This window comes from Schistocerca americana, chromosome 8 (genome assembly GCF_021461395.2).
Source record: "Schistocerca americana isolate TAMUIC-IGC-003095 chromosome 8, iqSchAmer2.1, whole genome shotgun sequence".
Taxonomy (NCBI): domain Eukaryota; kingdom Metazoa; phylum Arthropoda; class Insecta; order Orthoptera; family Acrididae; genus Schistocerca; species Schistocerca americana.
The window spans coordinates 409713722-409785810 of NC_060126.1; the positions used below are offsets into that span (position 1 = coordinate 409713722).

The following is a 72089-nucleotide window of genomic DNA, read 5'->3' on the forward strand; positions in this document are numbered from 1 at the left end:
AGATCATTGAGCTCCCAAGGCTTTATCTTGTAAAATGAGGATTATGTGCTTGGAAGGAAGTATGCATCTCATAAATCTGATGACAGTTACTCTTCAAATTCGGTTAGGGAAGCTCTGCTGTCTTCATAACACTTCACAAAAGCATTTTCTGGGGGTTCAGGAAGAGGATGTTTGTTGTCGTGAGGTACAGGTCGCATTGCAAACGTTGTTGTAAGGTATAAAACTATTGATTTATCCTTCATAGCGATTCCTTTGTTTATAGTGGAACCGTTCAGAAATAACAGTCAGTAGTGCGATTGTTGGGAACTCTTCAGTCGACCGTGACGACAAATACCATACGACGCCCTTTTCTATTCAGTCCTGCATTCAGATCTTACGAACAATTAGTGCAGCACACATGCGGCCCAAGTTTTTATCCTACTCCCCAATCTTACATCCAAAACACAAGAAATATACCTTTCATAAAGAACTCATCACTAAAGACCTTGTAGAAGTAAGTTAATTCGCCGCGAAAATAGCAGAAGTCATTGGCATTATTTATGAGGTTCTTTGCTTACCTGTGAATAGTAAATTGTCATTTGGAAGTATATCGGAACACAACTGTCACGGAAGCACTTCGAGGCACGTCAAAACAAGACCACTATCTTATTTGTAATACCTGTCATAATGCCCTGTTCTAGTCACACAGCTGCTGACAATGTGATGGAGATCTGCACAGATTTAGCTGATCACGTGACGATACCGTTCTGTGAGAACGATGACACGCAACCAGTTGCTTACATATTTTATGACAAAAAGCGTTAATGTAGGTAATGTTTGCAATTCGAAAGGTAGAGCAAATATGCGAATTTTAACGTCTGTTTCGAATTCAATGGCACCGAATCAACAAAGCTCAGCTCATTTAATTTTCGTAAGACTTTGTGTACAGAACAGTATAATTTACTGTTGAAAAGAATCGCGAGAACGCATGTGTCAACGTCCGGTACGTTGCATTTATTTTCATGCAGGCAGTCGCTGAGGTCTGCCAATGGCCTTTTCTCAGTTGTAACACCGTTTCCCGTCAGATCACCGGAATTAAGCGCTGTCGGACTTGGATACAACTTGGATGGTTCACCGACCGGGTCTACCAAGCCGATAGAGATTGTCATTTCTGGACTTTGTACTGCACCAACCAAATGCAATGCTACATTTTAATGCAGTGCAGGTTGCAAGGGTGGTCCGTTTCATCCAAAAAGGGTGGTAAGCAGGGTCCACTCATTCCTTGTAGGCCAATTGCGGAGGTATTTGATTGAGAAGTTGCGGCACCTGTCACGAAAACTGACAACGGCCAGAAGAGCGTTGTGCTGGCCACATGCTGCACCGTATCCGCATAAGGTGAAACCGAAGGGCTGAAGATGACATGGCCACCGGTCGTGTCCGTTGGGCTTTCAAGGGCTGTTTGGATGGTATCTTTTTTAATTCCCTAAGGTCTTATTCGTATTGCGTGGCTTCAAATCGTCGCTTTCAAAATATATAGCAATTCATATCATTCGCCATCTATTGGTTGTGTTATGTATTACGGTGTCAGTTGACCCCTCAGAAGAAAGTGAGCACCGGTGTCCCAGTGTTTTCTATTGAGTTACGCCAATAGAGATTGTCATTTCTGGACTTTGTACTGGACCAACCAAATGCAATGCTACATTTTAATGCAGTGCAGGTTGCAAGGGGGGTGGTCCGTTTCATCCAAAAAGGGTGGACTTTCGATCGTGTTGCGGCAGATACCAAAGCCTCTCTATGTGTCACTCATAAACTGTGGACGAGCTACAGGGAGACATGTCAATGCACAAGACGAGCAGGACAGGGTAGCCAACGCATTATGACCCCAAGCGATATCTGGGCCATCTCTGCTTTGCGGCTTCGCAGCCGGACCACTGCAAGACGACCTGAGAAAGTCCACTGGAGCCACCATGGCAGATTGCACTGTATTTAACTGGTTGCAAGGAAGGACCTTATGACTCAGACGTCCTGTTCGAATGCTGCGCTTGGCGTGACATCGTCTTACATCTCGCCTGCACATCTGCCGTGCCCATGTCAACCGGTAACCTCGTCACTGCCAAACGCATTATTCACATACGAGCACAGATATTCTTTGACGCAAGGTGATGGCCGTGTTCGTGGGCGAAGACTCATAGTGAACGGTACCTGATAATGTTGTCAAGGGAACCGACATATTTAGGAGGTTCTGAAATGTTGCAGGGAGGCTTCAGGGTTGAGAGCCATTAGGGTCTTGTCGTTGTCGATCGTCGCCTTATCACTAGGTAGTACCACAAACAGGTTCTGTTGGACCGGCTGGTAGCAGCTGCATACGGTGCTGGCCCTAAATTTCTTGTAACGCCGGGGCCCGTGTGGCGGGCGTCAGATGGGATGTCTTGCGAAGCGTGCACATTGATGCAATGGAGTGGCCGGCAGTCAGTCTCAACTTACGCCGCATTGGGCATATGTGGGACATCCTTGACAGTCGTGTTCATCATCGTCCTGCTCCACCGCAGATTCTGCAGGAACTTTCTCGGGCTCTTGCTGTAGGCTGGGAACGGATGCCACAGGATGACCTTCCTGGAGTTTTACGGAGCATGCCACGTAGGTGTCAGGCACTGATAAACGTTCACGGGCGGCATACACGTTACTGAAGCTCTCAAAGCCCAATGAAAGGCACCGAGAATGGCGAGATGAACGATTGTCTCCACTCTGCTTTCGCCACTTCCTGGACATTTCACTTCATTTTACGTAAAGGATCTGGGGTAAAATAATGTTTTATCGTATTTATCTTATAAAAACTTCTGGAAAACTCATCAGCCAAGGTAAAAACGTGCAGCGCTACAGTCTGGAACCGCGCGACCGCTACTGTCGCAGGTTCGAATCCTGCCTCGGGCATGGATGTGTGAGATGTCCTTAGGTTAGTTAGGTTTAAGTAGTTCTAAGTTCTAGGGGACTCATGACCTCAGAAGTTAAGTCCCATATTGCTCAGAGCCATTTGAACCATTTGTTTTCGCATTAAAAGTCGAAGTCTGAGTGCTGCTAAATTATACGCTCAGTTGAGTGCAGCCTACTTGTATTTTACAAAAGTACTCAAGGAGAGATTTTCTCTTGTAACTATTAATTTTGCAGTCATCCAATCCCTGCCTTTAAATACCCCAAATATGATAATCGTTTAATTAAAAACAAATTTTTAATGTAGAACGTTTTTAAATGAAACTAAAAGTAACAAAAAAATATTTGCCCTACGCTCATGTAGATACCAATTCCCATACAGGCAGTTTTGGAAATTCGTGACTGCGAATTTTTAATAGCCATAAAATTACTTGTAATATTTAAAATGGAAAACAAAGTGCTCATGCAGTAGATAGCAGTTATGGGGTCAACTGTTAATTAATCAAGTAAGCACATGCTCAAAAGTTTCCCTTATATATATTTTTTCATTTTAAAAACTTAGTATGTTAACGAACATTTAAGTAATTATTGTCTTCTTCATAGTCTTGTGTGTGGTTCTTACGCCCCTTGGCACCTTGATGAGCCAGAAAGACTTATGTCAAATTTCGAATTTATTACAGAGATTTTTCTACCAGAGCACTTCCGAAGCCGAATGACGTCCTATCTGCCTATTAATAATGTATTAACCTGTTTGGTTGATATTTCGCTAAAAAATATAAATCAGAAAGCCAAATTAATCTTTTGTAATTTTAACAAAAAAAATTGTTTAATTTTGGCAGATTATTGCGATCAGAATCTGGGAGAGACTAGGAGCCACTCAAAGAACGAAGAGAAACTATCCAACGGGCCAGAGGCCTTCAACAACGGTTAGCTGCTTAGCTAATGGTGAACAGGAGGAAAATAATAAGAGGAAAACGGTCAATTGAGACGGCATGGCAGAATAACAAAGAGCAAAACTCTAAGACTTAGTGAAATCCGAGACCAGACCACTTTGAACCAAATTTTTAAAGATGAGCTGTGAGAAACCGGCACTAATCGATACATACGCCAAAACGAAATTCGGAAGTGAAACAGGAATCTGGAAGGAAGTGAAAGGTCTCTGTTGGATTCCTTTCATGTTTGATTTCGTAAATATGTTGTCATTTATGGAGTAAATTCCTCTCCTAAATTTACTGTGGCGTTTCTGACTATCTGGGAGGAGACTGAGTAGTGGAACGTGTTACTTTTACACATAAACAAGAACGATCTGTCACACTAGTACACTTTAAAACACAGTTTATATGTAATTCATGTCACACAGTCTCATACGGAACCTACATCCGCTTTCTGTTATATACTGTGTATGATAAGATACTGTCATCCCCCTTCCCTTCTGTGTGAGAGGATGAATGAGCAAATGTATTTGTAGTTGCATGCTTGAGGGTAGCAGACAAGCCTGTCTGCTAGAGAACAGTAGGACCAACGTCGGAACAGGTAGCTACGCTTCCTAAAAGCAAAGAGGTTTCTATCCTTAGTATGGTTCTGTCCGTCCGTTGTCATGTTGGTATAGGAAGCTGCCCCTCTGGCCACTTCCGTTGGTCTTTGTGAGCCACCCTCAGGAAGCACACTCGGCAGTAGGGCAGTTGCAGGGTGGCCGTGGCGAGCGTCTGAAGTGGTAAGATCTCCGGCTAAGCGCGTGTCTGCTAAGTCCATAGGACAATGGATTTGTTAAGTTCAGCCTACCTGAAAATTTAATCATCTTTATTTCGGTTTTAACTCTAAAATATCTAAGGTCATCTTAAATTGCAGCGTAGTGTAATTCTCGTGTGAAGTTCATATTATTTTCCGGTTGTTGCTTTGTTACTACTTTGTGAGTAAAGTGGAACCACGTGTTGATCAGTAACTCTAACTAAGTTCATCAATCTTAAATGCGAATGCTTGTGTGATTATAACGTCTCGTCTTGACTATATTTTCAATATAGCAACTTTTCTTTATGTTCAGCCCACGTGGGGTGTACTTTGCGAGACCACTACCACGTGCTTATATAACTGTTTGACCCATCAGGTTAATAGTAAGACGTTAGTAACCAGTTCAAGGTTTTGCTTTTGTCAATTGCTTTTCGATCTAATGTATTTTAATTATCAAAATTATTGTGGAGTTGTACGCTTTGTGTAAACCAAGTTGACCACGTGGAGCATGTGGTGTAATCATCAAAGTAGCCCTCAGCTATTCTTTTTGCGAAGACTTCACAAAGAGTTAATATGAATTTAGTATACCAGTGTGTGGTAATTACATGACGGACAGGATTGTGGTATGAACGTAATTTCTTTGGGTAAAAACTGAATCTGTTGGTTGTGGTTAATTTCTTCTTGCTTATGTTTCAATGTTCTTCGTGAGTTATTTTATGAATGCAGTGTCGTATGCAGTCTCCCAATCTTGGCTCCATATTTTATGTGTTCCGTAAGATTACAATCTCACATTTTTCAATCGTAAATAAGGCACCAGCTGAGTTATAACTCACGTATAATATGCTGAGATTTCAATGAACAATCTTAAAATAAATTTCCAAATATAAACTGATTTCTTTCTTTTTATTTAAATTCTCTTTTTATATATATATATATTACCGGTTTTGTATGACTATTAAAAGATTATCATGAATGTTAGTCTGCTTGGTAAACCTAGACTAAATATCTGATGAAACAGTTGCCCAGTAATCCACGGTTAACGTCCCCAGACAGATCACGGCTTTTAACCCACTTTCATTGTCAATTAGCACCGATATCAGCATACCAAATTAAAGTTACAACATTACACAGCAGCTAGCAAAATTCTTGTTACAACATTACAGAAGGTTTCATATCAATGGAAATGTTGGCTCTGAGCACTATGGGACTCAACATCTGAGGTCATCAGTCCCCTACAACTTGGAACTACTTAAACCTATCTGACCTAAAGACATCACACACATCCATGCCCGAGGCAGGATTGGCAGGATTCGAACCCGCGACCGTAGCGGCCGCGCGGTTCCAGACTGAAGCGCCTAGAACCGCTCGGCCACACAGGCCGGCAACGAAAATGATCTCACCCGTCCTAGTAGAAGTATTCGTATTCTTACATTGGAAAACGAAGAATAAACACATATAAACGTATCTAACTTCAAGTTACTTCGTTTTGATGATATTTTACCGTTTCCCTCTACTGCAGATAAATATCAACAACCAGTGGAAGAACAGAACATAGGGCGTTATAAAAACCCTAAGCAGAACTCATATAAAGGCAAAAATTTCGCATAAGGAGTACATCCATAAGAAAGGTGACCAAATTTAAATAGGAACTATTGATTCGTAGTTATTTCGCCAATTCTCTGTGGAGACAAGTGCCTGTAGTACGCGCTATTGAGACAACTTCGTCTCATTATTTGAAAGTTAAGTTACGTAAATGGTGTCGAGCGGTATTATGCTGCCGTAAGTCAGCTGTGGATGATGACTGCTGGGAGCTCATGTGACGGCAGTAATTTAGCCGTGAGCTTATTGATCATCACTCTGGCTTCATGTCTCTGCTGACCTTGAAATAAGGACCATCTAAGTATCTGCTTGCGTACTTGCTAATCACGCCACAGACGGGTTCTCGGCAGCGTGGTGGCCTCGCGGTTACTACGTTCTGCGTCAAGAGCCGGGCCCTCCATGACGTCACGCGGCCTTGATACGACGCTAGTGCCCGTGAGATGGGCACGCGCAGCCAGCAGTCAGTTGTGGACACGTGGGCCGCATGGCTGATTCTCCGGCAGACGACGCAAGCACAGGTAAGCAGCACACACGGCCGCTACCTGTAAACAATGCCTACTCCATTGCTGCGCCTTCGTAGTGCATACCTAGGCCACTGAAACCCCTACTGCCGCGTTCGAGTATATCTCCGACGGTTAATGTACGTGGCCCGACTGATTAACAGATAGTTCAGAGCCTATAATATGAATTATACATTTCATTACTCACTATGTGTACGGTCTGCAAAAAGGTCTGTGTACTGCGTGGTAGGGAACACTATCTGAAGCCTGACATTATGAAATTCAGTACGGACGTCCTGTAAACTCTACATCTGTAATTCGTACGCCACCGTGTGGATTGTGGTCGGAGCTACTTGCTATATTTGGACCAAACTATTCGCAGATGATGTGCGGATAGAACATCTGTCAGGAAGTCTGGGTATAGGTCCACATCTATGTAACTTATAGCCAGTCGTTGCGGCCGAACGGTTGTAGGCGCTTTAGCCCGGGACCGCGCTGCTACTACGGTGGCAGGTTCGAATTCTGCCTCGAGCATGGCTGTGTGTGATGTCCTTAGGTTAGTTAGGTTTCAGTAGTTCTAAGTCTACGGGACTGATGACCTCAGATGTTGAAGTCCCATAGTGCTTAGAGCCATTTGAATCTTTTTTATTTTTTTAAATTCATAAACAGAGCAGTTGAACGGAATGGACAGTGTCTTGAAAGGAGGGTATAAGATGAACATCAACAAAAGCAAAACAAGGATAATGGAATGCAGTCGAATTAAGTCGGGTGATGCTGAGGGAATTAGATTAGGAAATGAGACACTTAAAGTAGTAAAGGGGTTTTGCTATTTGGGGAGCAAAATAACTGATGATGGTCGAAGTAGAGAGGATATAAAATGTAGACTGGCAATGGAAAGGAAAGCGTTTCTGAGGAAGAGAAATTTGTTAACATCGAGTATAGATTTAAGTGTCAGGAAGTCGCTTCTGAAAGCATTTGTGTGGACTGTAGCCATGTATGGAAGTGAACCATGGACGATAAATAGTTTAGACAGCAAGAAAATAGAAGCTTTCGAAATGTGGTGCTACAGAATAATGCTGAAGATTAGATGGTTCAAATGGCTCTGAGCACTATGGAACTTAACATCTGTGGTCATCAGTCCCCTAGAACTTAGAACTACTTAAACCTAACTAACCTAAGGACAACACACACATCCATGCCCCAGGCAGGATTCGAACCTGCGACCGTAGCGGTCCCGTGGTTCCGGACTGAGCGCCTGAACCGCTAGACCACCGCGGCCGGCTGAAGATTAGATGGGTAGATCACATAACTAATGAGGAGGTATTGAACAGAGTTGGGAAGAAGAGGAGTTTGTGGCACAACTTGACCAGAAGAAGGGATCGGTTGGTAGAACATGTTCTGAGGCATCAAAGGATCACCAATTTAGTACTGGAGGGCAGCGTGGAGGGTAAAAATCGTAGAGGGAGACCAAGAGATGAATACACTAAGCAGATTCAGAAGGATGTAGGCTGCAGTAGGTATTAGGAGATGAAGAAGCTTGCACAGGATATAGCATGGAGAGCTGCATCAAACCAGTCTCAGGACTGAAGACCATAACCACAACAACAGCAACAACAAACCGATTTTGGAGAGTATGTATCTGTACACCTTCATTACATTGAAAGAAAGGAAGGTTGTATTTTTCTGTGGTAACGGAATAATATTTACTCTTTACATAGGTATAAGAATGTTTCCAGATATTTTGTGGTTGGTAATACTTCTAAATTTTTATTTAAATTTTTGTTCTATTATTAATTTTTATACCCCAACTCAAATGATATTTCCTCAAAATCATGTAATAGTAAAATTGGCACTTTATCTTTCTTAATCCACAATTTTTCTCTTTTCATTTCACGTTTTTTGACAGTTTCGTCCTGATGATTTTACAGTTGCCGCTTACATTTTCATGTAAACCTTCCCGCAACGCATAATATTTTTCCAGAAATATTCTGTACAGGTTCTTGTTTATTATTAATGCAACGTTCTCGCGATGCTAAAATAACCTATTAAATAATTTTCGGCTTTTTCCTCAGAATTTCTTCCCTCTTACGCTGATCTAACATGAGAAATGCACCACACTCAAGAAATATCACTAAAGCATCGATATAATGAAAATAAGGTAAGCGATTTGCTATACAAGCGAATTAAATTCCCCTAGAATTTATGAGATGAAACGGTCTCGCAGTCTGTCTTATGAACAAGCAGATTTACTTGGTATTCCATGGCAAGTCAAAAAATGGTTCAAATGGCTCTGAGCAATATGGTACTTAACTTCTGAGGTCATCAGTCCCCTAGAACTTAGAACTACTGAAACCTAACTAACCTATGGACATCACACACACCCATGCCCGAGGCAGGATTCGAACCTGCGACCGTAGCGGTCGCGCGGTACCAGACTGTAGCGCCTAGAACCTCTCGGCCACTCCGACCGACCATGGCAAGTCACACAGGATGGATATCCCTAGACTTTGGGCAATTGTGATAAAAAGTAGTATTAGATTCCAGATGTTCGAATCAAACACTTTTCGACATTTATAGTTACTTACCTTTCTCATTGTGGATTGTGACATTACAAAGACGATGCCACCTTGGGATACGCACTTCACTGAATGCCGACTCATGCGGAACATTAATCACAAGCGGCGTTGGATGGGTAATGGAACACGTTTTTTTCTGAAAGCAGGTCGGTTTAATCAGAATTCCAGTACAGTATGGTATTTCCCTATTTTTCTTTCTATAGAACCGTGCTTTTCAACATCATCTCCGTTCAATGTGATGGCCCTACACCACCTTACTGGGAGGGCCTGAGTGGCCACATGGTGCCTCTCTATTGGCAGACGTCTTGCTGCGTCAATAACCTCTGCGTCATCGACATAATGCTTCCCACGGAGTGGATTCTTCATGGGGCCAAACTGATGGAAGTCGAAAGAGACGATATCCTGGTTGTGGGGTGGCGTCAAGGAGTGTCCCCTATGTTCACCATCGCATGAGTCACAGTTGCGTGCCGCCGTTTGGCATGCGGGAAATACTACAGGTTTGCACGGCATTGTTACGGTGGTGATACGCGTCTCGCCCAACGACTCACGGTGCTTTTGCTCATTGGCATATCTACGTAGACACTCCGCAATCACCTATGAATATCTGCGAAGCTCTGATTTTCCACCAAGAGCAACTCGAAGACAGCTCTCTGCTTGGAACGCACCTGCGCTAGAGACGAAATTTAATTGAAGGTTACGCATAGCGCCGCCAGCAGTCGGAGCTTCATGGAACTATAAGGACTGAAGCTGAAATATTTTACGATGTTCCAAAATAAAATCCGCATTTTTCGACCGAAGTTGGCAGAGAGCAAAAAAAAAAAAAAAAAGTGTTGCGTTACTTATTGAACGTCCTCATAGTTGCTAACAGGTGGTTGCTCTATGCAGTGGGACTTGGTCAAAATTTTTGCGTCCATTAATCACTCTGAGACCTGATGCTGAAGGAAACAACAGAAATTTGTCTGGCGAAGCATTTCATTAATACAGACGGTGGCTTCTGCCTGGAAAAAGAAGGGCTTCGGCGCTTTCTTTGTTCAAGTAGTAAGTATGTCGCTAAGGGACAGCTCGTCTTCATGAACTCGTATCCCAGCATGGATCGAGCTTCTAACAAAAGATTCAATAAGTGCACAGCTCTTTCCCGTCGAACAACATCTCTGGCCCTTGTGAGTGTGTGGGTGCATGCGCAGTGGCATGACCTTGAGGTTTAACAACACGGACGCAAGTGCTGTAGATTTAGTCTACCAGTTCATTCGGAAGGTAACCGATAAGTATACGGTCGAAATATCGGTTTAAGAAATGGAGCTCCTGCAACTACAATACCGAAATACAAAAGATATGTCATTGTATTGCAAAAAGAAAACTCATAGATCGAACAACCAATTCCTCGTCCAAGGTCGAGCTCGGAGGACCACTCATTGAAGTTGTTAAGAATAAAAACTGGATGTCTAGAGGAGCATGGATTTTTATCGTATTCTTTTATTTTAGGCAGAAGGAAGGAAGATAAGTTTTAATGTATCGTTGAAAAAAATGGTTCAATTGGCTCTGAGCACTATGGGACTTAACTTCTGAGGTCATCAGTCCCCGAGAACTTAGAACTACTTCAACCTAACTAACCTAAGGACAGCACACACATCCATGCTCGAGGCAGGATTCGGACCTGCGGCCGTAGCGGTCGCGCGGTTCCAGACTGTAGCGCCTAGAACCGCTCGGCCACTCCGGCCAGCTAATGTATCGTTGACATGGAGGTCGTTATACATGGAGCACAACCTCAGATTATACGGGAATAGGGAAGGAAATCGGCTGTGCCATCTCAAAAAAAATATCCCGGCACTTGCTCGGAGCGATTTATTGATATAACGGAAAATCTAAATCAGGATGGCGGGACGCGAATTTGAACCAGCGTCGTAACGAATACGAGTCCATTGTGTTAGTTACTGCACTAACTCGCTCGGTTATTTTGATATGGCGTGATATGGCGATCAAAGAATAGTGACGACAAATGAAAGGCGGGGAGCGAAAGGAATGCAGAAGAAAAGGAATACTGAAACAGTGTTTCTGTTAGTAGACGACACTGCGACTTGTCCCAATCGTTATAGGATCAGAGCAATGAAATCACCCAGCTTCACAGGAAGGCAGCTAAAGCAAGGATAAGGGACTCCCCCGAGAAGCGTTTATTTATTTGCAAGTTCCGTGGATAAACACTGCGTCCTCTCGCTGCCATGTGGAATGACGCAGTGTGAGGACACTGCAGTATACTTTCTCGTTTGGGAATCAGGTATGACATTAGTTTTTCTTTGAAGTTAATTTTATGATAACAGAATGAGATTTTGACTTTGCAGCGGAGTGTTCGCTGGTATGAAACTTCGTGGCAGATTAAAACTGTGTGCCGGACCGAGACTCGAACTTTGGACCTTTGCCAATTTTATGTTATGTTAAACTCTTTACAACACTGCATAGATTGTTAAAGATATCTATCTTTGATACATGATTTGATAGATGATATCAAAGATAACGTATCTTAGAATATCTCAGTTCTTTCTATGCCACACATACCGTGATCAGAGGATCTCCTTGTAGTATTAAATTTATGAATTTGTGGTTTTGAGATTGTGTTTGATTAATGGCAACAAACCTCAAGGCGGAGCGAACGCGCTGTGAACCTTTTGCACTATAACCAAAAGGCTGTTATGAAGAGGTTGTAGAGAGGACTTCTCGTATTATCTTTATTAGACACTTCTGTGCTACAAACACATACTCCTAAATGGCGAAGTACCCTATAACCTCATGTCTTAAGACATTCATGAACGAAAATGGGAAAAGTAAATAACTTTTTTTTCATTTTCATCCAAAGAACCTGATATTTTTGTAATGAAGAAGTTGCCAAGCATAGATGTTTAAGAAGATCTGCGGCATATGACTTGCTCTTTGTATTTTTTATAAATATAAACACCTGACAGTATAGAATATCTTGTTTAATTTATTATCTTGATTTATCAACGTTCAATGGCAGCACAGGTGCAGAGTAATCCTGTTTTATATACGTTTTCAACTATTGAATTAACTACTGAAGTCACAGTACAAGAATAACATCAAAACTAATGAAATCCTCTCGGGCTTCCATCCGGGTAGCTGCGTCGAAAATCCGCGTCGTTTCGACAAGTGTCATTGTCATCATCTTCGCCAGAAGATGATGAGAATGACACTCATCGAAACGTTGCGGATTTTCGACACATCTACCCGGTTGAAATCCCGAGAAGATTTCGTCAACAGTATACACCGGGAAAGTCTACACTCACATAATATCAAAACAGTGTCTGGATGTAAAACACTATAAGCGAAATATGCAGATGGAGGATACAGCTAAGTACATCGCAGTGCCAAAGCTAAGGCCGAGATAAGTAAATAGACGAAACATATTAACTGCACGATTGAAATGAATCGAAGAGGAGGAGCAAGTTGCCAGAGGTTTCTAGTTCGTGTACGGCAAGTTGGACGTCACGTGGGGTGAGATAAGCGTGACTACTGGTCTCATAGAACGAAGCAGCCGAAGGATCCAGAAAAGACAGTGTGCGTCAGTCAGTGAGCAGTTACGGTACACTGTAGGGGTGGTCTTCGTTACAGCATGGTACAGTGACGACATTTGGATGACTTCACGCGGAGAGGAATCATCGGGAAACGGGAAGGACTAAGTGTGACGAGTGTAGCCCAGGAGTTTGGCATTGTTCACACTTTTGCTTCATGTCCATGAGGTGCGTTCCGTATCTGCTGCCTGAAGGAGAGAAAGTACTCAGCCGCGATTTTCTACAACAACTGATGACTACTTCATTGTGCAAACAGTGCAAGCTAGAGAGGATGGAGTATTTGTGTCACTGAGGAGTGGCTCTACTCTACGATGTCATTCAGAATCACCGAATTGATTCTGCTCTTCCCGAGTTGTCTGCAATATTCAGCTCCGTAGCATTTGCTTAACAACTTCGCCTTTGCAGCTTATTCAAACTTCCGTTAGTCGATGCGCCCTACCTGGTACCCATTGCGTGGCATTATGGAATTAACAAAGTCTGCGCCGTTCGAACCACTTTCCGCGGAGCTGTTCACAGTCTCTTCTGGGAGTGGCGAAATAGACGTTCTCCCTGACCGAGAATCAGCGGTGAAATATTTATGCTTTTTGGCTGGTGGGTGGCGACGCTTCCGTGGGGTTAAGTAATGCCAGCTGTTTTGCGCTAAGAAACGCGCTACTCTCGCATTCCCTTATTAGTTCTCATACGTACAATTCACCCGCATTTTAATAAAAATTCGTTCTGAATTTCACCCTTTTTCTGTCTGTTTGATGAATTATCTTACATATTTACATTTACTTTGATCTTTTTGTTGCAGTGATCACAAGAAAATTTATCCTTGTTTAACATTGTTTTCCTAGATCGTTTCTTTACCATTTTATTCTATAATCTCTTACTTACTAGAACGAATCCATTCCGAAGGAATTTCATGATTGGTTGTTCCCTTTGCACGATTTCTTGCCTTCTGAGGAAAATTAGGCTGCACACATAAAAGCTGGTACCACCATACCGCTAGTGGTTGATACACTGATTGCTACGATGTTTTTTTTTTACGCTTCTCTAGATCTCTCCGATCATGCTGTAACATTTGATCTAGCGAAATTTATCCCTCTTCTGCAATGAATAACTCATCTATTGTTCATACTAAATTGAGATCTAAAGCATTATTCAGAAAGGTTAGTTTTTCCATGGGTAACACGCTGAACGATTTCTCCGGCCAGTACAACATCGGCCGAGATCGGGACCCTGCTATGGTGCCTGTAATCGTAACAGGAAGCTATAACTTTGCTCCGGCTATATCACACTTCATTTTAACTCTAACTTTGCCGTACTCGTTAATTTCGTACTATTAATGGATTAATGTTTCTGGAGAAAACATAGCGTAAAACAAGCGGCTGCCATTCCTTCGAAATTGTGGCTGCGGCATTAATACTACTTCTTTACACAGTGGTGCATCCACATTGCCTACAAACAGCTGAATTATACTCGATAGTTTGTCAGTACGAATTACCTGAGCTGCAAATGGTCGACTAACTCCTTGATAGAGTTGCTGAGGTCTCTTACTGAGAAGACAAGATGTGTACGTCTTTGTCCTGCCAAAAGTATTACTTCATTCATTCGCACTTATACCCTCTTGTCGATAACTTTGCATTGACCGGATATGGATGGATCATCAAACATTGCAAACGGGAATTCAAAATTGCAGCTGGAAATAGCATGTTAAATTCACAGGGAGTCACAAAAAGGTACGGCCAAACTTTCAGGAAACATTCCTCACACACCAATAAAGAAAAGATGTTATGTGCACATGTGTCCGGAAACGCTTAATTTCCATGTTAGAGCTCATTTTAGTTTCGTCAGTATGTACTGTACTTCCTCGATTCACCGCCAGTTGGCCCAATTGAAGGAAGGTAATGTTGACTTCGGTGCTTGTGTTGACATGCGACTCATTGCTCTATAGTACTAGCATCAAGCACATCAGTACGTAGCATCAACAGGTTAGTGTTCATCACGAACGTGGTTTTCAGTCAGTGCAATGTTTACAAATGCGGGGTTGGCAGATGGTGGTGGTGGTGGTTAGTGTTTAACGTCCCGTCGACAACGAGGTCATTAGAGACGGAGCGCAAGCTCGGGTTAGGGAAGGATTGGGAAGGAAATCGGCCGTGCCCTTTCAAAGGAACCATCTCGGCATTCGCCTGAAACGATTTAGGGAAATCACGGAAAACCTAAATCAGGATGGCCGGAGACGGGATTGAACCGTCGTGCTCCCGAATGCGAGTCCAGTGTGCTAACCACTGCGCCACCTCGCTCGGTAGTTGGCAGATGCCCATTTGATGTATGGATTAGCACGGGGCAATAGCCATGGCGCGGTACGTTTGTATCGAGACAGATTTCCAGAACGAAGGTGTCCCGGCAGGAAGACGTTCTAAGCAATTGATCGTCGTCTTAGGGAGCACCGACCATTCCAGCCTATGACTCGCGAATGGGGAAGACCTAGAACGACGTGGACACCGGCAATGGACGAGGCAATTCTTCGTGCAGTTGACGATAACCCTAATGTCAGCGTCCGAGAAGTTGCTGCTGTACAAGGTAACGTTGACCACGTCACTGTATGGAGAGCGCTAGGGGAGAACCAGTTTTTTCCGTACCATGTACAGCGTGTGCAGGCACTATCAGCAGCTGATTGGCCTCCACGGGTACACTTCTGCGAATGGGTCATCCTACAATGTGTCAATCCTCATTTCAGTGCAAATGTTCTCTTTACGGATGAGGCTTCATTCCAACGTGATCAAACTGTAAATTTTCACAATCAACATATGTGGGCTGACGAGAATCCGCACGCAATTGTGCAACCACGTCATCAACATAGATTTTCTGTGACCGTTTGGGCAGGCATTGTTGGTGATGTCTTGATTGGGCCCCATGTTCTTCTACCTACGCTCAATGAGCACGTTATCATGATTTCATACGGGATACTCTACCTGTGCTGCTAGAACATGTGCCTTTACAAGTACGACACAACATGTGGTTCATGCACGATGGAGCTCCTGCACATTTCAGTCGAAGTATTCGTACGCTTCTCAACAACAGATTCGGTGACCGATGGATTGGTAGAGGCGGACCAATTCCATGGCCTCCACGCTCTCCTGACCTCAACCCTCTTGACTTTCATTTATGGGGGCATTTGAAAGCTCTTGTCTAGACAACCCCGGTACCAAATGTAGAGACTCTTCGTGCTCGTGTTGTGGACGGCTGTGATACAATACGACATTCTCCAGGGCTGCATCAGTGCATCAGGGATTCCGTGCGACGGAGGGTGGATGCATGTATCCTCGCTAACGGAGGACATTTTGAACATTTCCTGTAACAAAGTGTTTGAAGTCACGCTGGTACATTCTGTTGCTCTGTGTTTCCATTCGATGATTAATGTGATTTGAAGAGAAGTAATAAAATGAGCTCTAAAATGGAAAGTAAGCGTTTCCGGACAATTGTCCACATAACGTATTTTCTTTCTTTGTGTGTGAGGAATGTTTCCTGAGAGTTTTACCGTACCTTTTTGTAACACCCTGTATACCTTAGCTTGATCTGAATAATCCTTAGCTGTAGAAGCATGAGCAAAGAATGTTATTTACTTTTCACTAGATGTAGAATGTGTTGTGTCCCTGTGCGGAATTCTTTTTCCACTTGCAATAATCCCAATCACTTCAGCTTCACACAGGTGCAAGGAAAATATACCTTTGATAATATATTGCGACGTCGTCTTCTACGCCACCTAGGAGAAAGGAATTACCACGTATCTCCTCGCTCCTTAGACAGAAGAAGACTGCTAAAGCAAACTAAAAGAAAAATAATATTAATCTATGTACCCCACCACAAAATTAAACGCAATAGTCTGCGTTCTTGACACTTATCACTAGACCTAAGCTCATAAGGTACACTCTGTATTTTTCTCTTTCCGTGTGGTAATTTCTTTTTCGATGGTAACGATGTGGGTATTTGTGTTAACGAATCAGCTGTGCCTTAAAAGGTTTAACTCGACTAACTTGCAGAACCGATGTTTTCGTAGGTAATAGTGACTTAACACTGACCGGTGAAGTCATTCCCGCAGGCTGGTACGGTCCTTGACATTTTGTCAAGAATTTCTTGGTTGGACACTTCGAGGTATACGGATTTTCTAGTAGAACCCACTGTCCTATTCTGTACTGATTAATATACTCGTTCCCTGCCTATTCGCTCTTGATGCTCCAGTGCCTTAATGTTTGCACGTTCTACTCGTTTACGAACTTCTGTTTGTGAATTGCTACACGTGTTCACCCAGCATTCCTAATTTTCATGGCACTAAATCAAAAGTCGACGGCAGTTTTCATCCATACACCATTTCGTACAGTGAGTTGTACACATTCATCACACAGCCAAACAGACATCCCCTTCTAAACGTTGACTTTTCACATAGTGTCATAACTTATTCCGTATGGCATATTGTACACGTTCCGTAAGATCATTACATTGTGGATGGAAAAGAATAGTCCGTAATTTCTTTACACGCAGTAGACGACATTACCTGTTTCTCCAGAGCAGGCATAAAATTTAGTTTCTTGATATGACATGTGGTATAACTAACTTAAGAAATCAATGGTTCGCCATAGCTTGAGCTACTGTGCTTGATTTCTGATCTGGTACTGCTATCAGCACGAGGCACCTTGAGAAATAGACGATCATCGCCAGTAAATACTTTTTACCCGCTAAACTTCTATTAACGGTCCTAATGCGTCATTTTCAATCATTTGAAATATTTTCCGATTATGGTAACCTATGACGTTGTATCTTTTTAATACTCTAATCTGTTAGTTGAACATAAGAAATTCAACTATTATTTTCATATTGCTCCACATCACCCAGCCGTATACTACACCAAAATCTCTTTGCGACTCAGCTGCCAGTAGCTTTAAATCTGTCAAATACTTTGCCTATACGTTCAGCATGTTCAGCTAGATCTTTAGAAAAATCTATGATTTCATCCAAGCTGACCATGGAGTTTTTCGCTTTTAAAACTTTTGGGACTCTAATAAACAATGAAATGTTGCAGGTGGGTTTTTGAACCCAAAAGGAATTCTACAATACTGCTAGCACCTGGATGATGTTGTAAAAGCTGTTTATGGACTATCTTCTGGACATACTTCGATCTAGTGCTAACTACTCCTTGAATCAAGTATGGAAAAGAATTTACACCGTCCCATGTTATGTCTTCTTCGAGCTGTTGATCTATGAACTGTTCTATTATTGGCTTCAGATGTTTTGGTTACCTGCTACAGTTCACTGTTGCATGACTGCCTGTTGGAGTACGATGCTGTGTTATGGGTGTGGCTGGCCCAGAACCTTCTGAATTAAATAAATCATTGTACCAAACTAATGACTCCACGACCTATCGATCATTTCCCGTTGAGAGTCGAACCTTGTTATGGAACGCAGACTTACTGACAGTTTACATGACATCTTACTCTATTTCTGACCCATCAATGTCTTCTTCTTCTTCGAGTACGTGACTTGTAGCTATTAGTAATCCCTTCAGAAGATTTACTTCATTCGTTGTGAAATCAGTCATGGTTACTGGCACCATAAGCTGTCCATTTATTTCCTTACGATATTTTATACTTCTTCGTATAAAACAATGCTGTTCACCCAACATATCATTACTTCACATAGTTTCTATTAAACACAATGCGTATTGTGCAACATCTGTGCCTATCGTAAACCAAACTAGGTTTCCTGTACTTGCTGGTACTCTTTCATGTGAAACAGTTTTTAACGTAGTTGTACACAGCTTAGTTCGTACAACCTTAGCAAAGGGTTTACCTTTGACACCGAAACATTTGCACCTGTTGCATCCATTGGAAACGAACCCCCGTTGAGTTTAACTGTTCGTTGCGAAAGGCAGATTTTAGCATGGTGGCCTACCGGATAGTCTTAGCAGAGTATTTTAGAAAATCTTTGCCTCACACTTGGAAACAATTCTATTTGTTTGTGAAGCCATGTGTTCCCTGCTTTAAACTTGAACTGTGTTCAGTATGAGATTTTCACTCTGTAGCGGAGTGTGCGCTGATGCGAAACTTACTGGCGGATTAAAACTGTGTGCTGGACTGAGACTCGAACTCAGGACCTTTGCCTTTCGCGGGCAAGTGCTCTACCATGTGTGCGCCGGTATCTACTAAAAACCTTACTTCGTTTTATTTACCCAAGCTGTCAAGCAACAGTCTGAATCTGTATACGTTTTCACAATACTGTGATCTATTGGGAACGCTTTCCGATGGAAGGAACTTTCCCATTCCCGTTTAACTGTTTCTTTCTCGCACTGTACTTGCCCTCCTAGTTCATAGTTTCACAATCTCCAGCCTTATGCTCATAGTTTGGAAATTACAATATTGTGCTTGACTATACTGCGCCTTTAAATGCCACAAAACTAACGTTCTTCACCAAATCAGAATATTTTATGTTCACTGCGCGTCCTAGTGCACTATCCACATCATGTAAACGGATACTAACACTAAGTGCCTATGCTACATCCTCAGCGTCCTTAATTCATACTTGCGGCATAAGAAGTCACTCTCATTTAGCCAACCGCCTTGTAAAATAGGGTGGAGGAGCCGATAGGGGTTCAGGGCACTCTCTTGCCCTTGGGGTAAATGGAAATGAGCGTTAGGCGTCATTGGCCGGGAGGCCATTTACGGGGCAGGTCTATAACATTCCACGCCACAATGGGCGACCTGCGCGCCGGATGGGGATGAAATGATGATGAAAACAACACGTCACCCAGTCCCTGAGCGGAGAAAATCCCCGTCCCAGCCGGGAATCGAACCCGGGCCTGTAGGACGGCAATCCGTCACGCTGACCACTCAGCTATAGGAGTGGACGCCCTTGGGGTGGGAAACTGCATCTAAAGGCGGAGGAATCAACAACGATCAACGGTATGAGGACGCAGAAGGCAATAGAAACCACTGCATTAAAAACACAATGTGTATCCACAGGACACGTGACCTGTAACTGAGAAAGTGTCTTGATGATTTCACCATTGGCAAAAGATTACGAAATAGTCTCATTCTTACCTCCAGGAGCGAACTGCCAAGTGGTAGGTGACTATGAGAGAAAGATTGAATAACCAGCGAAAGGACAACGTTCTACGAATAGGGACGTGGAATGACAGAAACTTGAACGTGGTAGGAAAGCTATAAAATCTGAAAAGGGAAATCCTAAGGCTCAATCTAGATTTAGTGGGGGTCAGTAAAACGAAATGGAAGGAAGATAAAGAGTTTTGGCCATACGAGTATACAGTACATCAGCAGTTGCCGAAAATGATACAACGGGACTAGGATTCGTCATGAATAGAAAGGAATGACAGAGTAAGTAAATGTGAACAATTCAGTGACAAGGTTATATTCGCCAATATCGACTTCAAACCAACACCGACAACAATAGTTCAGGTATTCATGCCGACGTCGCAAGCGGAAGATGAAGAGATAGAGAAAATACATGAAGATACTGAACTTGTAATTCAGTACTTAAATGGAGATGAAAATCTAATAGTCATAGGTGAACGAAATGAAGTTATGGGGGAGGATGTAAAAGGAAGGGTTACAACATGGACTTGGTAGTAGAAACGAGAGAGAAGAAAGACTAATTGAGTTTTACAATAAACATCCATTAGTAATAGCGAATACTCTGTTTAAGAATGACACGAGGAGGATGTTTACTTGGAAAAGGCCGGAAGATACACGAAGATCTCCGATATGTTACATCACTGTCAGGGACAGATTCTGATATCGAATACTGGATAGTAAGGCGTACCCAGAGGCATATATAGACTCAGGTCACAATTTAATAGTGATGAAGAGCAGACTGAAGTTTAAAAGATTAATCAGCAAAAATAAATGCACAAAAAACTGGGATATGGAAGTACTAAGAAATGAAGAGGTATGTCTGAAGTTCTCTGACACTGTAGACACTGCAATGATGAATAGCTCAGTAGGTAGTACAGTTGAAGAGGAATGGATAAGTTGGAAAGAAAACTGTAGATACAAAGAACACAGATAATAATAATAACGTGTGACGAGGGCCTCCTGTCGGGTAGACCGCTCGCCTGGAGCAAGTCTTTCGATTTGACGGCACTTCGGCGATTTGCGCGTCGATGGGGATGAAATGGTGATGATTACAACACAACACCCAGTCCCCGAGCGGAGAAAATCTCCGACCCAGCCGGGAATCGAACCCGGGCTCTTAGGATTGATAGTCTGTCGCGCCGAACACTCAGCTACCGGGGGCGGACAAGGAACGCAGATACGAAGAACCGTCGATAAAAGGTGAAATGCTTCTGCTGATGGACGTCAGAAGGAAGTACAAAAATGTCTAGGGAAATTCAGGAATAAGGAAATATACGTCACTTACGAACGAAATAAATATGAAGTACAGAGAAGCTAAGGCAATATGGCTGCATTAAAATGTGAAGAGATCGAAAAAGAAATGATTGTGCGGAGAACGGACTCAGCGTACAGGGACATCAAAACAACCTTCGGTCAAATTCAAAGTGAGGATGGCAACATTAAGAGATCGGTGGGAATTCTACAGTTAACTTTAGAGGAGAGAGTGGGTAGGTGGAAGCAGTACATCCAATGCCGCTATGACGGGAAAGACTTTTCTGGAAGAACTTTGGAAGACTGAAGATCAAGTAAGGCAGAAGGTATAGACCACATTCCATTGGAATTTCTAAAATCGCTTGGAGAGGTGGCAACAAAACGACTATTCACGTTGATATGTGGATTGTATGTGAGGCGATTCACCAGCAGACTTTCGGAGAAATATCATCCACACAATTCCGAAGACAGCAAGAGCCGACAAGTGTAATAATAACCGCACAACCAGCTTAACAATTCGTGCATCGAACCTGCTGATAAGAATAATACGCAGAAGAATGTAAAAGAAAACTGCGGATATGTTAGATGAAGATCAGTCTGGTTTTAGGAAAGATAAAGGCACTGGAGAGACATTTCTGACGTTTCGATTGGAAATCAAGACACGTTTAAAGGATCTGTAGACCTGGAAAAGGGTTCGACAATGTAAAATGGTGAAAGATGTCCGAAATTCTGAGAAAAATAGGGAACAGCTATAGGGAAACGAAGGTAATAAACAGTTGTGTATGTACAAAAACCGAGAGAGCACAATAAGACTGGAAGACCAAGAACGGAGTGTTCGGATGAAAAAGGGTGTAAGACCGGGATGCAGTCTTTCGCCCCTACTGTTCAATCCACACATCGAAGAACCACTGTGGACAAAAAAGGAAAGCTTCAATAGTAGGTTAAAATTCAGGGTGAAGGGATATCAGTGATGAGATTCGCTGACGACATTACTATCCTCAGCGAAAGAGAAGACGAACTGTAGAGTGTGTTATGTGGAATGAACAGTTCAATGAGTACAGAAAGTGAGCTGTAAGTAAATCGAAGAAAGGCCGAGGTAATGAGACGTAACAGAAATGAGAACGGCGAGAAATTTTAACATACCAATGTGGATCACAAAGTATTTGAAGTTAGGGAATTCTGCTACTTGGGCAGCAAAATAACCTATGACGGATGGAGCAAGGAGGGCTTAAAGGCTGACTAGCCCTGATGAAAAAGGCATTTCCAACCACGAGACGTCTGCTAGTATCAACTATAGGCCTTCATATGAGGAAGAAATTTTTGAGCGTGTTTGATTGGTGCACGGCATTGTGTGGTAGTGAGACATGGAGTGTGGGAAAACAAGAACATAAGAGAACCGAAGACTTTGGAATGTGGTGCTACAGAAGAATGTTGAAAATTAAGTGGACTGATAAGGTAAGGAATGAGAAGGTTATCCGCAGAATTGGCGAGGAAGGAAAACTATGGAAAACACTGAAAATAATAACAGACAGGATGGGAGGACATCAGTTAAGGCATCAGGGCATAACATCCGTTGTAGCAGAGGGAGCTATAGAGGGTAAAAACAGTAGAGGAAGAGATAGATCGGAATACATCGAGCAAATAATTGGTGACATAAGTTGCAACTGCTACTCTGACATGAAGAGGTTGTCGCAGGAGAGGAATTCGTGTCGGGCAGCATCAAATCAGTCACAACACTGATGACTTATAATAAATAAATGAAAATGTAAAAAATAATAAGAAAAACCTCTGAGAAACAGAGCTCATCCAGCGCTCTATGTTACGCTTTTTTACACATCTGGCTTTTGTGTCGTCTCAAAGTCTGTGCATTAAACTATCATATCCTGTTGGTAAATGATTCCATTGTTCCATTCACCTTTTATATTAAGACTATTTAGTTCCTGCCTAAAAATGCAAGTAATGTTGTGTTTGTTGTGTTTCCTATACATCTGTTATAAATCTGCTGCTAACTCACGGACTATGGATACTTTACTGCGTCCGTGATACGAGATGAAGGTTCCGCTTCCCCCCGTGATACGTAACTTGGCCATTTGCAAGCATGTTTTATCTGACCAGCAACTTAACGTGGCCGTGGCTAAGACATCGTCTATAGACACATTATCATGCTCTGTTGTTTTTCCTAGAGAGGAGAGTCGTTAGATTTGCGGCTGAAGGATCAATGAATGGTGAAGGAGCACTATTTAGTGTCACACAAACCACACTGAGGCTGTTGCGTTAGCTGTTCGTTAAGAATAAAACAATTACACTTAATTCCCGTCCCTAATCATTAAACAACGACACTCTGAATAACCTTCTGCCGGCTGTTTGACCGTACTCTCTACAAGTACTACATGTTGCTGGTACAAATGCATCACTGTGTCCCGTTAAATTACAGATTTTGCAAAGAACCTGAACAGCATAGTTTTTCCGACTGTTGCCTTAAACTGCGAGTAAATCCTCCAGTTATCCTGGTCTACACAAGCTCACTTCAAAGCCTTTTAGTCCCAATCTGGACATAGCAAAGAATAAAATTTCTCTTTTGACAGCAAATAAGAAATTCTTGTCTTTGATTCACCCTCAGTAACAGTTGCTGATGTTGGTGTGCCGGATCGTTGGAGACACCTCTTACTGGCACTGGACTGGGACATTTCAGTACAGAAACTGGGAGCGACCGTCCTTTGCTAAGATGGAAATTCTTACCAGTTCGTCAGGATGCAGATCGAGGACCTATGTGGCTTCGTTAGACGAAATAAAACAATATTAATGATTATTGAGGGAAATACAAGTTGTTGATGCTTCTTCTGCGCTGACTGACGACTTCGAGATCGAGAGAAGAATTCAGTAGCGGACACACGGGTTTCAAGTACGCTGGATCAGCTTGAAGTGGAGGCCGTCGACTCGCTGATGCGGCGGTTTTGACGACCGCTAGAGTGGAAACCAAGCCCCGTCAGTAGCTCTGCTTCGGGAGACGGCCGTGACCAAGACGCGTGTGATTTGGAGTGTTCTCGATCCCCCCCCCCCCCCCCCCCCAAGATCACTGCTCGCGTAGTCCCCAAGATGGACCGCGATGTTGGATGCCATGTAGTCGCTGGAGTTTTAGGACAGCTCCCGCCCTGGAGGGGTGTTCATCGACCTTGAGTCTACCCACCAGTGCTGGATGCTGTGCTGACGTCAGTACTGGATGTAGGATTCAATCAGCCGTGGCATCGTTTCGCTGATAGACTCGTCGGTCAGCGTGTGCGAGATCAACATTGGAACAGTGTCACGCACGAGATGTCACCACACCACAGTGAGAGAATCGAGTGTGAACGACATGAACGCTGTCAATCCTACCGATTGAGTGCGAAAACCTAGTTGGGGTGCCGTATATGTTGCCGAAAAGAGTCTGCTCTACAGTGTCATTGATAATGACCGATTTGATTCAGCGTGAAATGTGTTCGCAGACGCGGATACGGAAAACCTGCTGCTGTATAATGGAATGATGACAGTGAAAATTTTTGCCGTGTCTGGACTCTAACCTGGATTCCCCACTTGACGTTAGCGCTCGCCTTAGCATTAGGCTATCCGAGGATGCTTCAAGGTCTGATCGAAATTTCCATGCGTTGGGTTGTGGTTTGGTTGTTTTGGGAGATGAGACCAGATAGCGAGGTCATCGGTATCATCGGATTAGGAAAGGACGAGGAAGGAAGTCGGCCGTGCCCTTTCGGAGGAACCATCCCGGCATTTCCCTGGATCGATTTAGGTAAATCACGGAAAACCTAAATCAGGGTGGGCGGAGACTGGATTGAACCGTCGTCCTCCCGAATGCAAGTCCAGTGTGCTAGCCACTGTGCCACCTCGCTCGGTTTTCCATGTGACGTCAACCATGTGCCCACAACCTGCACTCTTACATCCATTATGTATATTCGCGTACGGAGAAGACATATTAACTGAAAGTTGCTGACTTGGTGTTGGCAAATAAATACGATATAGCACTGCCTCTGACTTTCGCGAATACGACGCAATGTTCCTCAGGACATGGTGTATGTCCGAAGGTACAGACACTGCAGCGACTACAGCCGTTATCAAATACATGAAATGCATTCGCAGTTGCGATTACGGACAACCATCAACTGTGTAATGGAATAACAACAGTGAAATTGTGCCGGGCTGGGACTCGAACGCAGATTTCCAGCTTCATCGCTGGCTGTCACGCCCTTAGACTATCCGAGCTCACCACAGGGTAACACTCGGCAAGTGACTTTCAACTAACATGTCTCCCCTGTACGAGAATATACGTGCTCGACTACCCTAACTGTAGGGCGACCGCTCGCGATGAGCAGGAAATACGTGTTCGAGACCCGGTCCGGTACAGATTTTCACTGTCGTTGTTCCATTATACAGCAGATGGTGGTCAATATTCACAACTGTGAATAGCTTTCATGTATTTTATAATGGCTCTAGTCGCTGCGGTGCCTTTTTCTTCGGACGTGTATACATGTCCGAAGGAACTATGGATCTTATTTCTGAAGAACAGAGGCATTGCATTATTGAACTGATTCTGCTCTTCTCGTGTCGTCAGTGGTCTACAGTTTCGCTACTTAGCTTAACGAATCTGTTGCAGATTCTTTACTCCTTAGTGAAAATCTCACCAATCGTTACTGCGTCCTACCCAGTGTCTCTTGCGTAACATTGTGGAAGTAACGAAGGCTGTTCTATCTGCACTATTCTAATCACTTTCCTCTGAGTTGCTCGAAGTCTCTCTTTAGAACTGCAATCCAGTAAGAATGTTGAAACGCTTATGCTTCTCGACTGAAGGCTCTTTCGCGTGGATAACACCGGCTGTTTTGCACTCACACAAACTTTACTCGACCGTTCACTTACTTATATGGTAGAGTACCAGAAGCTTGCAACTACTCGTATTAAGAATGAAAGAACATTGGAAAATGATGAAATAAATTCAGGTAAGGATAAAATCTGGAATAAAATATGCTGATAATAAAAAAACTGGGCCATAGACTATCAAAACTAGAAGTAGGATAAGAAACTAGAAAAATGCAAAAAAATTGGGAAAAAACTTCTTCAAATGTAGGAAATGTACTGAAATGTATTATAACATAAAAAATACTTACATATTCAAATGGCGGCGGAGAATGATTGTTTACATGTATTGAATCATGATAGATTAGGCAAATATATCTTCAAATTCCTCATGTAAGCATAAGTAAAGAAAAATCTGGATATCGAGAGATAATGAAAGAATTTCTCAGAAATTTTGATTTTAAAAGTAGAAGCAGTAAATAGACACAATTTTAGAATAAAAGTGTTACTGCTGGGAAAATGTAAAATAGCTAAGCCGGATCACAAGTTAGCGTGGTGAAAACATGCTGGGCTAGGAATATCATCAGACAATAGCGTGGAGTCTTTATAGCAATTTGTATCTTGAACGAAAGATGTATATGTTACACCATAAATACCTTTTTGTGATGTATTATATAAAGAACACCTTTTCACCAAGATAAATGCTGGTGCACAGAAATGTCGTTCCCAACGATGGATGAGCTTAGTCTTGCGACTAGTTCTGGAGAAACAGATTATTCTTTCAAGTATAGTGTAGTTAATTGCAGGTGTCTTCTTTCCCCATGGATTGTTGTATATGTCTATATATTCTGAACATCTTGCTCCAATTTCCACTTTGTCGTTATTGTAAGATGTTACGCTGGTAATGGACAGCCGTCATCCTTGTACAAGTTTTCGACATATTATTCCAAACCTCCCAGTTAGCCCTAGACTCAAGATTTAACAGTGTTCCAATATTAACTGGTTTACTTCTTATAAGTTCTGAATCGTTTCTCACCTTCTTCAGGCGTCAGTCTATCTTACAACGATTTTGTTTTCAATTCTTATGACATATCTCTTTGCCAAATAGCTTTTGAGTTGCTGATAACTTCGAGTGGCTGCCATTTTGTTATAGTTTTTCCTATAATGAGTGTATTATTTATTTCGCCAAAGCCGTCTACCTAATTACGAGGGTTGTACAGAAAGTAATCCACAGCAAATTTCTTTTCTCAGCCGAAAACAATGCTACGAATGCGAAACATTAGGTATGTATTATTTGTAGTCTCCTGAATGAGCACGCCAAGTTTCAGTAACTTCTGACAGATAGCGTAGCTGCAGGACAGTTTCAAAATGGCGTCTGTAGGTGATGTTAGTTACAAGCAACGTGCCGCATTGAATTTCTGATTGCAGAGAAAGAAACTGCTGCGAATATTCAAAAACGCTTGTGCAAAGTATATGGAGCCTGTACTGTCGATTGAAGTACAGTTATTCGCTGAGCATGGAGGGTAAGAGCATCAGAAGACGGTTCAGCGGAGTTCCACGATTTGCAACTGTCTGGGAGACCTTCCACGGCTGTCGGACCTGACATACTTCAGCGATCTGAAGTCATTCACGAGGGAAGACATATCACTACTCGTCATTTGGTGCTGCATCTCTCAATCAGCAAAGAAAGTGTGAATGCAGTTATCTGCACTCTTGGGTATTCAAAAGTGTATGCAATTTGTGTCCCACGGTGTCTAACGGTGGATCACAAATCGTACAGAAAAAAGCATTTGTCTTGATTTCTTCCAATGTTTTGAATCTGAGGGGAAGGCTTTCTTGTCCTGGATTGTGACAGGTAATGAAACTTGGGTTAACCATTTTGAGTTCGAAACAAAAAGATAGTTGATGGAACGGCGCCATTCCCACTCCCCACAGAAGAAAAAATTCCAAGCAACTGCTTCCGCCGTTAAGGTCATGATCACCGTGTTCTGAGACTGTGAAGATGTGATTCTCATTGATGTGATACCAAGAGGCGGTACTATTAATTCAGTAGCATATGCCAACATACTAACAAAACTCAAGACACACATGATAACGCTCGGCCCCCACAAGTCTGAGGACTGCTGAACACATCGCAAAACATGGTTGGACAGTGTTACCTCATCCACCCCGTAACCCTGACCTAGCCCCCTCAGAATTCCACTTGTTTGTGCCATTGAAGTATGCCATTAGTGGAAAACATTTTGAGGACGGTAAGGAGGTGATTCATACAGTGAAGCACTGGCTCCGTCGCGAGGACAAGGATCTTTACCGACAGGCCGTACACGCCATTGTTTCGCGCTGGAGGAAGACCATAGAACGGGACGGAGATTACGTGGAAAAATAGAGTATTCAGATAAAACACCATTCATTCGTGTGTATCGTTCTAAATTATGTTCAATAAAGAACTGTTGAAGAAAAAAATGCTGTGCATTGCTTTCTGGGTAACCCCCATATTTTTTAGGTTACTCGCAGTGCTTTAGTTTCTATCTTTCTTACAGTTTTCTGAAATCCCTTCCTCCAACACAGACAACATTAACACAACTTTTGTCAATATGTGTATTACCAAAGAGATAATTCGATTCGTGACAAATGGAGTCAGTTACAAGTTGCCTATCTAACACCTTCCGGGGCCAACAAAAACTTGATTAGTTTTCCACATAATTACTGAGCGTATTTAAAAAGCTATCATATTCTACTCATTAAGATGTATAGCCGTATGTCAACACAGTAAGACAGAAACTCTGCATGGCAGCGTAAGTCAGGGCGTTTAAATTACCCAGACTATATTCTGCCAGTATTCGAGAATAGCGCGCTTACCGACTTCCAACAAGCTTTGCCGATAATTTCAAACCATTCCGAAACTTTTTCTCACTGACACCCCCAAAAAACTATAAAAGAATTATATTATCAATTCCATGCACGATACTTCAGCATTGTGAGTGACGTTTTAATTTATTAAATCTTAACTACTAACTCCATTCCTAACACTTAATTCAAGGTGTATCCATATATATATATATATATATCACTGAATGTACCTGAAAATGATATTGTTGTACGACTCATAGTTCAGGAGATACGATATTATTAATATTAAGAAGCGTGAAAACCTGGCTTCTTCTTAAACCTCAGCCGGAAGTACTCTGATTATATTCATCCAATGTTTTATAAAAACTGCACGTAGCGCCATCCAACAAACTTAAAACGTGATTACAGATCTTTTTTCCAAGGAAATTTAAACTTAATTCAAGGATTTTATGAACTTTCTTTTGCTTATTCGCTCAGTGTCAAAAAATTAACACATTAAGTCATTTGTAAATTAATAAGAAGTTTGAGGCTGTTTTAGACATGGCAGTTCGATTCTTTACACAAAAGTGAGTTTACTGGACAAAACTAAGTACAACTTCCATTTAACAGAGTGGAACAATTATTTGTACACCTACATCATGACCGAAAAATATTGCAATACAAAAGAATTGAATCAGTTTTCATTTCTGCTCCGGCTGTAAGTGTTGTGACTTGGCAAGACAGCCAAGCCACTAGGACAGGAAGCCGAAAGGCACGCGTTTAAGCTCACGCAGGCTGGCGTGAGGTCTGGAGCAGGTAAAGTAATTATACTAGCAAGAAAAGTACGTAGCCGCTGGAATACTTAACTTTAATCCATAATTGGTGAACATCGGTCTGACGGTACATGCATCACAAGATAAATAGCAATTGATAATGGCGCGATGCTAGGTCGTAGCAAATGACGTAGCTGAAGGCTATGCTAACTATCGTCTCGGCAAATGAGAGCGTAATTTGTCAGTGAACCATCGCTAGCAAAGTCGGCTGTACAACTGGGGCGAGTGCTAGGAAGTCTCTCTAGACCTGCCGTGTCGCGGCGCTCGGTCTGCAATCACTGACAGTGGCGACACGCGGGTTCGACGTATACTATCGGACCGCGGCCGATTTAAAGGCTACCACCTAGCAAGTGTGGTGTCTGGCGGTGACACCACAGTAACAGACTTCCGAATTCGATACTTTGGATCATTTAGCTGAAGTCTCAAAGGCAGCGGGATAGCGATATGCATATATACAAATGGCGGTATTAAGTATACCCAAAGTGTACAAGGGCAGTACATTGTCAAGGCTGTCGTTTGTACTCTGGTGATTCGTGTGAAAATGTTTCTGACATGATTATGGTCGGACGATAGGAATTAACAGACTTTAAACGCGAAACGGTAGTTGGAGCAAGACGCAAGGGACATTCCATTTCTGATATCGTTAGGGAATTCAATATTCCGAGATCAGCAGTGAGAATAGTGTTCCGTGAATACAAAATTTGATGCTTACCTCACACCACGCACAACGCAATGGCCGATTGCCTTCACTCATGGACCGAGAGCAGCTGTTTTTGCATACAGTTGCAGTGCACTCAGGCAAGCAACACTGCTTGAAATAATCGCCGAAATCTATGTGGCACGTACGACGAGCCTATCCGTTAGGACTGTGCGGTAAAATTTGGCGTTAGTGGCCTATGGCAGCGGACGATCGACGCGAGTGCCTTTGCTAACAGCACGACATCCCCTGCAGCGCCTCTCGTGGGCTCGTGACCATGTCGTTTGGACCCTAGACGACTGGTAAACCGTGGCCTTGTAAGATGACCCCCGGTTTCATTGGTAGGAACTAATCGCATGATTCGGTGTGGTGCAGCCCGTGAAGTCATGGACTCAGGCGGTGAACAAGGCACTGTGCAAGCTCGTGGGGGTTCCATAATGGTGCGAGCTGTCTTTACATGGAATGGATTGGGTCCTCTCTGTACGTTCCGCAAGTGGGAGACTATTTGCAGCCATTCATGGTCGTCATGTTCCCAAAGTACTAAGCAACTTCTATGGACGACGATTCGCAATGTCATCGGGGCACAGCTGTTCGCGACTTGATTGGTGAACATTGTGGACTGTTCAAGCGAACAGTTTGGCTCAGCATGAATCCCACCGGAAATTTACGGAGCGTAATAGAGAGGTCAGTTAGTGCACAAAATTCTTCACCGGCAACGCTTTCGCTATTGTGGCCTGCTATAGGGGCAACAAGGCTAAGTATTTCTTCTGGGTACTTCCAACGAATTGTTCACTGCATGTCACATCGAGGTGTCGTACTATGGCGGTCCCGACACGATGTTCTGAGGCATCAAAGAAATGGTTCTAAGTACTATGGGACCTATAATCTAAGGTCATCAGTCCCCTACACTTAGAACTACTTAAACATAACTGACCTAAAGACATCAAACACATTCATGCCCGAGGCAGGATTCGAACCTGCGACTGTAGCAGCCGCGCGTAGGAGGTATCCCACGACTTTTGTCATCTCATTGTAATGTAAGAATATTTAGCATATGGCAGCCCTTCAACAACTGTCATAGACTAATATATTGAAAAATCCGCCTCAGTTGCGACAATTTTCAGGTCTTGACCCAGGTTTCGGCTGGGATAATCTAGCCTTCTTCAGAAACATAAAATTACTATAAGCTGCCAGAGTAAGGCACAGTCAACATTACTCATTGTAATGTATGCATTGATAATAATCATCCAAAATCCAAACGTCATACGCATAACAGAATATAGGGAGCCCATTTACAAACGGAAGACGTTAATGAACTGTATATGATGCATACAAATTAGTTAAAAAATTGATTTCCGAAGATAGGTAAGAATCTGATTTTTTCCTGAATAGCTAAGAAATAGTTGCACTAAATAACAAGCCGGAAAGTGAATTCATTTCTTTTCTAGATGTTATTTGTGCAACTGAAAGAATAAAGTGAATTACTTATTGAAATATTGTCTTGGAATATGGAAAACAAAAATTACTGGACATTTGGGATACAGAAGATGAGGAATTACTAAGAACTTGAAAACCCTTGAAAGGAAGATCAGACCCAGAAATGCACCACGCTTACGACCATAATAAAAATGGAATGATAATATAACATGTTCATCGTCTCTGAAAAAGTAGGTTATCTTTCGTTGTCTGTTTTTACCTAGCAACATTACCTGCGCAGACGGTCATAGTACCGTATTTTTCTAAGAAATGGCAGTAATTTAGTGCAGGGCAACCTAAGTTAGTAAATTAAGTTTTCAGGCGCTGTATCTAGCGAATTGTCAGCTACATCACATGTAAGCGCATTATGTTGTTTTTGTTGTTGAGAAACACACTATTATATAATGTAATTTGTAGAGCCTCGACTAATTTGAAATGGCTAGTTGGGGTCGGACGAGCCGTGAGGAAATCCCCGTACGTGTAGACCCGCTGACCCTGAAGAGCAGATGTCCAGGCGTGATGTTTGCAGCAATAATGCCACATTCGTGTTGCCAGATGCTTGTGTGTACCACGTTCACGATGTTCAACTCAGAGGAGAGGTGACGAAACGTTGTTACTCCTGATTAACTGGCCTCTTCCATACTGTCGTATAGGCCATTTTAGTCCTAGTATCATACAAAGAATTAGTACTGTTTTTAAAATCTGACAGACTACGTAAAGAACTGCTTGTAACGTGAGGCATTTGTTATAATGTTTGCTTGTTCAGAGAGTGATGCGCAAGATTCTACGGCGTGTAAATTGCATACGAACCATTTTGTCGGTAAACTGTGACTTATCGAATTTATTTGATGTCATTTGGCGATACGTATGTGCGAGAAAGTACTACAGGATTCTGGAATTAATTCTCGCCGTTTGTTGGACAAGTAACATATGTTTATTTTAATGAAATGGTACAAGCTAATTTATTGAAGGTAGTGTCACTCAGTAGCTATAATCTCTCCCTACCTTCGGGTAACAAATGGATTCCGCAATAAAAAACTTCAGGTTCTTTTGAGGTTAGTTGCTCATAGAGCCAGTTTTCGAGATCGTTAAAAGATTTGAAGTGGTTTTCAGGAAGGTCATGGTATATGGCCCGAAACAAATGGTAATAGGAAACGATCGATGTCTAGTGTTTTCATAATGGCCATGCCTTATGGACCGAATCAAATGTGATTCTGGTTCAAGTGGTTCCAAGCACTATGGGACTTTACTTCTGAGGTCATTAGCCCCCTAGACTTAGAACTACTTAAACCTAACTAACCTAAGAACATCACACACATCCATGCCCGAGGCAGGATTCGAACCTGCGACCGTAGGAGCAGGACGCTTCCGGACTGAAGCGCTTAGAACCGCTCGGCCACAGCGGCCAGCGAATCTGGTGATATGGTGGGTGGAATAAGACATCACAGCAAAGTCCCTTCAAGGTTTCCTTCACTCGGCTTGCAAGACGTAGTTTGGCAGCTTCGTCAAGCAGAATGACTTTATTACGTTTCTTAGCATACTGCCAGCGGTTGCCTTTTAAGTGCGCGATTCAAACAGTATACTTTTGTTTCGTAACGTTCAACATTCACCGGTTGTCTGGGTAGCATCGGTTCATGTACACCACACACACCAGCACGCATTTTGTCACTCACTGGTAAATCGGTGACTTTGAATTGGGGAAACCGATATCTGCACTTCGTTTCTGACAGAGTATGTTCTCCTTACGCTCCCACTACCAGACGATGATATTCCGCAGCAACTTTCTTGACATGAGAGCAAATGAGTAAAACGTTCCGCAGTTGCTGTTTTATAGGTGGAAAACATGATCCTTCATCTCCACTCGGAAGTGACACACAGATCTGAGAACGTAATACTTCTACTATTAATTAGGTCTCGTATTAACAGCCAAAATGCTGCTCTAGCACAATTACTGATTCATTTCGTCAAAAGCGAGAATTAAATCAGTTTCGCAATATCTTGCGGCCCTGGGTATCAAGACCCTAGGGCTTTTTCATGTCACTATGACCACAACAGTCATTTCGAAACCATGTCCAATCAGGCCTCAGGCAAGCCTCACGGATTATATAATAAATTTCATCATATTTTTTCAGTTAAAACCAAAATTCGATAGCATGCTATTGCCTGATGGCACGCTGCATACTGAGTCTCAACGGCAAGTTCAAGCGGAGTCTACACAACGAATACAGGAGGCTTTGAGATACCTGAACTGAGTCCACTAGCTCACGTTACATCCTTCCATCACAGAACCCATCCGTACAAACTAACATCTGTCTTTTTGTGTTGGCTGAGAAATCAAACTCGACAATTATGGATCACCCTCTGTTAAAAACGAAAGTAGAATTAGCCATATTTCGAAATTTACACTGTTATTGTCAAGCAGTGTCCATCATTTTACTATCGTATGACGATGTGTTTGTGTTTCTGTCGCAGGAAGACCGTCACGAAGGGCTCTGACGACACGCTGTGCCTTACTCGTATTCGTGGTCATAGGTAGCCTGTTGTTCGTTGGAGGAATGTTTTTCAAGTTCGTCTCTAGCTCCACAGGTGAGGTACACCGTTATGGCTATGTAGCAGCAAACGTTGATCATAAATATTTTTAGTGTTGTTTTTGTACTTTTTGTTACATTTCAGTAAATATCTCGTTTCATACGTATTAACTGAAATTTCAGGTACTGCAGAATTAATTTTTAAGTTCTTCGTTATGGTTCTTCCTTCATTTCTTAATAATACTAAGAAACTGGAATAGCAATGCCTTCAATTGGTTTTATCGAAGCTAAATTCCGTGCTCAGCAAATCTCAAATATTATCGGAAGTATTTAAAAATTACATCTTATAAACATCTACTGCAAAATAAAACCTGGATATGGGAGAATATATTCACTGGCTTGTATAATTGAGTAGAACGTCAGTGCACGAAGGAGTATTCATTCAAATATTTTACTCGGTACGCATTCTTTAAAGATCCTGAGGCATCAGTTTACAATTCGTATGTTGCTTTACGATGTTGGTGCATGATAGCATTCAATCTAACTTCAGGAACTGATCGCAATAATTTCCCATTGCAATGTGAGTAAATTCTTGCTTTGAATAGAATCCTCTTTGCCTTTAGGACATGTCATTGTATGAAATTTAATGGCCAGTATAAAACAAAATCCATATGACGAAACTACATTCCTTTCTAGTTATTTGTAATACCCATTTACTTTTAGAAAGACGCACAGACTAAAACTGGAAAGTATTTGATTCTGGCTGCGAAAGTCTACACGCTTAAAATTGTTTTTCGTCCTACAGTGATCTTATAGCCCTTATAAGCCGGCTTGGATACTTCCTTTTTCTTTATATCCTTCATAATAAAAGTGTTCTTTATTTCGGTGTGGAAATGCCATTTATACATAAACGTCGACTCTTAAAACCAGCTTGTTCCACAGAAAATAAGAGGTTTGCAATAGTTTTTAATCTTTAATTTAAACCTTGCACATGATTCGTATTAGTTACTTCCTATGTAATTAGTAATCTCTGGACCAACAAATTTCTTAAAACTAGATACTTCTTTTTCCTGAACCATTACTTGATATTTTTCAATTCCTCTAACAAAAGATATGGAATTTCAAAAGCAATTGACAGAGTAATGTCATTGTAAAATGTGAATTTTCGTCGTGTGTACTAAATCTTTGTTTTTTTTTTTTTTATTTTGCTAAATTACGATATCTGGAAATCCACCGCTACGTCTAGTAATTTAGTGAATCTTGTCTGTTGACAGAAAACATAGAAACACTGGTTATTATCTTACGCTTCAAGGATATTACACTAAGGCATCATTTCGTGACGATGTTAGCGTTGTTCATTTTATTCAAAAAACGATTACTATGAATCTTAATATTCCTTTCCTGTGTTTCATTTTGACAAGTTTCTGGTCTTTTAGTATTCTGCTTATTTTTATGTGGTCGTATTTCGATTTATGTTCCTAACCCAAGAATGTAGTCATGAATTTAATATTCAGCAGTGGGAACATCACTATATTTAACATAGGTCCACTTCTCTTCCCTTCTTCCTGCGCTGCCTCCCTCCCCGGTGGTTGCCTGATACGGAAGAGTCGCCAGTACATAGCAGACAAATCGGTTGCGCTTAACAGACAATTCCAACATGCTGCTGATTGTTCAAGGTGGCTAGCTACACGAAGTCGTGAACCTCTGCTACATACCTCGTCAAAGTTACTTTTTACCTGGCCTCACGCCAGAAGACCAGTGACGTGAAATTGTCGACGATCACCTGGCTAGTAACTGAATCACAACCTACTCCTACGTTTTCTATCGAGAAGCCTCCATTACTGAGGGAGATGGCCTCAAAGAAAAGACATTTTTTGTACAGTCAAATGACTACTTGCTGGAACGGGTTAGGCATCCTGGAGCGCTTTGTAGCCCGATGATCAGACCATGTTTTCACTATGACATGGAAACACATGACGCTTGAAAATTGATGGAGGTCTTCTGAAGTGCATTTTATTGTACAGCTTAAAGCAGAGAAACTGAGGTGGGCGTGAAAGAGTCATTGAGGAACCAGTAAGAGATGCGAATCATGAACTGTTAGTAACAGCTTTAATTACTGACGTGAAAGCAAATTACTGCTGGTGAACGGAACGCGAATGAGAAGCGCTGGTGGCTCAGTGGATGTTGAAAAAAGGAAACCGAAGGATTAATGGTTCACAGTTGCTACAAATTTCTAAAAGGAAGTGATTTTTCTTAGTAGAGCGTCTCATATTTCGAAACAAAGACTCCAATAGTTACGCTAACGTATTTTAATGTGTTATGTATCCTGACGCAGTGACGAAAATAACATAAGGGTTGCACTTTTTCCATTTTACATACAGACTTCACTTCAGAGGTAGATGTACCTCTACCTACTACTTTTTTGCGAGAATCTTATTAGTTACCTCATGGAGCGTTGCTCTCCCTTGCACAGACGTGTGGAATAAAATATACTGTAAACGTAACAGTGGTGTGGTTTGATAGTGTCCAAGGGACTGAAATTAGCTAATTGACCAATAATGGAAGAAAGTGTTTCAAAATAAACGAATTGCCTATGCAAGTAAATGAGATCGTCAATCCTTGCCTTTTAGTTTCGTTGGAATTATTCAGCTATTCACTTTTAATGTCTAAATCGTTGCATTCATTTTCAGTATCATCACCCATTGGTTGTCTATGCGTCCTGACGACAGACATCGAGTAAAGATAGTAAGGCGAGGCCAGATCCTACGACTTACTGTCAGTTCCTCAGGGAAGTGTGTATCATAATGTTAAACGTAACTTCCGCAACGACATCTCTGGCAGTGGTCTCGAATCTGTAATCAAACACAGTGTATTGACAACAGTGTGAGAGTTGAATGTTGTGGTTCGTCGGTTGCAGCTTAAAATTAATGCAAAATCTCTGAAGCGTCACGAGGCAGTGTTCCTTGTAAATCATCCAAAGGGGCCTAAGCTTTCATATGGAGCTGCTGCTAAAATTCTTAGAAAGTCACAGACATTCGTTGCGACGTGCATCAAACGATAAGTAGAGTTTGGAAACTTGGTTGATTTACCTGAGAGAGGTCTCAGGTTATAATCGATAATGATGGCTATTGAATTATTAATATGAGGTAATTGTGGAATTAGTAATAACATGTGTTTTCATGTAAATATATATTTACAATACTGTCCTTCATTTCATACGGATAACGGCGTACAGCTTCTTGTGGGACTGACTGTACTTATCTCCTCGAGCTTCGCCATACTAGTCCCAGCACTTGGAAGTAATTCATGAGTGTAAAGGACGCAGTGGACACCTCTACGCTTCTAAAATTCTTTTTTTTTTTTAATCGATAGTCATTTGCTTTCCTAACGATGACGGTGACAGATATCGTCGAGAATTGAAACGACAACTCTGCGGGAAAATGTTTACTACAGTGCTGTAGCTAATAGCCTTGTTTTATTTGACAACTAACGGCACTTGTGCAATGCCGTCAATATGCCGCAAGTATCAACCACCACCATAACACGGGTCTGTATAATTACGAAAGCATTATGTCGGAGCTAACTGAATTCGAACGTGGGTAAATTCTTGGTGCTTGTAAGGTGGGTGATTCCATAATGAAGTAACCCAAAGTGATTCTTGTTTCAAAAGGGACCATATCGATGATTAATTCCGGATACACAATGATGATGATTTGACGTGAGAGGCGCTCAACATCAAGGTCATCAGCGCCCCGACGAAAAGTCAGCATGCCTATCTTATGGGTGGGGACGAAGACTGCCCCCTCATGCGTAGCAGTTTATAATGTATTAAAGTCTGACTTCCTTCCCCACCAATTTAGGGATGAGGCCTGACAGCTCACAAAATTTCTCCGCTCTTGTAACACTGGAATCAGTATCTAGGAGGATGGTGGGAAGATCTCCATCGAGACTGAGTGCTGCCCCAATATTGGTAAATAGGACACACGTTGGCAAAATACGATGAACCTAAAGTGGCACACCACAAACTTCACAGAGTGGTGTGTTGAAGGGATATGTCCGACGTGCAGCCTGGTAAGCAAAACCTATTTCCTGCAGTGAGGCAAATAAGAATTCCACCTTGCCTGTGTGGTCGACTTGAGCGGCCGCAGTTTGTTTTCTGTCACATGCAACCATTCAGTCTCCCACTGACGCATGATGCGTCTGTCTGAAAATGAGATGATGACTTGCAGCGGAATGGGACATTGATAGACAGCAACATCCCGACATGCTACCTTGGCGGTTTTGTCGGCCAGTCGTTTCGCTACATCCCGCTGTGGCCAGGTACCCCGCAAAAGATTACCTCCTTGCCACGGTGCGGGAGCCGCAGTAAGGAGTCATGGATGAGCTGAATCAGCTGGCCTCTTGGATACTTTTAGTGAAGTGCTCGCAGTGCGCTAAGAGAGTCGGAACAGACAAGAAAGCTTCCACGGTGATGTCTGTGAATCCTCGTCAGTGCCATCAGAATGCCATATAATTGTGCATCATTGTTTGTAAATTGTTCCAGAAGAGGTATTGTAAAAGCCATATCAGGAAAAACAGCAGAACAACCGGAACATTCTCTTGCCGTGATCCATCTCTATAAGCAACGATAAAACTGTGGTACATAGTACTTAGAAGAGTAGAAATTTTCTTGTACTGTGTCGAGTTTAAAATCACTTTGGGCCTCTGAAGACACCAAGGCGGTAATACGTTCCATCCCTGGCTGTGTATTTTGATGCATGATAGATCCAGATCCTTGAGACACTCTGTAGCACATATACCAAATGGCTTGGTCGCGAAGGGCTGATTTCTATACAGCCGTTCAGTGCCAATGAATGAGGTGACTGGTCCCGGCGGAGGTTCGAGTCCACCCTCGGGCATGGGGGTGTGTGTTGTTCTTTAGGATAATTTAGGTTCAATAGTGTATAAGCTTAGTGACTGATGACGTTAGCAGTTAAGTCCCATAAGATTTCACACACATTTGAACATTTTTGAACTGAGGTGACCCAGAGGTTTTCAGTGCAGTGCTTGTCGAGCCTAAAGCATACGTCGCCGAATGCATCGTGGTGGTTCACAGTCTCTGCACACACGCTGGGGGCTAAGAAGGTCCGAAAGGCCACAGTCAATATCTGAAAGCCCTCATGGTGGACAGCGTCTAACATTCTTAAGTAGGAAGTATGAGCTGGTGCACAGACCAAGCTGCCATAATCTAAAGGAGATCGGGCTAATGCCCCGTCAAACTGTAGGAGGCGGGACCTTTTAGCTCCCCACCTTTTTCCGCTAAGGCTTTTCAAAATATTCAATGACTGGGATCCCTTTGTTCGCATGTCTTTCAGGTGTGGGAGCCATGTCAGTTTCGAGTCAAATAACACACCCAAAAGACACACAGTTTCTCGAAAACGTTAAATATTGTCCCCCTTTGTGAGCACTGGTAGATTAAAACTTCGATGAGCACTTTTAAAATTAACACATGTAGTATTGTTTGGTGAGAACCGAAAAGCAGTTGCCCTGGCCCAGGTTTCCAGCCACCTAATGGTCAGTTGTAGCTCCCTCGTCGACGTTGTAAGATCAGAGGAAGAGTAGAAGATTGCAAAGTCATCCACAAACAAAGAGCATTTGATAGCGCTCCGACTTCGGAGGAAACGCCATTGATAACGATAGCAAACAATGTGACATTGAGGACACTGCCTTGGAGGGCCCCATTCTCTTGAACATAGCAGTCAGACATGGCATCGGCTACGCGATATCGAAAACGCCGGTCCTCAAGAAGGGATTGGATAGGAAGTGGCAAGCGTCCCCATCCATTAAGTTAGCAAAGGACGTTGTACGTCCTAGTAGTGATATATGCTTTTTCGAGGTCAAAAAACACACAAACCAAATCGCTTCAGCGCCGTCCCCACTAGAATCAGCTTGTCAAGGCTGGAACGGTAGCACCTGAAACCGCACTGGGAGCGACTCAAGTGACTTCGGCATTTGAGCAGCCAGACGAGATGGTGGTAGACCATGCGTTCAAGAGTCTAACCCATACAAGTGGTAAGAGCTACACTCTGTTAACTTTTAGGGCCACTACGGTCCTTGTCTAGTTGCCAGAATGAAATTACACTACTGGCCATTAACATTGATGCACCACGGAGATGACGTGTTACAGACGCGAAATTTAACCGACAGGACGAAGATGCTGTGATATGCAAATGATTAGCTATTCAGAGCATTCACACAAGGTTGGCGCCGGTGGCGACACCTAAAACGTGCTGACTTGAGGAAAGTTTCCAACCGATTTCTCATACACAAACAGCAGTTGACCGGCGTTGCCCGGTGAAACGTTGTTGTGATGTCTGGTGTAAGGAAGAGATATGCGTACCGTCAGGTTTCCCGACTTTGATAAAGGTCGGATTGTAGCCTATTGCGATTGCGGTTTATCGTATCGCGACGTTGCTGCTCGCGTTGGTCGAGATCCAATGACTCTTAGCAGAATTTGGAATCGCTGGGTTCAGGAGGGTAATACGGAACGTCGTGCTGGATCCCAACGGCCTCGTATCACTAGCAGTCGAGATGACAGGCATCTTATCCGCATGGCTATAACGGATCGTGAAGCCACGTCTCGATCCCTGAGTTAACAGATGGGGACGTTTGAAAGACAACAACCATCTGCACGAACAGTTCGACGACGTTTGCAGCAGCATGGACTATCAGACCATGGCTGCGGTTACCTTTGACGCTTCATCACATGGTGTACTCAACGACGAACCTGGGTGCACGAATGGCAAAACATCATTTTTTCGGATGAATCAAGGTTCTGTTTACGGCATCATGATGTGTTTGGCGACATCGCGGTGAACGCATATTGGAAGCGTGTATTCGTCATCGCCATACTGGCAAATCACCCGGCGTGATGGTATGGGGTGCCATTGGTTACACGTCGTGGTCACCTCTTGTTCGCATTGACGGCACTTTGAACAGTGGACGTTACATTTCAGATGTATTACGACCCGTGGCTCTACTCTTCATTCGATCCCTGCGAAACCCTACATTTCAGCAGGATAATGCAGGAATGCATGTTGCAGGTCCTGTACGGGCCTTTCTCGATACAGAAAATGTTCGACTGCTGCCCTGGCCAGCACATTTTCCAAATCTCTCACCAATTGAAAACGTCTGGTCAATGGTGGCCGAGCAACTGGCTCGTCACAATACGCCAGTCACTATTCTTGATGAACTGTGGTATCGTGTTGAAGCTGCATGGCCAGCTGTACCTGTATACGCCATCCAAGTTGTGTTTGACTCAATGCCCAGGCGTATCAAGGCTGATATTACGGCCAGAGGTGGTTGTTCTGGGTACTGATTTCCCAGGATCTATGCACCCAAATTGCATGAAAATGTAATCACATGTCAATTCTAGTATAATACATGTGTCCAGTGAATACCCGGTTATCATCTGCATTTCTTCTTGGTGCAGCAATTTTAATGGCCAGTAGTGTAATATTGCCTCCTTCCAAGTTGTGGGGTACCGTCCATCAAACGACATCTGGTTGGAAAAAGAGAGACGTTGTCCCTACGCTTCAGGGCACAGATAACCAAGCATGGCATAATGGATTTCATCAGGTCCTGGAGCAGTGTCTCTGGCTGCAGACAAAGCTGCTTTCAGGTCCCACATGGAGAATGGAAGGTTGTAGACTTGCTCATTATGCGAGAAGAAATTGAGCTTCCTCATCTCCACAGTCCTATGGAACACCTGAAAAGCAGGAACTTGTCTGGATTCCGTAGTGACACAAAAGAAGTGTTCAGCTAAAATCTGAGCCATATCTTTTGGTGTGTCCACCCAGTGCCCATTACCTAACTAGACCACTGTCCCTGTAGAATGTCTGTCTCCGTTGACGAAGCCACAACCTAACATGCACTTCAACCACATCATCTGTATCCTCATAGGCGTTCCTTAAGGCCGCGCGTGATTCCATGCGGCGACATGGTTACGTTACACACCACCATATTACACGTTACTATTCGGACCCCACTGGCAGCAGAGGGCTGCAAGTGTGTAGATATGAAACAATAGAGATGTAGAGTGTTAAAAACGTTTGCTTTATGTAAAATGCTTTAAGAGTTTTCACATAAAAATTCTAAGTCTTTACTCATCATAACGTCCTCGTATGCTGTGTAGTAGGTCACTTATGATATAATATGATCTTCTTGAGACGACGTTTAGAGATTTCCTACAAAATTGGTAGCTATTGTAGCTGTAAAAAATTCATTTGTCAACTAGAGGGGATATACTCTGTCAGCATTGTGGAGCACTTGCATGTTACTTACGATACGCAGCTTCAGATTTTTGGGACTAGCAACGAATAAATAGAACATAAAGGATGATTAAAAACAAAAATCCGACACGTTATTAAAACAGCAGAAAATTAAATTGAAACATTCTCAAAGAAACTACGAATATTTCACAAAATTTCGTTCAAAGAGATCTCCATTACCAGGTATTTGGATTTTTTCTCAAGCACATTTCTTGATAAGATATACGTCATTTTTAAAGTATTTCAAAAACCTGGATACATCTCGTAAACAAACATTTTAGGTCGGCAACGGCCTGATCGTAGATTAATTACAAATTAGGAATAAGGTATGCACTGTGTGGACACTGTCTGAAACCTAGTGTAGCCGCGTGGTAAGAAAGGATTTCATATTTTTGACGCTTCTCTAACAATCGTACAAAACGATTTAGCACTGTGGTTAAGTCACTTGGCTCACATTCGCGGTGAGTTAGGCTCAAACTATTCTTGACGTCTGAATGTAAGCTTCCTGTGGTTGCCTGAATTACGAAGGTAAAGGTCAGTATGGTTCTTTTTTAAAGCCACATCCGATTTCCTTACACATCCATGTGCAATTTCAGTCCCAGGCTCATCGCAAATGAATTCACTGTTGACAGGGCGTTAAACCCTAATGTTAGTTTTCATAGGTATTTTGTTAAATCAATATTTTTAATAACCAGAATCAGACTGCCTATATTTTATTCTATTGCAATATTTAATTAGCTCTTCCACGTTTATATATTGTATTTACCATATATACTTGCAGCCACGGCTATTTATTTACTAGTTGTGAACACACGAAGCATTACTAAGAAATCAAATATCATGGTGCACCGTTTGTTTGGACGTCTCACAGGGATAGAGGGGGAAACGCGGCGGATCTAGGAATTGTATCCGCTCTGAAAGAATGGAGACTAGTAAGAAAGAAAGAGACGTACAGTAAGTAGGCTTCCATCTGATGTTTGTATCACTTGTCTTCACCTATAGTTATTAAGATTTCTTTCTTTCATCGAGATCCTTTAGTAGCAATCTCGTCCATGAAGCACTGCACTTGATGATGTTCAAGCATAATTTATCTAAGAAGATCATTATTTGTTATCCTAAGACACACTACACTCACCACATGCAACAGTTTACTATGTGTTACGATTGCTGTCCACACTGTGACATTGAAATGTTACTTTTAACCACGCTAGAAAAGCATTTACTTTCATTCTGCCGACGACATTATGCTTCTACACATTTCTCTCTCCAGCTTCAGCTACAAGAAGCTTGTGAGATAAAGGTTAAAATGGCGAGCTCGATTAAACACAGTATCAGCGGTATTACTGAGGTGAAATGCTCTATGAGTCCATGTTACTCTTGGAAGGTGTGGAAAGAAACAAGTGGGAAAGAGAAATATTGAGCTGGTCCATGAACCTTGGTGCGACAGTGCAGTTGGTATCGTACAGTGTGCGAGGCTGGATATCCAGCATCACACACCGTTGCGCTTCGTTAAAAGTAACACAAATAAATATACAAGACTGTTCGACTGAATAAATCACAATCTACTAAATAAATATTCATGTATAAAACGCAAGACTCTACCCAGGAGGACGTCCAATAGTTTTACTTACAAATTTAGTTGTGCTAGCTGTAGGCATTTAATATCACGGAATAAGTGATAAAAATTTCTGCAGTATAATTTTCCCACATACCTGATGTAAAGTCAGATTTAGCCAAGATTTTTCTTGCATCATTTCAAATCTGTTGAACGAAGTGACAGAAACCCATCCTACTTTGTTTATTTTCATTTATTTACGATATATCGTATTAATTTTAGGAGTAACATATGAACTCTAAGTATTTCCTGTTTATGGTACCTAATCATTAGAAAATGGTTACCATGTAAAGTGAGGTTCACCATCAGAAACAATTAAATTAACAGGAGATACCAAAAAGGGAGGAACAGGAGTAATAACTTTCGAATACATTATATCTGAACCATTTAGGAAAGTTAAATACATTAAATGAAATAAGCTTAACAGAGCCAAATGAAACCTGTATGACTTCACACCTACTTGCATAGAGAGAGACTGCAGACACTTGGACAAGAAGGTCAGAAGTAATGTATACCTCAGTCTAGAAATACCGTATCTCATAAGTAATATCCAATCCTCACATCTGTTTTAGACAGTGCCATTCCATTTGCTATCAGCCGCCTAAAAGTCTTGAGAAAAAACCTATATCGGTTAGGCTGAATTCAGTATTTTGGATTCTTTTGATGGGTTTCTATAATTTAAATACTGTGTAACATCTACACCTTAACATTTAAAATATTCTCTTTAATGTCAGCATGTTGTCCATTCTTAAGATTTATCATTAGGGTAGTGTCTTTGATGTGTAGCAGTAAATATTCAACGATTTTGACTGTGAGAGATATCATTTGCAGAAATCGAATCAGTAATTTTTAAACACACTATTTTCAGTTCCTCTGTTGGTGTATGTTTACTGTCAGTGTCATTATACAGATAACAATGTTGTGAGCTAATACATGTGCTGCTTTGTTGCAGATGACAGAAACTTCAGCATGCAGAGGCACAGCAACACTCGTGTCTGATAGTATTACTTGATAGACATCTCACCATCTGGTGATTAATACAGGTAACAGACAAAAATGTTATGCATCTGTTTTCAGAATGTCAGAGGAGTGAGTGACATAGATTTTATCTATCAGAGACTTTAAATTTAGTACATTACATACAGATTCGAAAAGTTCTAGAAAAGAGATTAATTGTACTTTTTAAATAATGTACAGAATGTGATTTTGCAACATGATAACACTAACCCCTACAGTGTGTACAATTTCAAAAGGGCAGAGAATTTAAACACGCCTTATTAAGAAAGAGGCGAAATTAAGATAAAGCTATAGATACGAATGTGCACACTGGCTTTACCCTACTTACACAAATTATTCATAGAAGCGCAACAGAAACACAAGAAAAATAACACAAAACATACTGCATAATGTGAGTATTGCTGACAGACATACTAATGCTATTATAATCTTAGGAGTGAATTAGGTGCTCAGATATATGACAGGTTTAGTAACAAAACTTAAGATTAAGAAAAAGAAAAACAAATAAAATCCTACTTACACAGAAACTGACTCATGCTACAATAATGACAGTAATGAGAAACACATCTACAATTCAAGTAAATTTTGTTGCTAGTAAAGTAACAAATGGAAACAACTAGCCACTAGTTGTGCTTTACAGAGCGGGAAATTCTCTGACCACCACATTCGGTCATCGGGCGTAAACGTCTAACATTAATCAGTATGCGTGTTGTGAAACATGTGCCCAAATACCCAGATCTGAAAGAGGACTCTGCAGCCTTTTTAACAATCAACATGGGATATAATTTTTATACGACTTGTCATTCTCCCACATTAGTGTGTTACCCACATTTGTAAAATTCCGCACGCCCCAAAGAGAAAAATTACAAAAGTGTTTACTAAACGATAATGTTCAAAACAAACTGATATTGCTATTGTTAGATAGCCTAAAGGTGCTATATTCCGAGCTGGAAATAGACGACCTACATTGAGGATACAGGGTACTTAAAAATAGTGGAAAAATCGAATTTTTTATGGCTTTATTAAATTCTGTAGTCTTTCCTGGTTACATTGATATTTACATTATAGGGTTTCAAATGAAAAACGACATATATATACAAAATTTCAAAGGTACAGTCATGTAGTCCACCACGCCCCCTTTATTTCTGTTACACATACCACTATTATATCGAAAAGAACTGTGAACATCCTGTTTCCAGCGATTATACGTATGATACATTTATAAGTTGGTAACAGAGCCGGTTTCTAGTGTCTGTAAATGATATCTTTACTAGTATTTACTTTTGTTTCGTTGAAGCAGTTTGTTCACGTATTACTGAATGTTTGTTACACAGGTACTACATATATTTGTGGAAGTACACATCCTTTAGTGTGCAATAAATACAAACTATGCCACCCATCAAGAAATTCAATAAAACGAAATTCTGTGGTAACCAGTTCACAAAAAAAGCTAGCCACACTGATGAAAGTAATCTATGTATCACTTTCTCAGGGAAGAAACTCACACATGACACACCTCCTAGTGATTCTAATTTTTGTGTTAACAATGACGCTATTTGTAGTGGATTAATTGTTGTTGATATGGGCATCTTATCTTCTTTGATAAAGGAAGTGGCGAAATGTAAACAATATGATGGTGTAGGCTGTCTGGACATAACTGAACAACAAAGTAGCATGAAGGGTTTAGCGTCAAAATTAGTTGTTCTGTGTAGATCCTGCAATAAATCTACATCGAAAATGACTTCGAACATTCTGCATAATTCATATGATGTGAATATGAAGTTAGTCTATGCAATGGGTGCAATAGGAAAAGGAAAAAAGGCTGCTCAAAAGTTTTCCGGCTTGATGGACCTTCCTCCTCCTCCCAGTAGATTCAGAAAGTACATAAAAATACTATTAGGTACCTTGACGGTTGTGTCTAAAGTATCTATGAAACGTGCAGTAGAAAAAACTATAAATATTAGTGGAACCAGAGACATTGATGTTGCACTTGAAGGGACATGGAAAATTCGAGGACATCGTTCCTTGAATGGTGTTGTTAAGTGCTACTTCTCTGGAGAATGGAAAAGCTGTTGATGCTGAGTGCTTACCTAAGTACTACCACACCTCCCATGGTAACACAGAAGGACATATTGAACATCAGTGTTCCAAGAATTATGATGGTTACAGTGGAGGTATGGAGTGTGATGGAGCTCTAAAAATGTTTCAGAGGTCACTGCTCGTTTATAACGTTAGATATACGAAGTAACTGGGTGATGGAGACTCTAAAGCTTTCAATAAAATTAATGAGTTAAATGTTTATGGTAATACCTTGGTAACCAAACTGGAGTGTTATGGACATGTGCAAAAGACGGTGGGTGCTAGATTGAGGATGCTACGAAGAGGAATGAAAGGAAAGTTGCTATCTGATGGAAAATCTCTGTGTGGCGGAGGCAGATTGACATAAACTGAAATAAACCTTCTTCAGAGTTATTATGGACTGGCCGTGCACCTCTGAATGACGCATATGGGAAAGATTATCCAAAAATACACTTGCTGTAGCTGCGATTCACAGACATAAAAATGTTTTTGAAACACATCATCTTTACGCCAGTGACTGCTGTAAGTTTTTATTACATTATTGCAATTACGGCATTAACCCATTATCAAGTGCTGATATTGTGACTTTAAGCCATGTCAACGTAATGTTGCCTGACAAATTTGTGTGTCGTTGTCAATCCTGTTAAATACATTCGTGACGTCGTTACACAGTGCGACCACACATACACAAACATCGTAAAACAATATGATCTGTGAATGGACATGTTCATTAACCTATCACCAGTCACACATGCATTAGACCACAGATGCAGACTACTGTTTGCAGGCTACTAATAGCCATAGTATCAGCACTTGATAATGGCCTAAGGCCGAAACTGCAGTAATGTAACAAAAACTTATAACAGCCACTGGCGTAAAGATGATGTCCTTCAAAAAATTACCCAAGAATGTTTTTGTAGGACTAAATGCATTAAACGTTGATGTACTAGATGCATGTATGTTTAAATGCTGAAGTGATAGGAAGGTAGGAAGTCCTGAAAAATTTAGCATAGAATGTGGCTCCAATATGGAAGATCAATTGCTTGCGTGTTACAGACAATGGGTGCATGAAGCTGAAAGATTCACTCTTCAAGTTACCAAAGAAGCAAGAAGTGCTAAAATGAATGCCAAGGGGGAGCTTGAAGATGAAGAAATGCTGCTGGTTGAAGACTATACTTCACGAATGTTCTGAGGCACTGTTTAATTGGCCTCATATCTTCACTCACAATTTCCCACTAGTTGTATTTTTCAGAATTCAGATACAAATATTTCCTAAAGTTTATAAAGCATTGCTTTAAAATTTTTCTGCAACTTTCAATAGTCAATACTTATCTAGAAGACCTAAGCTTTATTGCAGAATCAAGTAAATTATAGAAAAAATTATATTTTTACTAGGAAAAAATTATAAAAATTTAAATGTAAGATGTGATATTTTTTATCCTTGTAATATATATAATAGGTGGAATTAAATAGGTCTAGTAGCTCAGCCGTCATGTCATACATATCTGGTAAAAATCTGGTCCGCTTCAAATGTATAACATCGGATTAAATTGTACCCCAATATGGGAAGCATTTTGGAAAAAAGTTGCATCAGTTTCTTTGCAATGTTTTTAATAACACTAAGCAGGCTCAAAAATATTCTAAATACTTCTAATTTGTGTAGAAAGTGTGCTGAATTACCTGATGTCAAGGAAAATCTGTAAAACACATACATTATCAACAGTGCCTGAAAGAAATAGGTGTCGATTTTTGCTATATTGAGCCAGAGAAGTACCTTGTATCCTTAAGTGTAGAGCTTGCCAACTAAGCTTGTAATATGTTTTTTGTAATCTAAACGTAGTGTACCGCAAATCTCTTGGGTATTAGTGTTTTAGTGGATTTATTACATTTTGTGACGCCTAATGAGGAAAATAAAAAGAGTTATACATCCTAAATTTTAAACCATATGCCTATACTATCTGCTGGTATTTACGAATACATAAATAGCTACCGAGAAGATGAAGTGGGTTATTTGCGAGACTTCAAGTTGAAAATAGTTAATGTATATTGAACTCAACAAATGACTAAAGAAGTACACTGAACTGAATTTCAGCTGCTTTCATAGTTCATAGTATGTAGGACAAATACTAATGAATGTATTCAGTATTCCATGGTGTTTTTATGTTTTTCTTGACAATGTTATCATAATTCTCGCATTAGCTATATTTGGGTCAGTAGAAATAATTCCAAATGGTGAGTTCGATTATTTACCCTAAAGTACAAGGAGTGTCATAATTAATAGTGAAAGCACATGGATGGAAGCTTACGATAACAGAGCCCAAAACGTACCAGTAAACAGAGATCTGTAAACTAACAGTTTGTCAGACAGTTGTGAACCGTCACTGACTTTCAGTATGAAATATTGTCGAACTTATGGATAATGTATACTTTTCACTAAACTCCCATCTAATTGGGCTAAAATATCACGAGCGACTCTTGATTGGCAAGTGTTGTAGGTGTATGATAGGGCAACTCTGTCTGTTGACATAAGACGACGTGCCGCATTAGGTCCTAAGATGAACAGGTCGAGCAGTGCATTTTTCATGGGCTCCCATATAACCAGATCCGAAACTTCTTAGTTTACAAGTCGGGAGTTATATCAGAAGTGAAGTCTATAGCATTCCCGTCAACATAGTTGGAGAACTGGAGCAGCGAACTGTACAGTATTGTACAATCTTGCGAAATGATCCGGTGGTCTTGGTAAGAATTCGAAATTCACAGCAAACCTCAATACTGACCTTCTGCATCAAAGCGCGCGAATGAAACTTGAAATATCTCATTTAATAGGTAAAAACGAGCAGTGTTATGGGCAGCCAAATGAAAATCGAGCACCCTCCAGAACGGGACCATGGAATGGTTCCATAGAAATGTAATCAGCACATGCATTAAGACGTTGGTTCATCTGAGACGCGGTCGGCCGCTGACGGACACAGAACCGCAGCTTCTCTTGCACTTCCTCGTTAGACTGAAAACGACGTCCTTGCATATTTTTCATCAGGTCGACATAGATTTAAGGAGAATGGTGAGGTGTTTCCCAGACAAATTGCTGAAGAGTATCATTCGTCCGATTGGCAGTCTAGGGACTGGAATTACCGTGCAAAAGGATGATTCTGTGAAATAGCGTTCCTGGGCGTTTTGACCTTATGGTCCTCGCACTGCACGTTGATTATGGCTCCACGCTCAAGGAACTTGACGAGCAGAGGATGCATCCTGTTGCACGACGACTCCCACCCCCACACTGCCAATTGGACGAAGGCTGGCTTCGGGAATTTTGTTGGGAAATACAGCTACATCATCCTTACAGGCCTGATCTTTCACACTGTCATTTTCACATCTTTGTGGACATGAAGGAATCTATGCGTGGACGTCGGTTTCAGTCCGACGAGGACGTGCAAGAATGGGTGCGGTTGTGGATCCGTCAGTGGCCGACCAAGGTCTACGAATCAAGAATCGACGGTCTCGTTTCTCAGTGGGATAAATCTCTTAACGCGTGTGGTGACTGCATTTGAATGGAACCGTTCCGTGTTGGCGGGTGTTCGGTTTTCATTTAACTGCCCCTTATAAATGGTAACTGAATTTCTTGATAAGATATGTCATGGATCAAGTATGAGTCCATTTCTTAGGGGAAATAATTGTAATGTCTACATTTCAACTAGTTTTACTAACTCGGACAGTTTCATACTAAAGTCCGTGGCGGCTAGCAACCATATAGACGTAATATCTCATATACCTCTCCCTTCGGTAGCAGGAATCGATTGGTTAATAATTTGTTATTATTTTCATTTCAGCAGGATTTGTTTCGTTATCGCTGAGAGTTACTTCCATTCACTTTCGAATCTCCGTAATGTTCATCCAGATAAATTGTTGTCGCTGGCTTACTCTGGTAAAACAAATGACAAAATTCTCAATGTAATACTTGTTTCTCTGTCGTTGAACGCAGCTGACTTGTTCGTAATTCTAGAGAATAATTGCTGGCTATAAAGATAAACAAATACTTATAAAACAACAAAAAAACAATAAAAGATGGTGAGTAGAAAAAGGCGTCTCGTCTAAATAATTCAACATCATTCAGTATCTGTTTTATCTTTATAGCTTCACGCGCCTAGTAACGTCGGTAAAATATATATTTAGCAGGATGTCGTGAAAAATATTTCACAACACACGCGCAGTTATCTCGGGAACGGCCCGACTGCATTCCAGTGTTTACTAGAAAGTTTCTGTTTCTGCTAGAGTTTACTTTCCCCGTGTCATGCCGACCCATTTGGCCGAGAGGTTCTAGGCGCTTCAGTCCGGAACCGCGCTCGTGCTACGGTCGCAGGTTCGAATCCTGCCTCGGGCATGGATGTGTGTGGTATCCTTTGGTTAGTTAGGTTTAAGTAGTCCTAAGTCTAGGGGACTGATGACCTCAGATGTTAAGTCCCATAGCGCTCAGAGCCATTTGAAACATTTGAGCCCCGTGCCATGTTTCGTTATTATGATACTCCCTGTATTACTTGCCAATGTCAAAATAGTTCGTTTGAAATCCAACCTGTTTTGAAACCATGTAAATAACCAGTACCAGTACGGATCAGATTAATTTCATGATGCTTTAAACTGACTGTATTACTGTATTTTTATCTTCAGATGAGCAGCAAGACCGCACAGCGTCTGTGTTGGCGAGAGTGGCGTGGCTTCAGCTGCCGCACGGATACGATGCCAGGAGTCGCCATCGCTACGCGGACAACGGCTGCCGCCATCTTCTGCCCATGTTCATCTCCCGGCAGCAGTTTCCCTGCAATGAGTGCATGTGCGTCCAACACCAAAACCATCCTGTATTCAGTGTGACGTTCCTAACCTTAATACAGTGAGAATCGCAGACGGCACCACAAGACTCGCAATGGCTCATGTTTCACCTCTGTAGGCAATGTACTCGCTTAGGATTCGATGTGAAGATATTTAAATTCTTGAGCAGTTTGCGGCAGTGCCAGCTGCTCGTCAACGAAGAACATATCTTGCAGATCAGAGCAAAACCGTTAACGAAAAATAATTCTGTATCGAATTCCGTCTTGTGAAGGCAAAAGCAGTTTTGATTGAATATTTTCGGAAGCACTGACTCTGTTGGAACAACAATGTTGTTAAGCCATGGAAGGCATCGTGTATAAAATGAGACCTGTTAACAGTACTAATGCTCAGAGGAACTATGTTCTTATGTAAAAAATTCCTTACTTTATACTTTATTGTATTTATACTTCATCCTTATGTTATTTATTGTTATTAATTTTAAATTTAATCGCCTAAGCGTTTTCATGTAAGATTTGAGTATTAAGTATTTTCTTGAGTAATTTAAGGTACGCATTAGTATTTTATATAGTTACTCCTCGATGTCTGTGTTCTACAATATCTCTTTCCCAAAACTGTCATCCAATGGGTCTGCGTCTACATTTATTCTGTTCAAACCAATATAAAGTGCATGTTAGAGGGTACATGCCATTGTGCCACTTTTTAGGATCATATCTCATTCCATTTGTGAATGGAGTGCAGGATCAGTAACTGCTTAAGGGGCTCCGGAACGCCCTATACTTGCAATGTTAAAATAACGCTTATAAATTACATCTTTCCTCACAAAGTATTTGAGGTAGGAAGTTGAAATTTTTACAGATTATTTATTGGAATATGGGCTACAACTTAACACAGGGATTTTACAAAATTTTAGTTCAGTTATTAAAGATGATATTTTTCAATTGTAATGAAAATTCACAACATTTTTTTGCATTTTTTTATTTATATATTCAAAAATATACAGTTTTTTGGAAAAAGGCTGTGTTAAATTATGCAGAAGGTGCTGTGTAACATTTACTGAAAGTTTGAAACAAATATGTTTGGAAGATCCTTAGAAAACATGTAATTAGTATGAGAAAATAAAAGTTTTGGGAATCGAGCGACAAAGATTGGATTAACTTTTTAGTGCATTCCAGGTCCATAGGATGGATTATCTTCATCCTCTGCAAACTCCTCCTCCAGCTTCCTCTTGTTCCTCCTCCTGTTTACTCTTGCTTGTATTTCTAGACTCTTTACAGCCCTGTCTGCAGCCCGAAGGCGTTCCTTGTCTAAAGCAATCATCGCTCGTACCATGTTAGAACCAATCTTCATTCCCATATTTCTAAGTACCTTGCACCTTACAATGTTGCCATCATTGAAAGTCGCAACAGCATCATACACACCAAAGTGAAGAGTTTCTATTCCAACAAATACAGTCTTGGGGATTCTTCGCCATATAACACTATTTACACTTTCATTGGGGATTTGAGTTTTTCCGTGAATACAGTTTTTCAACAGTTCAGGTGCTCCTAAGTCTCTGAAAATAGGTTTTATCACCTCCGTTATTGCATGAGGCAGACTATGCTTATGAGTGTACACTTCACCAGTTAGCTATCCTTTGTTATATTTACACCAACTGTCTTCTTCTTTGGGACACAAGCTATGTTGGGGATTTTCATCGGTTGAAGAAGTATGAAAAAAAAGAGCCCAAACAGCCTTCTTCATTTCGTCGACACTTTGTGTATTTTGCCTAATAGCCATTCCATAATAGTTCTGTATTTTGTCAATTACACTGTCAGTTAACCTTCCCTTCCCATCCAACCCTTTACCATTACTGAGTTTTTGTTTTTTGTACTAAGCTTTCAGTCGCCGAAGTCTTGTTCCCATTCGCTTCTGTACGTGTCCAATACACTCAAATTTCTGCACTACAACATCATCACCATGGGGCTTCAGTCCTTGAACATGTTTGAAACTTTTAGAATCACCGTCACCAAGGTAATTAACATATCGCACTTTATCACACGCCTCAGAACGCTGGAATATACTGGCAACACCAGCCACTTCCATTCCTCCACTACTGCCACTATAGTTAGCTTTGCAATTATTTTCATGTGTACCTTTATATTTTTGTGGATATCTACAATACTTTGATATTACTGCTACATCTAAAACTTTCCCTGTATACATACTGGTGGCAGATACTACACCATGAAGAGATGTGTGTCCCCGTTTATGCCAGGTACCATCGAACGCTGCAGTCAAATCTCTGTTACCATTATTTTCCATTACTGCCTCTTCCACAGCGTTCTTCATAGATTCTATACATACACCTTCTACTTTAGACCCTATTAATTTATTATAGGTCGTAAACTTGGTGGGGGGATTCGGAAGATTCATGATGCCACAGAAAATTGCACCTGCAGTAGTACCCTTACCAACTGAACGCAAGGAATAAACAAATCTAATGTTGTGTTCGTAGATTTGGCTACAATTTTCTTCAGTTGCAGTTACTGCAACACTGTTCCAAAAGGTGGTCATGTATGAACACTTATCACATTTCAGTTGTATTTCACTAGCAAGTCCTACGTGCCTTATTATGGAGAGTTCCAGACCAACTTCACTACAATGAATATATCTTACACAGTCTGAAAAAATTCCTTTGAGAACCGACATATCAAATATTTCATTCACATCCAATTCGCCCATAAAACATTCATAGATTTCACTCATTGAACCAAGCTTCCTCTGTGAAGTATTTCCTTTCTCACTTTGACTGCTATGGGTAGGTGTACTTGAGAGGTTAGGTTCACTCACTTGGTTATCGTCTTTATTGTTTACAGTAATAACACATACCTTTGGCTTTCCAACATTTCTCCTTTTCTTAAAAGCCTTCAGAGGATTTCTAATAACTTTACTTTTACTCATTATTATACTTCAACAAAACAGAGACTCAAGAAACAGAATTAATTACGAATATTTTCGAGATAACGACAGAGTAAATACACATGAAACAATCGACAATGACACCAGCGATATATATTGAACCATCACAGGTTAGCCACAACACATACTTTATCTCACATCACTAAAATGTACCTGATGAACACGGACGTTAATAATAATACCATTTGACAGCAGTTTAATAGCGCCACAGTGGGTCACGCCCATGTAGAACACATTTCAAAAAAAATTTAAAAATAGTTGTAGTCTTCGGAATTGAATAAATTATATATCTATTAAAAGGTAATAGTCTGCAGATTCAGAAAACGCAAAGAAGTAAAAATTGAACTTTTCATGATTTTGAGTCTTTCCGGAGCCCCTTAAACGCATAATTGTGGTCGTTTCGGAACCGTTAGTTATCGGGCTCTAATATTTTTGTAGATTCCTTACTTTATACTGTTCCTTGGAACTGGCATTCGCTGGATAGCTGACGTCTATCTTCCAGCTTACACCGCAACTCGTGTCTTATTATCTCTGTGCCGTATTTTCATGGGTCCAAAACGTGTGACCATTTGCGCTGTCCTTATTTGTATATGTTCAGCTATTGCTGCCAGTCCTACTATTTTTCTAGCATCACAGTGTTAATGGGTTGAGCTGCAGCAGGCTCAGTGCCTTCTACAGAGTGCTGGGACCCGAGTACTGACCATTGCCAGACAACCCCCCTGTCGATAAAGCAACTCCGCAGAAGCCATCACTTCCGTACTGCTGTTTCTGTATGCCAAGAAACTGGAACAGTAACCAGCCTCGAAGACGATTTTGCAGTTTAACACACTGTCAATTGACAACAGACACACGACAATCACCGACCCTGACCGAGACATTTCCAAAATGTCAAAAAATGCATTCCTTCCGCAAAGACAGCACCGAACATTTGAGTTTAAACTCCTATCCTATCAGTTGTCATCATTGGCCACCTGGGCAACATAGCTGCACTCAGTCTGAAGTCTTCTCCTTAACAATGTCGCAATCATGACGGCTGGCACTGGGATCCAAACCACGGACCACTGCCTAACTCCTCAGACCTCTGGCAGCCCTCGCTCTTCTTCCATCTGAAGGAGATTGGTCGCCAATGTTATTGCCGCCCCACCATGGCCAAGGCGTGAACTGAAAAACCTACCAGCACTGTGCTGTCCCAGTCTTTCCGCCACACTCAGCCACTCTCCAGCTTCCAGTGTTGAACACCAGGTAGCATCGTGACCGTACACAAGTGATAAGACGCCACTGCCTTTACATGTACAGTACTGGGCCGCGACCAGGGCCTTGCCTGGCACTGTTGACTGAGCTCCCAGCGTGATGGCGTCCTGACAGTGTGCGTTCGCTACAATCTGTGAGCAGCCATGCCCGCCGGTACAAGTCAGAATGTTACGAGCCGATGCAAAACTGCGCCAATGGTAAGAAATGACTGACCAAGTTCAATGAATTACTAGGGGACTATTTTACGTTCATCATCTTGTTTACCCACAGACAGATCCACCGTCTGAAGTCCTAAACGATGTAACGTTTTGTTGAAAGCAGTGAAAAATAAATACTGTATGTCCTGTTTCTTACGTAGAGGAGATACTTTCAGTAATTTGAACTTCGTTTCTTAGATTAAGTTTCTTGCCATAAGATACACTGAAGAGCCAAAGGAAATGGTACAGCTGCCTAATACCGTGTAGGCCCTGCACGAGCACGCAGAAGTTCCGCGACACGACGTGGCATGGACTCGACTAATGCCTGAAGTAGTGCTGGTGGAAACTGACACCATGAATCCTGCAGGGCTGTCCTTCAATCCGTAAGATAACTAGGAGGTTGGGATCTTTTCTGAACAGCACGTTGCAAGGCATCCCAGATATGCTCCATAATGTTCATGTCCGGAGAGTTTGATGGCTAGCGGAAGTGTTTCAACTCAGAAGAGTGTCCACGGAGTCACTCTGTAGCAATTCTGGACGAATGGGGTTTCGCACTGTCCTGCTGGAATAGCCCCAAGTCCGTGGGAATGCACAGTGAACATGAATGGTTGCAGATATCATACAGGATGCGTACGTACGTGTCACCTGTCAGAGTCGTATCTGGAAGTATCAGCGGTCCCATATCACTCCAACTGCACACGACTCACGCCATTACAGAGCCTCCACCAGCTTGAACAGTTACTTGCTGACATGCTAGGTCCGTGGATTCATGAGGCTGTCTCCATAGCCGTACACGTCCATCGATACAATTTGAAACGAGACTCGTCCGACCAGGCAGCATGTTTCCACTCATCAACAGTCCCATGTCGGACGGGCCCCAGCGACGTATAAAGCTTTGTGTCATGCAGTCATGAAGAGTACACGAGTGGACCTTCGGCTCCGAAAGCCCATATCGATGAAGTTTCATTGAATGCTTCACACGCAGACACTTGTTGATGGCTTAGCATTCAAATCTGCAGCAATTTGCGGAAGGGTTGCACTTCTGTCACTTTCAACGACTGTCTTCAGTCGTCGTTGGTCCCGTTCTTGCAGGATCTTTTTCCGGCCATACCAATGCCGGAGATTTGATGTTTTATCGGATTACTGATATTTACGGTACACTCGTGAAATGGTCGTGCCGGAAAATCCCCACTTCATCGCTGCCTCGGAGAAACTGAGTCCTATCGCTCGTGCGTTGACTATAACACCACGTTCGAAGTCTCTTAAACCTTGATAAGCTGCCATTGTAATAGTAGTTACCGATGTAACAACTGCGCCAGACACTTGTTGTCTTATATAGGCGTTGCCGACCGCAGCGCCGTATTTTCCCTTTATCCATATTTGGAAAACGTATGCCTATACCAATTTCTTTGGCACTCCAATGTATTTTAGCTACTGCTCTCATACAGATCTCCGGTTGCCTCTGTAATTGTTATCTGCATTCCACGGTGGACAGTGCATGTTTAAAGTGTGCACTCTACTTGTTTAGATGAATGGTTACACGATAATTCTGCTCATCAGATTGTATCATTCTTTAAGTACCATTCGTAAATCAATTCTCCTCGCCATGCATTAAATTGTTTTAATAATATCAGTTCTGTGATTAGATCTACTACAATTATTTAAAGCTGTTGACTATAAAAAACATGATGGCTGTATGCTTCTTGCATGTTTAAATTCTTAGTGGTGTTTGTTTAAATTACAATTACTTTTATGTGTTAATTGCGGTGGTAGTAGTCATGACGTGGACAGCAACAACGGGCAGCGGTGGCAATTAACTGGCTGGGATGGGTGTTGGAGCCTGGCCGCTAATTACTCGTACATCAGGCCGTAGGAATATGTCATCTTAGAGCCGGCCGCTGTGACCGAGCGGTTCTAGGCCCTTCAGTCCGGAACCGCGCTGCTGCTACGGTCGCAGGTTACAATCCTGCCTCGGGCATGGATGTGTGTGATAGGTAGGTTAGTGATACGACCACTAAACGCGATAGACAGAACAGGTAATTGGGATTGTGGAAAGGGGCAAATAAGGCTGGGGTCAATTTCACCTTCTAGTTGTAATTTATTGTAATTTAATAACACCATTACAACCAAAGCGGCATCCAAACAAGAAATCCTAACAAATCAACAAGACAAAAGTGCAATTAAGAGAGCAATAAAATAATTTTAAAAAAATATAACAGCAAAGTAGACAGAACAAACACATGCAAGGCGCAATACAGAAAGCTGAGGGCCACAATTGAGATACAAAATTTAAAAAAAATATACTACCATAATCTTTTAAAGGCAGAAGGCCGCGATGTTTTAGCTTGACAGATAAATTTAAGAATTAATTTTTGCAAAATTTTTAAGAAAAAAACAAAAATAACCGTAAGCCTTAAATTTTAAGTAGCTTAAAACAGATAATTAAACACTGGTGGCACTCAAAAGCCTCCAGGGAGGTCGGTCTGCCCCCGTTCACTTAGGTGAGACAGGTGGTGAGCCCAACTATACTTGATCCCTCGGAACCGAACCAGGGGACTCCCACAGACCGACCGACACAACGACTTGCTTCCCATCAATCAGTAAATGAGAACTCAAACAGAAAAGGCTACAAACGTGATAGTCTACAATGTGGTATGTATTAGCTGTCAAAATCACACAATGTTGGACAGTGACGACAGAGGAGGAAAGGACGCTATCTGAAACTACGTTAGTGGCCAGGTCAGGTAACCGGAACACTAACGGCCACTAGGCAGAAAATTCCGCTGGTGCACTCGAATTGTAGTCAATCAAAATAGTTAACTGCACCGCATGGCGGTTAAATTTCATCAGTAGGAACACTCGGTGTTGCTCACAGGAAAACCTCCCCAACAGCAAACCACCGAAACGAACCACCACGACATAGATGGACGTGGCTTTGGTAGCTGAAGTCAGTACTCAACTTTGACGTCCTGTGTCGGTGAACCACGAAACTCTTAGCTATCTGACAGCTCCACACGCCGGCCGGGGTGGCCGACCGGTTCTAGGCGCTTCAATCCGGAACCGCGCTGCTGCTACGGTCGCAGGTTCGAATCCTGCTTCGGGCATGGATGTGTGTGATGTCCTTAGGTTGGTTAGGTTTAAGTATTTCTAAGTTCTAGGGGACTGATGACTTCAGAAGTTAAGTCCAATAGTGCTCAGAGCCATTTGAACCAGCTCCACACACGCTCCGATAGTGCGCAGGGGCTGCCAGCGGACCCAGCCGACTGCACCGCACGGAGATAACTTCCCTCGTCCGCAATAACCGACGACCGATTTCAGAACGCGGAGAACATCTAAAATAGTCGTCAGTGGAAATAACACCAACTACACACACAACCTGACAAACACTTTCACGAAGACCTGAACGATATCCAACAGTAACCAAGCACGCACGAAGACAAATCGGGAGTTGAAACACACACACAGCCGACTCATGAACGATCGGCGAGCCAAAACGCGTCGTCCGGTAGGACGACAGACCGACGATCCACCAAGACCGTGGCCCGGCTCAAGTGATGCGTAGCGGCAATGGTCGGGCGAGCCATGTCGACATAGGTCTCACTGCTGCTCCAAACCGACTGCACTAGTGCCACATTGCAACTCCCCGACTGTGAGGTCCGGACTGTACTCCAGACGCGTTCCAGCTGACTGGCAGACCCGAACTCGCGATCCAACTCCCGACGCAACTGGCTTGCGACAGACAACGACCGGCAAGTAATAGCAGTCGAGGAAAGATGTTACGGGAGGGGATATATCGATACGCGCTGCTAGCGCCGGTCACGGTCAGGCAAAGCAGCAACTCAGTGACAGTAGTAACTTAAATTAACGTAGTGAGGTGAAAGTACTTTAAAAACAGGGCGTGAAATACATGATGGCGGCAACACGAGCCAGGTACGGCTCAGTTTGGTTTAAGTAGTTCTAAGTCCATGGGACTGATGACCTCAGGTGTTAAGTCCCATAGTGCTCAGAGCCATTTGAACTATTTCTATTCATTTCGATTTAATATGGAATTACGACATATTATATGCATCTCCTATTTTTAACATCAGTGATCGCTTGTTGAAGAATTCTGGTGGTCATGAGATCCGTATCTAAGCAGGAGGTGCCCTTATTATTTGGTCCATAGTAAAAGAAAAAATTAAAAAACTGGAAAAGAGTCTTATGTATCTCAGCAGCTGAAAGATTCAATACAGAGGAAAAGGCAGTCGGCGCTGAATGTCTCAGAAATTCATTTACTCATTTGACATAAATAGAATTCAAATCAATCTCCAGTGTTTTAGATTTAGGTCTTTCTAGATCAATAACCTCATCATTGACGGGACGTTACACCTTCAGATTCCTTAATTTACAAATAAAAATATATGTGTTGAAAATATTTCCTCCCATCGTATTTTAGAATTTATAGATATCAGTCTTCTAATAACAGCAACAGGAAACGATTAATTCATTTCATTCTGCCTCAGCGAGTAATGAAGACTCGGTAACTAATTGAGAGGTGGGAGACGGTCTGAACTCTGAGACTTCAGAGCCCAGAACTTGCTGCAACACGAAGCGCATAAGGCTGGCAGCTTGTGTGCTAAACGCCGATATCAATTACCGAAGTGGATAGATAACAAACATGGCCGTGCGTGCGCCACGTTTGATGTTCCCCCATCAGCGAGCGAGTGTACACACGGCGCGCTATTGCTCACGCGCGTTATTGTGGTCCTCCGCAAACACGCAGGCGAGTCGTGTGCACAAGGAGTCCACACGGGGCACGTCTGGTAACAGCAGTTTCCACTGGTGGGTGGTTTTCGGAATATGGAAAGCCAACAATGGGAATATGAGTTCCTGGCTAAGTACGAAAATGGACGTGACGGATGCTGTAACCACCATTATCTGACATGCGGTTTGCGTCTACTGCAAATCTATCCCGTGGATCTATAAATGTTTTGAGGCCGTAAAACACTAATCTCTACCACACTACTCATTATAAGCGTCACAGATGAAAATTTCAGCAAAATATTGACCGCAATTCGTCTTCAAGTGTTTTTTTTTCCCTTTTTATTTTCGGGTAATCATGTTCGCTTCAACAATAAATATGAATCGAAATGACTCTTCCTTGATTAAAATAATTCTTTTTTGCATCCTTATATTTCTGGGTGATGTTTCATCATCCCCGAGTTCGCTACCTTCTTCGGAAATTTCTGGCATGGCTTTGCGATGTTCATCCTGATCAGAATCGTCTTCATCAAAGCTCGTCTCAAAAATAATATCCCGTCGTTCTCCTAAGAATTTCCAAAAATGTAAACACAATCGAATGATGGTGCTGCAGCATCACCGAAACGCATATCAGTAAAAGCGGAAGAAATAATGTGATGCTAAAGGTAAAATTCTTTTAAATCTCGTCTGTCTAGAAGCTAAAAGCGAAAAATTCACAAGGAATATAAATATAACGACTACGTTTTTGTGTAACACTTGTTCGATAACAAGTTATTCAATACGCCACATCACATGTAAGAAGAGATAAATCGCAAATGCCATACCCTTTCAGATATTTTACAGAAACCCACAACCGTATTGTATTTATTAGACCGTCGTAGCATCGATTGCGATTCTATTTCAAATATTTAAATTTTATATTTAAATTGTTCAACGGTATCACACATCATCGCAAAGTCAACTGAGGTAGTTGGCAGAAATGAAAATTTCGGTATCGCACATCGAGAAAGAACGAAACAGATGTGAGCAAAATGCGTAAGAACACTGACCATATTCATTAGGCCGTGTCATTTAAAAATGTTCTCTATTAACCTAAAACAAGAGAAAGACATCGATAATTGGTTCAGATTCCGTTGATATAGTGTGAACAGATTCTGTGGACACTCCTGAGCGAATGCAGCTATTCCGCACGGAAAACTCAAATCAGCCTATGTAATTTCAGTACGATAATGCTTATGATATGACTGACTTAAAGAAACTGACTTTGTCTACCACAGATATTGTTACTAACGTATTGGGTAATCCTGAGCGGTTTTATGATCTAACTTTAAATTTATTCGATCCATCCTGCGTAAACCGTAAGATTATTATAGCCTATGGATGATTAGATGAATTCATCAGGAAGTTGACTATCATTGGAGATAAACAGTATTATTACTCAGAAACGCAACACTTTCAGGTCGTATGGAACCACTAAATAATTTTCTACTTCATGATCTCGCTTTGGCAGTGTATAATTCTCACACTCTCATTCACCTGAGCAGTATTTTCTAGGTCTTATACAATTGTTGAGAGAGTTATTTCTGACTACTGTTTATATTACGTTGTCATGAAATGTTTTAAACTTTAACTTTTATTTTCGTCACCGTGTACATCTTGTAATTAATACAGCACAGTAACTTTGGGTTGCCCCAGATTTCCCCTATACAACATTTCATATCAGAGATATATTTGCCGGCTGGTGTGGCCGTGCGGTTCTAGGCGCTTCAGTCTGGAACCGCGTGGCCGCTACGGTCGCAGTTTCGAATCCTGCCTCGGGCATGGATGTGTGTGATGTCCTTAGGTTAGTTAGGTTTACGTAGTTCTAAGTTCTAGGGGACTGATGACCACAGATGTTAAGTCCCATAGTGCTCCAAAAAAATAAATAAATAAATAAATAAATAAAATTATTTCTTCGTTTTATCATATTACAATTCATGGACGATGTAAGAGAAAATCAGACCTTAGCTGCAGTTGGGCATTTAAATAAGTCAAAGACAAAATTTGTGCTGGACTAGGACTCGAAAACTGATTTCCCGCTTTACGATAGTGGTTGTCTAAACCCTTTATTATTATTATTATTTTAAGGATGGGATGGTGGCAATGTCACCAGGGTCGTAACGTGAGATCTAGGGACCATGTAGTGTTCCCGCCCTCCAGGAACAAAGGAAAACGTAGGAAACATGGAGTAGAGCTACTATGAACATCTGTTACTGATTTATTTTCTTCTTTTAACATTAATACAGCACAGGAAGCCAACCTCGCGAGGAGGAGGCCGCAACTAGACGAGATATAGACGTATATTCTTATATGTATATGGTGTCTGTACTGTCGGACATGTCCGAAAGAACAGACATCATATCCATATAAGTATATAGTTCTGGCAACACCGGCCATGACCTTCTTCTTCTGTGCGGCTGCACACATATTCCCCGAACTCTTACGGGACTTGCTAAGAATGTCTTCCACGAGTAATGAGTGTGTTGGGGTGGGACACTACGAATGTAGTGTGTGGACATACAAGGTGAGAATGTGGATCTCGCGGGAGGCATGCGCGAGATAGTCCCTGCAGTGCCGCTATCCTCTGTGCCCTCGGTGTCTCAGATGGATGCCGGCACGATAGCTCAGCGTGTTTGGTCAGAGAGCTGGGCGGCCTCTGTAATAAAAAACTGAGTGAAAGGATCAACAACGAACTTCAACGGATGTCATGTGACGTAGCAAACGACCAAACACAACGACCAAACACAACGAGCAACGACGAACAAAATGAAACAAGAAAAAAAAAAATGGATAGAGCGTCTGTCATGTAAGCAGGAGGTCCCGGGTTCGAGGCCCGGTCGGAGCATACATTTTCACCTTTCCCCGTTGACATATATCAACGCCCGTTAGCAGCTGAAGGTAATTAATATAATTATAATTTCTTTATAGACGTATAGTTTTTACCGTTCGGGTATCTCAGCACGCTTTCCATCCAACCCATGTTCTCAACTCGTCACACACTGCAAGTGAAGGGTTCAATATCAGCATTGCTCACCGCTTTACCTGATTCCCTCAGGTGTTCGGACGTAGCATGCAACCGCACTGAAGCTATTACTAGCCAGAAGTCTCATATAGAGAGAGGTCAGAAACAGTCTGAAAAGATCTAAGGTCATTGCAGGGGAGAATGTGCCATTAAATAACGGTCAAGAAAAAAAATCGATACGTTACTCCGTTTCAGAGGCAATTAGCAGTGAAGTTAGGCAATCAGGGTACTGCGCTTGCAGATTCTAACAGTCCGCCAGATACAGTTACCGTCAGTTTTTCTCAAAGCGTAGATGTCATCGTAGGAGATTGCTTTATCTTTAGCTCGGTTTCGATTCTGTAGTTCCATCTGATGTAAAATCTTTGTTTCATTCTCCTATTCAGTTTTAGGACAGAAAAGAACACCATTGGCGACACCGTCTCTGGCGGGTCGCATGAATTTGCGCATGAAATGGCCTCAGTGGCTAATACGAATGCTAATTAACCCGGAAATGGCGCAACGTATCCATTTCTTAACAAAAAAAAATGGCTTGAGCACTATGGGACTTAACTTCTGAGGTCATCAGTCCCTAAGGTTACACAATACTTAGCCTAAATTATCCTAAGGCAAACACACACACCCATGCCCGAGGGAGGACTCGAACCTCCGCCGGGACCAGCCGCACAGTTCATGACTGCAGCGCCCTAGACCGCTCGGCTGATCCCGCGCGGCCAGCATTTTCTATTCAGCGGCCATATATATATATATATATATATATAAGAGAAACTCCGATCTCAACCTCAGTCCGAAAGAACAGACATCACAGATATAGCCGGCCGATGTGGCCGTGCGCTTCTAGACGCTGCAGTCTGGAACCGCGAGACCGCTACGATCGCAGGTTCGAATCCTGCCTCGGGCATGGATGTGTGTGATGTCCTTAGGTTAGTTAGGTTTAACTAGTTCTATGTTCCTGGGGATTAATGACCTGAGAAGTTGAGTCCCATAGTGCTCAGAGCCATCACAGATACAATAATATGTAGTATGTGTCTGCTGCAACACAGACACCAGACGTATAATGACCGATAGTAAACAGCTGACGACGAATAAAGATACCTACAGTGCTTATGCACAATACTCACGTACTCTTGCTGGAATCAAGTGAATTGTCTCCAGTTAGGATAAAGGCCAGTGGACGCTACACTTGTACTGTGCAGCATTAAGACAATTTGGACAGAAAGCGTGATCTGACAGCTGAAACCAACAGTTCCGCCTTGTGCACCTGGCGAGCAGGTAGTTGGTTACCAACCCGGTCTTCCGTAGTGTCCGATAGTTTATAACTTCAGTGGTGTCTGTGCCTTGGTGTGTCACATCATTGTTATCCTGGATGTGTGTCTGACAGCAGCCTGGTACGCTCCTGTTGTGTCTCATGCCGTCCAAGACTGATCCACGTAAAGGTACTGCCAGTTTTTCTTTTGATAAGTCAACGCGTAACGTGCAGCCTATATCATTAAAAATTCATGAGTGATCAGCTCATATTTTTCGTGTTACATCGGACCAAGAGCATATCGCCTTTTTCGACCGTGGGATTTATGTGTTGTTTATCTGTGAATCCGCTTCAAGTGGAGAATTTCCTCTTAAATTCAAGTTCTCAGATTCCCTTCCAGCAGAGAGATAGTTCGATCAGTATGGTGCTCCTTGTGAATGCGGACATTGAATATACCAACGTTCGAATATTCAATCTTCCTGCGGAGGTACAATACCGGGTGATCAAAAAGTCAGTATAAATTTGAAAATTGAATAAATCATGGAATAATGTAGATAGAGAGCTACAAATTGACACACATCCTTGGAATCACATGGGGTTTTACTAGAACAAAAAAAAATACAAAAGTTCAAAAAATGTCCGACAGATGGCGCTTCATCTGATCAGAATAGCAATAATTAGCATAACAAAGTAAGACAAAGCAAAGATGATGTTCTTAACAGGAAATGCTCAATATGTCCACCATCATTTCTCAACAACAGCTTTAGTCGAGGAATAATGTTGTGAACAGTACTGTAAAGCATGTCCGGAGTTATAGTGAGGCATTGGCGTCGGATGTTGTCTTTCAGCATCCCTAGAGATGTCGGTCGATCACTATACACTAAAGACTTCAGGTAACACCAAAGCCAATAATCGCACGGGCTGAGGTCTGGGGACCTGGGAGGCCAAGCATGACGAAAGTGGCGGCTGAGCTCACGATCATCACCAAACGATGCGCGCAAGAGGTCTTTCACTCGTCTAGCAATATGGGGTGGAGCGCCATCTTGCATAAACATCGTACGTTCCAGCAGGTGTTTATCAGCCAGGCTGGTGATGATGGGATTCTGTAACATATCGGCGTATCTCTCAACCATGACGGTAGCAGTTACAAAACCAGAATCACGCATTTCCTTGAAGAAAAAAGGCCCGATAACGGCAGATGTGGTAAATCCAAACCATACCGTGACTATCTCGTCGTACAATGGAGTTTCCACGACAGTTCTAGGATTTTCGGTAGCCAAAATTCTGCCGCTGTGGGCGTTGACAGAGCCTTGGAGCATGAAGTGAGCTTTCTCGGTCCACAATACGCTACTCAACCAATCGCCATGTTCCGCCATCTTTTTAAACGCCCACACCGCAAAAGCCCTCTGCTTCACTAGATCGCCAGGTAACTGTTCATGATGCCGATGGATTTTGTAAGGATAGCATTGGAGGGTAAGCCTCAGTGCCAACCAAACATTAGTGTATGGAATACCGGTGCGACGTGCGACTGCACGAGCACTGGCTTCCCCGTGCATAGACGAACCCGCTACAGTCTTCATTTCTTCCTGACAAACATTAGTGTATGGAATACCGGTGCGACGTGCGACTGCACGAGCACTGACTTCCCCGTGCATAGGCGAACCCGCTACAGTCTTCATTTCTTCCTGAACTGTCTCAGCAGCATTACGCCTCGTGCTCGGTCGGCCACTACGGGGTCTATCGTATAAAGAACCCGTGGTTTCGAACTTCGAAATCATTCTCGCCGCAGCTGCATTTGTCAACGGACCTTTACCCGTTCGAATCCCCTTCCTATGACGATACGATCGTAACGCTGAACTAGCACATTCCCCATTCTGATAACACAGCTTCCCTAAAAGCGCCTTTTCAGGTAACGCCAACATGCTGCGACTGCTGGCGCATTTGATTCTCTCTCTCATTACAGCTCCAATCATACACGATTGTCATGCGCAGTCACTGATGTTTTGCTGTCCAGCGCCATCTGTCGGACATTGTGTGAACTTTTTTTTTTGTTCTAATAGAACTCCATGTCAGTCCAAGCATGTGTGTCAATTTTCTCTCTCTCTATCTACATTATTCCGTGGATTATTAAGTTTTCAAATTTATACTGACTTTTTGATCACCCGGTATATTTATATTAAGGAAGTTCTGGTGCAATATGGTGAAGTGGGAGGCATTCGTCATGAACGCTGTTCAACTCGAAACAGGTTGGAATGTTATAGCACCGCGCATTCGGTATAAAAGCACATCATTTGCAGGTTTGAGGATATCGTATGCATATTACATACAGCAGACAAGTGGGGTGTGTTTTATGTGCAACCAAGGTGGCCGTCTTCGTCCTAATGTCTTCGATAGAACAGCACCGTAAGTTTACGGTTATTAATCTTGTCTTCGCTGGTAATTAGCTTGGGACTACCTCCTCCCTCGTTTCTTGTGATCAGCCGACAATTCCCACTATCACCGGGGGTGATCTTCCGCCGTTGCAATCAAAATCTGACCCCGTTCCTGCTACTTCTTGGACGACGTCGCACGTGATTCATAATAAGTTGCGCTGCACTCAGAATGGTGATGGTTTAGTTGTGTGTTCCCCTGTCCCATCTTCCGTTGAGCCGTGTTATTCTGTTACTCCTGCAAGTACTGTGGTACCAAGTGGCCTACGCGAGGCGCACGTATGGGATGCAGACCCCTGTGGAGCTGCCCTGGAGTCAGACTGTGTCGGAGCCGTAGCCTTCCGAGCCTCCAGCACAAGTACAGTAATGCTCTCCTGTTCCCTGGGGATCGTAATTTGCCTCCTATTGCGACTCCAGCTGCGGAAATTGCTATCTCAGAGTTGTCGCCCGCTGTCTTTGAGACACACTCTGATTGCCCTCCTTCAGAGAGTCGGTATGCCTTGCAGAGCGACCCTTCTCACATTGGGATGTCACAGACTGCTATGGACGTGGTACAAGATACGCCTACGCCTCCGGCTACGATGGCTATTATACCTCGCATCGAGCGTAAACAACGTGTACTGCCGGACCGTACAGCGTCGCGCAAAACAACCAAGTGCAAAGAGCCGGTTATACGCACCCCACTATGATATTCGTCATTGGAATTCGCGATGGACAGTGACAGGTGACTGGTGGAATAGTTGTACAGCTCTGCTGCTATTTCTGCGGTTTTTCTTTGAACTGATGGCTCAGTCTTATATCTTTGTCACATTAAATGGAAACTGAGTGGCAAAAGAGTTGCAACTAGCTTCGCTGTGCCTAGTTAATTTATGGATCCTGTGAGGATATTGCGTCCCTGCAAGAGGTTCAATTTTGGAGTTTCCTTCTCACTACATATCGATCTTATTTTAATGTAGCACCAGAATTTTGGACGGGAAGTGGCTTAGTCTTTCGGGAAGGCATTCCCACTGAGGAGGTTTAGACGTCACATTGGTTGTCTTATTAGCTTCGGATGGTTCTGATCGCACAGTTGAACAGTCGAGTTTTTATAAAGTAGAGATTATTTACCTTCTACATAGCCGCCCTCGGGGTCTATTGTTAGGCGGTGACTATAACTATGTTCTGCGTCTTTTTATCAGTCTTATCATTAATTATTGGCAGGATGTAAACGAGATGATACGGCAACACCCCTGGGAGTATAAGCATCCGACATTCGACAATTTCCCTTCTGACTGTGAAATGAATCACTAGCAACTTCATTTTGTATATATATATATATATATATATATATATATATACATATATATATATATATACTTTTCTTTCTAATACAAGTCTCATCCATGGTCCATCATATCGTTTCTGCTTCCTATTTCCGGGTCTGGCGTTGCCATTCTATTGTGACTAGCTCTTGTCCACGCTAATTCCCCATACACAATATTTCGCTGACGGCGCACACATGGCGCTCGCAAAATTCCACCATGAGACAGGCTACATCGCACGACAGGCGATGGCTCATAACACACCGTGTCTTAGCGTCGGCACGCGCCCTAAGTGTGGACCGCTTACACCAAAAGAAAGAAATCCGAAAATCGAGACGTACATGCTGTATGGCACGATTTATCGTTTTGAAACAACGAAATACATAAAGCGACGTACATCCGTACCTTGAGCAGTGTACAAGACACCACGGAAAGTGAAAAGAAACAATTTCATTGGCCATTGCGATACTTGTGAAGGCTTTTCTACGAGAATGCTATGGCAGAATACGATGCTCAGTTGCCATCAAATTACGACAGATCCCCTTGCTCTCCTGGAAGCGGAAATCGGACAACAATTGTGAGGTCCACAGAAATAACAGCAGTAGACAGTTATTTGGTGTACTTAGTCTTGCAATGTGCCTGGCGTGGTACGCCACAAAAAGTGCCAATTCTTGAGGAAATATAACTTGGTCCTTCCATTGACCTTGACCGATTTATGTCCTGCTATTGCTTTGCAGGTGGTATATAGAATCCTGTTGGCCCTGGTTCGAGTTCTGTTTCTCTCTCCAGTTTCCGTTTCGTCAGTAGTTGTTGTTGTTATGATTATAATTTCCTCGTCTTCATCTATTTTCCCATGAGAACTGGTTATTCTCATTAAGGTTTGAATATTGGTTTCGATTCGATCGATGTTTTCCCCCATTTCGTCCACCGTTACTCCTCCCTAGCGAATCTGGCCAGTTATGCTCATCATTTCTATTTCTTTCAAGCAAGTTGCAAATTACTTTCACGTACTCGATTCGCACAAAGCTCTCGAAAGCTTCGATTGAATCACTGCATCTACCGATGAGCAGTTGCTGGTAACGCAAAGGTAATTTCATATAGTAGCGCCTTGTAATTTCCTTGGGACTGTACGGTTGATCCAAGAATCGGTTCTTCTTGACCAGGGATTCGAAGAATTTAACAGGACTGCGGAATCCTGACGCATCTATGTCCTTTTCTATCTCGATCTCCTGTTTATCCTTTCCAGTATGTCATGCTCCAGTATGTGCTAAGGAATGCGTCCTTCAATTCCTGGTAGGAGCGAGAACACTCCGCAACTTCGCACATATGCTCTGCATTCGACCCTTGTAAGAAACCACAGAAAAACTGGAGCTTGTACTTCAGTGGCCAAGATTCTGGTAGCACGACATCGTACTGTGCCATCCAGGTCTTTGGATGTAATATGTTGTTTGCCTCCTTGTAGACTTGAAAATTCTCGATGGTCAAGAAAAATTTGTGGTCGAAAGGTTCGACGTATCCGCCGTACGAATTTTCCCTCTCGTCTACTGAGCGTGACTGCATGTATCCGTGCCCAAACGATCCTCGTGCACTGTTATGGTGTCTCCTCGCGTTGTCAGATTTACGTAATAACGTTGCTGACCTCCGTAGACGTGTACATTTGTTTTCCGATTCGGTCTCTGACATGCTGCGTGTTACCGACGGAGCATGTTCTATTACGCGTTTCGCCACGGCAGGAGCATATTCCTGTTGCAATCGCCCATGTTCAGGGGGTGTGTCCTGATATAGCGGTTCGGAGAATCGCAAAACACTTTTTTCGCTTCCGTGATGCCCACGATGGCGCCCTACCGGACGAGATTGTGTATGCAATTGCGCGATTCGATCATGTACCTGCCTGACGTCCTTAGCCAACTCGTTTTCTTATGCGGTGACTCGGGTCCTCTGCTCTTTAACTTCAGAGACTTCTACCTGTTAGATTTCTATGCGATCGATTCGCCTCTCTGCCTCACTCATTTTTTCCTGCGTTTCTTGAACTATTTTTTGCCTTGGTTTTGGAGAGTTGAAAGTGCCTTTTTTGACTTACACATCTCAGTTCTTGCCAGTTTAACTTGTTCTTGGGCCACTGATGCGTCGTTTCGTCATACATGCGCTACCAATCGCGATGTTTTGGCATCGCGCTTCGCCTGGTTGTGACATCTCGCGTTTCTACTGTCGTTTTCTTGACATTCTCTAGCTCCTCTTTGATTCTTACGATCTCTTTCTTGACTCCATCTATACCGTCTGTGGCTGCTCTTATGACTAATTTGTGTCCTTCCCTCTTTTCCTCCCGTCTCGTTTTCTCTGCCTCTTGTCTCTTCCGTTGTTCTTGTTGCGTGAATAGCATGAAAGCCTCAAACTAAGAGCCACCGGTAACACTTCCAGGACTAGATGAACGAAATTCCATCATTCCGTGACGTTTCGTTCGTGATTCTGGTCTTCCAGTCTCACTGATGGTGCTTCTTGAACCAACAGCGCATACGTTTCGTTCTGCTGCGGTCTCCCATACATTTCGTAACCTGACTGAGACAAGTCGTCATACTCTGCATTTACTGTCTTCGACATTT

The 72089-nt window shown here is 42.2% G+C and overlaps 1 long non-coding RNA gene across 1 annotated transcript; it reads left to right on the top strand.

The window, feature by feature from the left end:
* The first annotated feature begins 6700 nt into the window (after positions 1-6700).
* On the top strand, positions 6701-53157 carry LOC124545327. Its single transcript, XR_006967603.1, has 4 exons — positions 6701-6752; positions 34413-34526; positions 45345-45435; positions 52151-53157. It is a non-coding gene; the product is annotated as an uncharacterized LOC124545327 (long non-coding RNA).
* Positions 53158-72089: the final 18932 nt, after the last annotated feature.